Source organism: Cryptomeria japonica, chromosome 6 (assembly GCF_030272615.1).
Source record: "Cryptomeria japonica chromosome 6, Sugi_1.0, whole genome shotgun sequence".
NCBI classification, from domain to species: domain Eukaryota; kingdom Viridiplantae; phylum Streptophyta; class Pinopsida; order Cupressales; family Cupressaceae; genus Cryptomeria; species Cryptomeria japonica.
Window position 1 is genome coordinate 205,800,705 of NC_081410.1, and position 72,089 is coordinate 205,872,793.

At 35.8% G+C, this 72,089-nt stretch overlaps 2 protein-coding genes across 2 annotated transcripts; one reads left to right on the forward strand and one right to left on the reverse strand.

Moving 5' to 3' along the window:
• The first annotated feature begins 11,256 nt into the window (after positions 1 to 11,256).
• LOC131069842 (autophagy-related protein 3) lies at positions 11,257 to 59,193 on the forward strand. The gene is made up of 9 exons (XM_058005419.2): positions 11,257 to 11,614; positions 29,922 to 29,992; positions 48,297 to 48,413; positions 48,552 to 48,715; positions 50,398 to 50,483; positions 51,034 to 51,085; positions 52,956 to 53,021; positions 58,254 to 58,381; positions 58,726 to 59,193. The coding sequence occupies exons 1-9, from the start codon at positions 11,454 to 11,456 to the stop codon at positions 58,820 to 58,822; spliced, it is 942 nt and encodes a 313-aa protein (XP_057861402.1). The 5' UTR covers positions 11,257 to 11,453; the 3' UTR covers positions 58,823 to 59,193.
• LOC131069841 (uncharacterized) lies at positions 23,153 to 24,152 on the reverse strand. The gene is made up of 2 exons (XM_059207304.1): positions 23,764 to 24,152; positions 23,153 to 23,640 (listed from the first exon to the last, which is right to left on the reverse strand). The coding sequence occupies exons 1-2, from the start codon at positions 23,989 to 23,991 to the stop codon at positions 23,188 to 23,190; spliced, it is 681 nt and encodes a 226-aa protein (XP_059063287.1). The 5' UTR covers positions 23,992 to 24,152; the 3' UTR covers positions 23,153 to 23,187.
• Positions 59,194 to 72,089: the final 12,896 nt, after the last annotated feature.

A 72,089-nucleotide genomic window follows, 5' to 3' on the forward strand; every position in this document is an offset into this window, starting at 1 on the left:
GGAGGCGCGAAAAACTTATCCATTAATTATTTAAACTTTGATCACCTTTTGCCCATGTGTGCGCACTTGAGTTTATTTTGACTCTTATAACCATCAAAGACCCTTGGAATCCTATGTGGCTAGCTATGTGTGTTATTTTGACTTCAAAAGCAACTTGGATAGAGCCTCACTGCCAACAAGCTTTTAGGGCTCCGACGAGGTTATACATTGTAATCTCCCGAATATTACTCAATTTCCAGCAAGCGTCCATAGCCCTAATGGATTTATTCACATGTTCCCTTAGTCAAGCTTTTATTGCGCATTTTTGCATGACATTTCAGTTATATATCTATGCTATTTTGCCTTGAAATGGATATTTGGCATAATTTTTCATTTTCTTGCCTTGACTTGTAAGTAATGAAACTTACTTGGGTATGACAATTACAACGACGCTGAAGCGGAATATCAAATTGTTTACTAGCCACATGACCAACTAGGTATCTACAACGACTTAGAGCTATTGATTAATGTTTGAGATATAGCAATCGATAGATTTTGGGTAACAAGGCTCAACAATGAAATCTATACTCACATGGATAAAGCTCAATCACAAGGTGACATTGAAGATAAAAGAGTAAAGACCTCTTAAAACATCCTGGAAAAAGTATCTAGGAAATGAGACCACCTTCTCTCTCTCTTTAGTGCAGACAGGTGAATGACTTAGACAATCCCCTTGCTTTATTGATGTAGCTATATTAGAAAGCAATGATGATATGTAGTTAGATATCGTGCAATATGAAATGCAAGCAACTATGATGCACTCTGAAATGGAGATATGTGATGCAATGCAATAAAGAAATATGCAAATGTAGTACTTGAAAATTTAAATGAACCCATCCCTTAGATGTAATACCTTTTTAGGTGTAGGTTGTTCATGGATTCGGGGAGTGGATCTCCCTCCCTTGTTGTTAAATGATAAGCGTTGTTTCCAACTACTCGTGTTATGACTAAAGGGCCTTGCCAGTTTGCTTCAAATTTTCCTGGCTTTTCTTGCTCTACTAAGTTTCTGTGGTTTTCCTTCAAGATCCTTGTAGGTGATTCAGAGTAGTCTGTCTCTTTTCATCCAAGAGTTCCAACTCTTGTAACCTTGCAACTCTGTGATCTTCATCATATATGATTCTTTAAAGAGATCCTTAGTGATAGTAATTCCACTTCAAAAGGCAAAATGACTTTTGTCCCATATACCAAAGAGTACAGTGTGGATCCTGTTGCTGTGTGTACACATGTTCTATAAGCCCATGGAGCAGGATTGAGATGTATGTGCCAATCTCGACCTGCTTCATTGACAATTTTTTTTCAGAATTTTTAGGATTGTTTTGTTTGTTGCTTTTGCTTGACCATTGCTTTGAGGATAATATGGAGTTGCAAAATGGTGTTGACTATGGAATTGTTCACAAAATTTTGCCACTTCGTAATTTTTAAAAGGTATACCATTATCCATTACAATGTTCATTGGTATTCCATATAGACAGATAATGTAGTTCAGAATAAACTTAGCTATTTTCTTGCCTATAGTATAGGTCATAGGGATTACTTCAACCCATTTAGTGAAATATTATGTGGCAGTGAGAATAAACTTATATGTCCATTAGATGAAGTAGGGTTGATCTTCCCTACGAAATCAAGTCCCCATTGTGAGAATGGTCATGGAGATGTTATTGGTTGAAGATATTTGTGGCGGTGCATGGACGAGGTCTCCATGGATCTGGCATTGTCTGCATCTTTGCACATATTTGTATGAATCTTTCTCCATTATCGGCTAGTAATAGCCCATTCTCAAGAGTTTTTTAGGTAGAGTTGGGCCACTAACATGGGTGCCGCAAATGCTATCATGAACTTGTTGTAGAGCTACTTGTGCTTCATTAGCATTGAGACATCTAAGTAGAGTTGTATCCAAACCTCTTCTATATAGTGTATCTGCAATGAGTCTATATCTAGAGGCCTGTCTTATAAAAGTCTTCCTTTGATTAGATGAAAGGTCATGTGGCATATATTGATCATGTAAATATGCATATATCTCTTGATACCAAGGAGATTCAGGTCCTACTATCGTGCACACATATTCTAAAGTTTGTATCTCATGTGAAGGTACCATTAGTTGTTCCATAACAAACTCAAATTGAGTTCTATTGTTTGGAATGCCAAGGAGAGATCCCATAGTTGCCATTACATCCGCAGCTCGGTTCTATACCCTAGGGATTTGCTCAAATGTGATGTTGGTGAAATATGGTTTTAGTTCATCTACCAACTGTTTGTAAGCTGTCAGCTTGTAATCTTTGGTTTCATAATCATCATTTACCTGATTTATAATGAGTTGAGAGTCACCATATACTTGTAGGTCCTTTATTTTCCATTGCACTACTGTCTGAAGTCCTATGACCAAGGCTTCATACTTGGCTATGTTATTTGTGCATGTGAAGATTATTTTGAATGACTTAGGAATAGAATCACCTTGAGGCATGATAAAAAGAATTCATGCCCCTACTCCGTGGTTTGTATGTGATCCATCAAAGAATAATTTCCATTTGTTAGATACTATGACTGTAAAGACATATTCATCTGGAAAGTCTATCAACATAGGATGGCGGTCTATCATTGGTGCTTCTTCCAATTGGTCTGCAATAATTTGCCCTTTGATGGCTTTCCTATCTACATATTCAATGTCGAATTCACTCAGGATCATTACCCATTTGACCAACCTTCTGGTCAGTGCAGATCTACTTAAAAGATACTTGAGTGGATCGAATTTTGCAATGAGCTGGATCTTGTGACTGATCATATAGTGTCTTAACTTATGGGAGGAAAAGACCATTGCTAGGCATGCACGCTCAATAGTAGTGTAATTCAATTTGTAGCCTACAAGGGTTCTATTGATGTACTAGACTGCTCGTTCCTTCCCTTAATCACCGTGTTGTTCAAAAAGGACACCCAAAGCCGAGTTGGTAGCTAATATATACAAGAGTAATGGTCTTCCATGAACTGGTGTGGTCAATAGATAGTCTTTTAAAGCTTGAATTGCCTCTTGGTATTGTTCTGACCATTTGAAAGTAACACCTTTCTTTAAAAGGTGTTGAAATGTGTGACACTTATCTACCGACTGTGCTATGAAGCGCCAAATGGATTGAAGCTGACCTTGTAGACTTCCGAGTCATTTAAGTGTTGTTGGTGTTGGCATTTCTAAGATGGATTTCACCTTTACAAGACCTACCTCTATTCCTCTATTTGATACTATGAACCCTAACAACTTTCTAGATGTTACACCAAACACACACTTCTTTGGATTTAACCTTACCTCGTATTGTTCCAATCTGTCGAATATTTTTGCCAAGACCTCTAAATGATTTGCTCTGGTTTATGATTTTGCTAGGATATCATCGACATAGTCTTCCATGAAATCATGTATCATATCTTGAAACAATGTGGCCATAGCTCTTTGATATGTTGCTCCTACATTTTTGAGACCAAAGGGCATTACATTCCAGCAGTGGGTACCCCAAGAACAAGTGAATGTCATTTTGGCTTGGTCCTCTGGTGCTATTCTGATATGATTATAGCTATAAAAATAATCCATAAGTGATAGCATTTCATTCCTTGTTGTAAGATCTACAATCATGTCAATATTTGGGAGCGAGAAATCATCTTTAGGACAAGCCTTGTTGAGATCTCTGAAATCTGTATAGATCTGAATGCCCCCAAAATGTTTAGTCGTTGGGACTAAATTGGAAATCCACTCTACACAATTGATAGGTTTGATGAAGCCCACATCTAATAGTTTCTGCAATTCGATGTTGACTAGTAAAGCTATATGAGGATGCATTTTTCTCAACTTTTGTTTGTATGGCTTTCTTCTTTGTAAGAGAGGTAAGTGATGTAATACCAACTTGGGGTCCAATCCTGGCATATCTACATAAGACCATGCAAAGTTGATGGGTCTTTGCTTGAAGAAGATGATGAAGTTTTCTTTCTCCATAGGGTTTAGAGATTTTTCTAGATGAATCTTTTTTATATTTTCTGAATCTCCAATGTTGACTTCTTTTGTTTCCTCCATACAGAGTGTTGATTGTTCTCTATCAATGGGAAGATCATCCAATCTTCCTCTAGTCATTGTTTTTGTCTCCTTTGATTCATCTAGATTCAGGGATGAGTTAGCCTCACCAAAGTATGTTGTTCTATCCAAGTATATTGCAAATCCTGCCTTATGATCTCCATTGGAACCCCTTCTTTAACACCAAGGAATTCTGCAACAACTTCATCATTCTCGAACCAGTCCAAATTTGGTGACTCCTCTTGCCCATAGTCAATTAGATGTGAATGTACAAGGGGTAAATATTTGTTTTTGTTTGTTAGAGGATTGTCTGACACCATGAAAATTTGGTTGTTCTGAACTTCTTTGTTTTTAGGGTTAATGGTTGCAACCATTGCCTCCCCTTCACTAATTGCATTGATTGTGTAATCGTATGCAACCTTAGTGTAGTTGGTTGTATTGTCCTGTCCTTTGGAAGTAGATGCTGCTCCTTTTGATGTAGGTGCTTGTCCTTGATTATGCTTCACAAAAGGATCTTTGTATATGATATGTGCCTGGTTTGTTTATCCTTTATGTATATCTATTGTTACATCACTTTGATTTATCAGGTCCTAGATGAGATTCTCGAGCTTGTAACAACTGGATGTTTTGTGTTTCTTTAGAATGATGATAATCATAAAAATCATTGTCATTCCACCAGGTTAGTTTGAATGGGCCTGCTTTGTATGGTCTTTCTTCTGGAAAGGTGATCATGTTTGTTTGTATCAAATTCTTTAGAGTAGCATCAATAGGTTCCCCCAAAGGTGCGAAATTTATTGTTGGTTCCACATTTCTCGAAGGTCTAACTACATTAGATTGGACTACACTGGTAGTGGCTATAGTTGCATTATTTTCTTGTGACCAATTCACATTTTGGTTTGGTCCTTGTAATGATAGTGTGGGTTGAGCTCTATTGACCACTCTTGCATCAACCACACCATCATTTGTAACGTTCTTGTTCCTTGACCAAAATTTGGGTTTATCTGCACTTGCATTATTGGGTGCTCTTGAATCTTTACCATTTTTTATGATACCTTGCTCCAACAACCCCTTCTCACATTTGAGACCTTTTTCTGTGGTGTCCTTGAATGTATCAAAACATTGCATTTGCAAAAGATATTTGACTAATGGAAGGAGATTCTCACTGAATATGTCCACTTGTTCTGCCTCTAGTATATTGCTTGGATACCTTCTATACAATGACCTGCATCTTTGTAAGAATGTAGCAAAAGTCTTCGTTTCTTTCTGCTTCGTGGTGCACAAATCTATCAAGCTCACTGGATTATCTATATTATGAGAGAAGTTTGAGATAAACAACTCTGCTAACTCTCCCCATGAAGTAATTATAGGAGGTAGATGTGAGAACCATTCTAGTGCAGGCCCTCCAAGACTCTTAGGAAATAGTCTTAGTAGATACGTGTCTTCGTGTGCCAATTCTATGCAAGATGTGAAAAATTCTCTTATATGATCTCTTGGATCACCCTTTCCTTTGTATTTATCAAACTTAGGTGTCTCAAAGTGCGAAGGAATGGGTGGCATGTATAGAGATCTATCATAGAGATAAGGCCTGAGATCTTCCATTGTGTAGCTTTTCTTGTCCTTGCTTGCTTGCATGTTCACCATTTGCTTTTGTAAGTTTTGGACTTGCTAAGCCAAAATTTATATTTGTGTCAAGGGTATGCCTGATGCATATATGTTTGCAACATATGGTGAAGAGGTGGTGTATACTAGTGTTGCTAAAGATGATTGACTTTGCATTGTATGGAAACCACTACTAGGTATTGTGAAGTAGGTAAACCGAGGCACTTTGTTAGCTTGAGTAGACCCAAAGGGATTGGTATGTCCATGTTGTATCCCTTGGCTACCAGTAGCAAATCCCATTGATACTGATGTAGTTGCTTGTGGAGTACAAATGGCTTGTGAGTTGAACATGAGCATTGATTGGAATCTTGTTGGAGTAACCCCTGACATTGGTGCTGAACTTATAGCTGCTTGTGTTGTATTGAACTGAGCTGGAGCCATTTGTGTGCTTAGAGCAACACTTTGTGTAGGAATTGTTGTTGTATATGCACTAGGCATTTCTGTCGCATTTAGATTCAATGTCACTCCTGGTGGCATTATTATGGAGATGTCAAAGTTAGGAGGCAACTTTTCTCCATTTTAAATGAAGAGAGATAGATACTTGTCTCTGTTGTTGTTGATAAGGGCATTGATTGACATTAAGGCTCGGGGGTCTTGTTGAGCTGCCTATTTCCTCTTATGTTAACCCTGTTTGCAGTTCCTCTATTGTTGGTAATTTATTAAGATCTGTTGGTATCAAAGCCCTATTTTTTGATTGAGAGCTTGAGCTTCCAAGTGCGTTCATGTTCCAAGTTGGGTTATAGCATGGGTCATTATTCAGATCCATTTGATTTTTTGCCTTTTTTGATCTTGCAATTGTCATGTGATCTTGACACTCTACGACTTACTATAATTTTCCGAATGCAAATGGTAGGTTGTTATGGATGCAAGGCTTATGACTTAACTATGTATGCAATTTATGAATGAAGACACCCTTCTAATATTACCGGTGAGGAATATCTGCCATAAGTTTTTCGACAAATTGTCAAAATTCTTCTTGTTCTCTTTGTTCCTTGATTTATTTTGCTAACTTAGTATTAAGGCGGACAAAATTTATGGATTTTGTTATCTATGATAGCATCTACTTCTTCATATTGTGGAAGATCAATTCTTACTTCCCAATCAAGATTGTCCAAACCATCAATTATCTCTAATTGGTCATTGTCTGGTCCAAGATTGGGTTGTTCGAATGGAAAATGATCGTCTCCTTTTAGACCCATTAAAATGATATGTTCTTAAGACTTCTATGATGAAAAGGACTATGACGAATGTTTAATGAAGATTATGCAAACTGATTTGGGTACGAAGATGTGTAATGTAAGGATTCTATCCTAAGAGGAGTGTGAATAATGGACTTTTACTCTCCTAATTTTAATGCAAATGATGGACTTTTAATCTCCTAATTGCGAAGATTTGTGCAATATGTGGATGAAAAACTTAAACTATGCACTCCCTATATGTGCGAGCACCTATGATCACATGAAGCACCATTTTATTCCATATTCTTGAATGTTGGCAAAATTTGTTGAACTTGTTGGATGTAAACACTTGGTTGTTCTCTTGAATTTTTGACTCTTGATTGTTGAGAAACTTTTGGTTGATGTTGGTATGAAAAACTTGTTTGATGTTTCACTTTGAAATGTGTGATTATGTAGCAAAGACACAACATACACATCAAGAAGCACAATAACATGGAAAAAATACTTGTTTAAGGAACTTTTTCAAATCCCCATGAATGTTGGAGTCTTTTTCAAAACCCCATTTTGTTTTTGTTGTAATTGGTCAATCGATTGCACAAAAAGTAGTCTCTCTTAAGGTCAAAAGGTCACAAATATTACCACAACCCACATCTTGATACTCCGTCAGCTCAAACAACCTCGTCACACCCTAAGGTGCATCTGTTTTTTTGCCTTTGTCAGGAAATTAAACCAAAGAGGATCGCTCCTCAATTGGTTTGTTATCCTGGGAGATATATGGTGAGTGTCTTGGGGCAGATTATTCCCCACCCTTGCACTATGATAGTATAATTGTTTGGTTACTGACTTGGTTTGGCCTCTAGATCCTAAGGTTTTTAATTAGGCTTCCATTCGGGTGGGCATATATTTGACGAATTTAATTGTCTCTATGCCATTCCAACACTTGTTGTTTACAACTGTTATTGCAAACACATTAATTTTATAGTGGTTCATAATACTTGGCGTTAGTAGTTACCACTTAGGTTGTTACCTTCTCATCGGTCTTAATGGCGCCCTAAGGGCAACTTGGGAGGGCGGGCCTTCTAAAGGTTTTAATGCATGAAATTGAAAGAAAAGCATATAAGAGGTGTGTTTGACTTTTTGATCACCTAGAAAAGGGGAGAGCATATACCTATCGCCTCACAGACACAAAGAACAACAATTCTTTTTAACCTTCATCAAATTTTTTTCTAACTATTGGAGATGTTGCTCTAAAATACATGATGTTAATTTTAGCCAATATTGCAATGGTGAGATTTGTGTTGTTCTTTTTGAAAGCACTAAAATGAAATGTTTGTCTAAACTACTCCTGCAAAGAAATCAAACATTGTTAGCACATGGTGGGCTCTCTAGCCTAATTTTTCTTCTCCGCTACAACTTTTTTGTTTGCAGAAACAGAAAGAAATACTGACAGAAAATGACTAGAGAATCAAAATAGAATCTATTTAACCTATCCTAACAATTACGAAATAACCTCTATGCAATTGCGAACTACTATCTAATCAAATGCGAATTGACATAATAGTAATTACGAATTACTGTCAGGTCAATTGCGCATTAGATAAAACCTGCAACTTTGAAAAATTTCTAAACAATAGAAAAAGATGGAAGAGAGAAGTTTTCGCTTTCAGTGAAGTCGTTCTAGATGAGGTTTCCCATTACTGCGATATCATCATAAATGTCGAATTTGTCTAGGATTTTGTTTATGGTTCGACGGTATGAAGCCATGACCTCTCCCTCTTCAAATTCTCAAAATTGTCTTTTTGCTTTGATAAGCCTTTGATAGGCTTTTAGCTGTCTGCTGAGTTGTTTCCTCCTCCTTGCACCTGAAATTTTGAAAGTTACCTTGCCAACCATGGAGTTAGAAACATTTTATGTCTAAAAATGATCTTTTCCATAATTGAGAGATTTTAATAGGTTAATCTCGCAAATGGATTTAAAGCCAAAACAACATTAAAAAATAAAATTATGGGTTAAGCCTGCAATTGCTAACTACTTAAATCAATTGCAAATTATAATAACATCAAATGCGAATCAAAATGACATCAACTATACATTAATATGTGCAATTGCGAATTTCTGCATAAGCAATTGCGCATTCCATTTTTCTTTTGTTCTGTATGACCTTCCTGCAAATTACAAAACCAGAAAAGATAGATCAGTCACTGTAGGTTCATGTCGGGTTCACCAAATGTCTTTAGGGGTAAATTAAGCATTAATAATATAATCAAATATCAAAGAGCGAATCACAACTCTAAATCTAATTAAGATTACTCCCAAATGACAATAGAATAATGCAAAATCAATTGAAATAAAGAATGCATTCTAAATTAAACTCCCTCAATTGATGTAGCAAGGTTTCCATTGCTCTTCTCCGAATTGTGTATGAAGATGGCCTCAGGTATTGCATTGGGATTTCATGCATAAAGTAGACAATTGTTTTGAAGACTGTGATTCTAGCTTGATTTGTGAAATTGATACTGTTTATATAGATTTTCATGAGAGATGGGGAGGGATTTTGAACTCAAGTCCCGATTGATAGTCAACTGATTTAAATTGATCAATGAACTCATCTTGATTGATTTTTTAACTCAATAGATTGATCTGTTAATAGGGTTGATTGGAGAGTGAACTCAATTGATTAACCAGTAGATTGAATAGACTAGTTAGTTGACTGAATTGATTGATTGGAAGACTAAATTGATTGACTAGTCAGAAAAAGCTGATTTGGAGTGAAAAGGGGGGATTGAAGAGTTAACTGAGTTAACTAATTAGTCATATGATTTGAACAATAGTTATGATTTCAACATGTGTTGTAGGATTTTGAAATTGAATTTGATTTTCATTTTCAATTTGGATTTGAATTTGGTCTTTCGAATGCTGACATGCACATGAAATTAACTGAAATTCAGATTTGGTGAAATGTGAATTTGATGATTTGGAATTAGATGAAATTAATTGAAATTCGAATTGGGGGGGGAATTGGAGGAATTAAATTAATTAATTAAAATAATTTAAAGGAAATTATTTAAACATTAGAAATATGATTAATTAAATAATAAAGATTATTTAATTAAAGAATTGATTGTAATTAATTAAATAAATGATATTTAATTAATATTTGAAAGAGGGTTAAATGATTAATTAATGAAGGAATAGAAATTGAATAATTAAGAATGTTGAATGTGATGATTGAGTCAGTTTAGAAGAATAATTAACTTAATTAATTAGGATGAATAATTAATACATGATGAAAAAGACATTTTTTAGTGTCTACAATACCCCTTTGTGAGTATTGGATAGAAAGTTAACCACCACAACAATATACCCCTAACTTCATTCCCTCCATCACGATAATATACTTTCATGTTTATGAATATATCCCTAACAAAATTTGAAACCAAAGTATTGATGACATATCTCTGAAGCATTAATCTCAAGCCAATATCTATTTAAGAATTCGATACCAAAATTATGAATATTGATAATATACCTTAACAAATGTGACATCTAAAATTATGACAATACCCCCTTCCAATATGATGTCAAGGTTGTGATGGTCCCCTTTGAGAATCTTGGGTGGCAAGTTAACCACCACAACAATTGAACCTCATCCAAATTTATTTATTTATTTATCAAAACAATAAGAAAAGAAATTAAAAAAAGAAGAAATGCTATGATGGTCTTACAAGGCTCTTGAGGAGTCACTGATCAACTCCTACAAACTTGCACACAACCTTTTGCCTTAATAAAAAACGAAGCCTTTGAGCTGCAAGTTCAACGTACTTCTTACCTAGTAGCTAGATGATGATGTATGCGTGTCCTCTTTATACATGAGCTATAGTAATCTTCTAAGTATTGTTTCAATTTTATAGAATACTATTTTCTTACTTAGTTGCTTAATGAAGCGACCTTAATTTTTTTTATATAGTGACAAAATAAGTAAAATTTGGCAATCTTCGAAAGGAGACTATTGTTAACATCATTCCATCCAACGTGACAATAAACTTCCAAATTTATGAGTATATGCATAACCAAATTTAAAACCAAGATATTGATGATACACCTTTGAAACATAGATGCAAAACCAATATCTATCTAAGAATCCAACACTAAAATTAAAAAAATATCAACAATATACCTCTGAAAATGTGACACCTAACATAAGAAGAGTACACCTTAAAATCAAATCAAGTTATGACGATGCCCTCTTTGAGAATCTTAGTTGGCAAGTTAACTACCACAATAATGGAGGTTCACATAAATAAATTTATTTTTGAGAACGAGAAAAAGAGAGAGAGATAGAAGAAATCACACGCATTCCTGAATGCTGGGCGGAAGGCGCCAAGAAAAGAGTCTCCCGCGGTAAAAAGAAAGTGATTAAATATAATATACGAATGTTTTGTGTTCATTTCCACGAAAGTAAAGGCAGACGAAGCATAAAGGGCGAGAGGTTATGAGAGAATTGGGAGGAAGGGATCGTGTTGGAGAGAAAAATGGTGCTGTCGCAGAAAATTCACTCGGCATTTAAGGGAGCGGTAGAAAGAATTACAGGGCCTCGTACAGTTTCGGCTTTCAAAGAGAAGGGCGTTCTTTCTGTGGATGAATTCGTCCAGGCGGGAGACAATTTGGTCGCCAAATGCCCTACCTGGTCTTGGTATCTTCTTTCTGCTCTCAATTAATAATTTTTTTCCTGAATTATGCATGTTTTTACTTCAGGGTATTCCATTTTCTTGATTTAGCTGCCATGACTTAAGGGGAATCTCTTCTGCTTAAGTCATTACGATATGCCGCAATTCGATGGATTGGACATAGGTTTTTTTCGCTATCTTGAAACACGGTACCCAGTTTTCTCAGGAATATTAAGTAAGGACTGCTTTTGGAAGCTCCTTTCGACTTGGGTGATTGAATCCTTTCTCACTGGGCCCTCTTGTCCCAGTGGTATTGTAAACTACGAATTTACTATTCTACGCAGGGTTAGATTTATCCTGGCTGCGCATGTTTTTCTTTTCGAAGAGCTATCACTTCTCTTGACCAGTAAGAAGACTTTTCCCTGACTCATGGGAACCCTATTATCGCAAGGGGTGTTTCAATGAGTTCTAGCTGGTCCATGGAAAGTAATAATATCCCCACAGAAGGGCTTGGAAGTCCTGCACTTGTTTGGAATGGCTGCAAGTTGGGGTTATAGCGCTCTAATGTCAATTAATTGATACGAAGAATCGTAATGATACGCATGTTGGAAGCAAGCATTGGAAATCGGGAAATTGGAAACATAAAGATGCTAGTAATAAGCATAGGGAATGGGAACTGCTATGATTCGCTTCCATAGGAAATTGCTGAAAATAGGGAAACAGCATGGGTTGACATACAAAATTGAGGAAATTCTTAAAGCAGAGTCTTAGGTTCTTGCATGATAGTAACGGTTGAGTTGGAGGGGTATTGGAGACCAGTACAAGTTTGGAGTATTTTCTAGTTTATTCTGAGTTTCCGACCTTTATAAACAAAGGGAAAAAGCGCCCTTTATAAACAAAGGGAAAAAGGTCTTATTTTGAGTAGTAGAGTCTTTTGCAAGGTTTTCAACAACCTTTTATAGAGAATAAAGGTCAGGTTATCTTGATGTAATCTGTAATTACACTCAGAAGTTTCAGCTAAAACTAAAAATCCGTCCAATTTCAAACAAAAGTTTCACTCAGTTTAGACTGTGCTCTGATGGGGAAGTTGGTTGCCTGATATACAATCAAGGTATTTTTGTTCCAGAAAAAATGTAAGAGGGCTTTGCGTTTATTTGTAGAAAGGGAAGAAGGCAAAAAGGTTGTGTGCAAGTCCTGATGGTTTTTGGCATATTGGTTAGCCTTCATATTGCAGTATCTAAAGTTAAAATGAAAGCTTTCCCAAATAAATATACATAACTAATCAAACATTATTATTGAAATCTTTTGAGACATTACATATATTTCTTGAAAATGATCGTAGTAAAAGAAACAATACCAATTAATCAAGATTAGTTAAATCTTTTGAGTCATTACATGTTCTGTGAACATGATTAACCCATGAATTCTTAGGCAATGAAATTCAAAGGTATGATTGTTGACTGGTAGAGCATGCCTACACTGTTAAATACTGTCAATGCCTTCTTTCAATGCTCTTTTATTCTTCCAACTTTATTGCCCGCTCTTCCTCACGTTCTCTACCTTTCTTGTTTTGTGCAGGTGGGTCTGGCTGAATTGTTTTTTTATTTTCTTTTTGCCTTAAGTGGATAGATGGGTTGTTTGTGAGTTAGGGCAGGTTAGTGTTGAAAAAACTAAAACTAAATGGCAAATGACAATAGATGGTTCATACGTAAAAAATAGGAAAATGTTTTTTTACTTACTCTATTTTGAAGTACTGCCAGAGGCCACTTTGTTTCTTTCAAATTATGTTTTTCTTTCCTTTATGATCCCCATATTTGTTCTTTTAATTTTTTAATTCAAATGTGGTATAGTTGGAGTGTTTTTTCCTTTCATTTCAGTGTATGAATGGGTTTAATGAATCAGGGCAGGGTAATGTTACACTGGAAAGAAATATAGCCAAATGTAAAATGACAGTAGATAGCTCCATACTTTGAGTTTCAATAGCAAAATATGTGTTTTCCTGCTACATTGACAGATTTCGTCAGAGCCCTCTTCATCCAATGCTCCTCAATTCTTCTAATTTTTTTGCTTAATCTCCTTTACATTCCCTATATTTGTTTTTGTTCTTGCTTTAGTGCAAATTAGGCTTGGTTGGTTTGTTTGCTCATTTACTTTTGGTGTATAGATAGGTTGTCTTGTGAGTTAGGGCAGGTTAATGTTAGTTTAGAGAGAAAAAAAGCCAAATTGCAAATGGCAATGGACAGTCCATACCAAAAAAAATAAATGGAAAAGTGTGCTTTTTCCTTCCTATACCTTTCTTCCAGTGCCTTACTTGTGCAATGCTTTTTGATTCTTTCAACTCTATCACTTGCTCTCCTTTATGTTCCCCATTTTTCTTCTTGTTTTGTGCAAGGGTCTTGTGGTTGGATTGTATTGCCTTTCACTTCCAGTGCATAGATGGGTTGTTAGGTGAGATAAGGCAGGTTAATAGTACTCTAGAAAGAATTAAAGTCAGATGGAAAATGATATATAGTTCATACATTAAGATTTTCGGTAGTAAACTATATCTTATTGCTTTTGCTAGTCTTAGCCAATGTTGTATACCACCTTTAACACTGTGTGGCCTAAGCCTGGCCACTTTTTTTATGATTAAATTCTGGTTCCCTTTGAATGTACCACAGAAAAATTGATTCACACAAAAACATACACCTTGTTTATCGCACCAAAACCTTGCCACATGTTTGAAGTAATGTTCTACCTTATTGCAGTAATGGGAATCAAACATGGGTCATGCTCTTATGAGTGTTCTCCATTGTCACGATTCATGATATCTTTTGGACCTAGGATACAGACAATTTTGTTGTTGCTGTTGTGTAGTGCAAATTTTCTAGTCAAATGAAAGTCATACCTTTCCTAGTGAGTTGTTTGTTGGATCCTTGCTTAGCATGGTAGTGAGTCTCATACTTTTGAGCTTTAACAAGTGTCTTTGCATAGCCAATTGGAGGAGCTTTTCTATGCATCATATGAGGCAAGAACAAATCTTGGATGTGAGTAAAAAAGCCATAAGTGAGTAAGGAATGAATGTGGGACATCTAGTGCCTTGGAGTTTTGCCATAAGGTTTTTAAAAATTGTTTTAAGTGAAAAAGTGGCCATTTGATGCATTAACACATTTTTTATGGCCATAGAGTTGAAAAAGTTGAAATTGTGTGAAATGGTCTTGTGGGGCATCGCAAGGGTTTTATTACCAAAATTTGCAAAACATAAAAGTGTCCTAAAAGGTCTTGGAGGGTGTCATAAGGCATTCTGGTCAAAATTTGCCAAACAAAAAAGTATTTGAAAATGACCTTGGATGTGTCATAAGGATTTTTGGCCAAAGTTTGCACAACACAAAAGCATTATAAAGCTCTCATGTGTGAAATTCTCTTGATCAAGTAGAGTGAGGGTGATTGAAACATCAAGTTGCAGATTTGTCTCTTATAATTAGGGTTGGATTGGGTTTTGTCAATCTACTAAGGATGGATTTTTAGGGTTCATCTTGGATGGAATCCAGGGTTTCAAAAATCATCAAGTCGCACAATTTTTCAAATACAAATTTGGATAAGAAATCAGATATATGGTTGCTAGGGTAGCAAGCTTCTTTTGAGGGTTTACTTGTTTTATGATAAAGGAGCGACTATTGTTGCATCAAAGTCATTGAGAGGATCTGTTTGATGCATCAAACTATCTATTTTTCTTTATGGCTATGATTGGATTTAGATGACCTTCTAGAAGGTTTATCGTGGGAAATGATATGTTTTTTTAATATAAAATATGAGGATGTAGTTGTGAGACTTGTGTGGATATTGTTGATTGATGTCAAACCTGTTATTTGGTTTGGATCAGACAGTATATCTAGTTAAGTATTATCCGGATTGGTCCGGATGTTGTATGTAGTCGATATGTGCAGTTTTTGTTATGAGCAAGTGTTATGATGCAATAATGAAGTTTCTGGAAGATCTTTGTGTTTTCGGAATTTTGAGTTTGCATTGATCCTTGTATTAGTTACATGTTCCGGTATCAGCTATTTTGGTCATGTCAGTTGTATCTCTTTAAGTTTCGTGTCGCGATATTCTTAGTATGCGTGGAATCTCTATCTTTGGAGTTTGGAGATGTTGTGCTTAAGTTTTGTGATAATGGGTTAGTATCTTTGGCTCCGAATGACCCTCTCCCATTCCGGTAATCTCGGTATATGCATTGGCAAACAAAGTATGAAAAAGGAAGTGTGTAGAGATCTTGCGGAGGCCGATGTGGTTGTCTTGTTTATATTTTATTGGATAACGTGTTGGGCTACTATTCCGTGTTTGTGTCCTCTGTTATATATATGTAGTAGCATGTGATGTGAAATATGAGAAAAAGCAAGAAAGTGTATGAGGTGTGTGTTTATGTGAAAGAGATATAACAGTGAAGATAGCAAAGAAGCAGAGTGTGAAGTGTGAGTTGCGGACAATGAAGGCAGTTGGTGCAGAGTCAAAGTGCAGTTAGTGTTGCAATGTTGTAGTAGTCCTTCACCGGACCTACTGCAGGACAGTTGTACAAAAATCTTTCACCGGATCTGCTGTAGAGTTTGTGAATTGTGATCAGAGTTTAAACTTGGAGCTAATCTCATGCATTTGGAGATGAAATCGTTTTTAGTTCAGCCTTTTTTTGTTGCAGTGAGCATTTCGATAGTGAGCTGTCTTTTATATCTTAGCAGTGAGCAGTCTGGCAGTGAGCCGTTTTTGTAATCTAGCATTGAGCCACCCCTTTTGTAAAACACCATATAACAAGTTATATTCTCTTGAGAGTTAACACTCTCTGTGGTTTTCCCCATTTGGGTTTTCCACATATAAAATCCGATGTTTCTCTTATGGCTGTGTTTTTTATGTTTGTTCTACATTTGCTGTTTTATATCTGTTAAGCATAATTGATGAAGTTTGATATTTCAGCAGAAGATTAAAGTTTGGTAAAAGTTTTTATAATCTGTGGGAATACTAATTTCCCCCCTTCCCCTCTCAGAATTCCGATCCTTTCAACCTAGTCAACAGTTGTAGGGGGTCTCATCCCATATCATAGGTATATGTATGTAAATAACAATCAAAATCTTCTTTGCAACTCATGAAGGGTGATAGGACAGGTTATATCTTTTAATATCAAATATGAGGACCTAGCAGGGGGCCTCACCACATACTATAGATATAAACATGGCTAAATAACACTCAAAACACTATGCAACTCATGAAGGGTGATAGGACCAAATGAAAGTAACAAAAAAACATAACAATATCTAGAGGGAACAACAAAACAAGATTAGCAGTATACGCTTAAAAATAAAACGTCGTCACATGATATTAGAAACATACAAAGAGAGGCACAAAACATCTAACAAGAACTATTTGAAACGTACAAAGAGTGGCACATAAACATATAGCAAGAACTATACAAAAGCATACAATCTGACTTTTATAAGTATGGAGCTCGTCGACGAGGAATATTTGCACCCTTGAACACAAAATGCCAATGTACACCTGCATTGTCTATATCTTCGTCTCTTGCTATGAGCACCATCTCTGCTAGAGGAGACCTTTTGGAATTTAACACCAAGCTAGAAATAGACATACCACTTATCAACTCTGCTCTCTTGAGAGAATTAGAAAGAGTGTCATTGGGATAGGTAGGTAGGAAGAATCCACTTGTATCCTCTAGAACGTCACCATGATGTGAAATTGCTAAATGCTCTATCACATTTTATAATCTTGAAGCATATCTGTAACAATCCTCACAATCTCGATAGAGGGAGTTCAAATTTAGTTTCACCCCAGGTGTTAAAGCCACCCAAATTTGACTCCTTTCTATTTTCTGATTTAATCTTAATCCTTTAATAGGATTGAGATGTGATATATTTAGCTGAAATCTATTTGAAGATTACTTGTTTTATATTATTTGTATCTGACAATTTGTTATTTAATACTTGCTTTGTGTGCAAGCAAACTATTTTTAGTGTAATAATTTTAGCAATTTTGTGTTTATCTGTCTTGAATAAATTGCACCATCAAAGCATGCAAAAGGTTGCTAAAATCTTTTAGTGCTTTGTGCACTTACAAAATCAAATGTGATTTTAGGCCTACTTTTTGTAAAAGTTATTGTCCAAGCTGTTTTGTGTCATCTTCTATGTGTCGTTTGGTAAATTGATTATTATTTTGAATATTGTAGTCTTTGTAGTGCAGATTTCATTCAAGTAACTCTCTGATATAGCTTTGTATACAATTTTTTTTAATTTAAGTTTGCTAAATTGTGTTTAATCCAATACAATCTTTGTGTATGCATATTCTTTTTTGTCTTTTTGCTTTGAACTAGAAAGTGTGAGCATTTGATAGCTATATAATTTATTTGCTTTCAAGATGAAAGACATAAAGGTCTCTCGTCTTGAGTAGAAATTCTCTTAAGTCTTGTGTCCACACTTGAGAGTCAAAACGATGGGTTTTCTCTGTTCAGCCAATAATGTTCCTTCAGAGGTTTTATTGGCTGAAACCACCATTTTGGAAGGAGGTTTTCCACTTGACTAGTACAAAACTCACTCCAAGCACAAGTTATCATCCACAAACAGATGGCCAAACAGAAAATTTTAATAAGTGGATAGAAGGCTACTTGAGGAATTATGTTTCAAATCAGCAAACTACATGGGTCAAATGGTTGCACGTGGGAGAGTACTGCTACAACATAACTCACCACATGTCCATTGGTATGCTACCCTTTCGAGCTTTATATGGGTACGATGCACTTTCATTTACTGATTTATTGTTTTCAGATGGTAGAGTACCTGCAACTAGTGATCTTTTTAATCAGAGTCAAGATATGTTAAGGTCATTAAAAGATAACTTAAGGCAATCACAAAACCAATTGAAGACGTATGCAGATAGGAAAAGAACAGAGAGATCTTTTGAGGTGGGAGACTTGGTTTTCCTAAGATTGCAGCCATATAGATAAAGCTCTCTAAAGAAGAGTGGGGCTGAAAAATTGAAGCCTAAGTTCTATGGACCATACAAGATCATCAAAAGAATAGGTGAGGTAGCACATGAGTTGGAGCTTCCCTCCAACCAATCGGATCCACAAAGTATTTCATGTTTCTTGTTTGAAGAAAGTTCTTGGACAGCAGATTGTGCCTTCACTTGATTTGCCACCCTTGGATGATGAAGGAAATTTGATCTTGATTCTTGAAGCAGTTATGAAAAGTAGGGAGAAAAGATTGAGAAACAGGAGCATTATTGAATACTTGATTAAATGGAAGAATTTACTTGTAGAGGATGCAACTTGGGAAGGTCCAAAGAGTTTTGAGCATCCAAATTTTCATTGCTTGAGGACAATCAATTTCCAGGAGGGAGGTCTTGTCATGTCACCTTTTATTTAAAATTTAATTTTGGTATTTATTAACCCATTTTATTCTTCCATGGGTTAATTGGACAAGCTCAGGGAGAATAATTAATTTAATATTTAGAAATGTCCAAACATTCTTAGTGTCAAAAGGACATTTAAATATTTAATTAATTTTTTAGAAACACTTAGTTGGGTGTTGGAATTTGTGCCATTTTGGGAAAGTTGTAGTAGGATGAATTTTAGAAAGTTTCTGTCATTACAAGTGGAGGACAATCTTTGATAACTCAATGACAAGTTTTGGCAACTGTCATAATTAAATTAGTAGGAATTCCAAAGGAGGGAGTTCGAATTTGAATTTGTGCCATTTTGAGAAAGTTGCTGCAAGATGAATTTTAGAAAGTTTCCACCGTTACAAGTGGAGGAAATCTTTGATAATTGAATGACAACTTTTGGCAACTGTCATAATTAAATTAGCAGGAATTCCAAAGGAGGGAGTTTGAATTTGGGCTCCCAAATCTTGCATACATAGATACAAATATTGAGATTTTGGTAATTTTGAGGGTTGTTGATTATCATTTTCTTCTCTGCATTTGCAAATTTTCAGGAAGCTTCTTTAGTGGACGAAACCCCATTGAAGGAGAGAGCTTGTGTACAAAAACCCATGAGCATTGTATGAGCAAAGGATGAAAACCCTTGTTCGTAGAGGGCATTCTCACTCTGAGATTGTATTTGGGCCAAAGGAAATTCAGTGGATTGTTGCTTCTTCTCTAGTTTCCAAGTTTACTTCAGGTGTCATTCGGGGTGCCTTTGAAGCATAGTTTTGTGATTTTTCTGTTGTGAGTTTATGAAATATTACAGCGGTATGCTGCTGTTATTGAGTATGTAATCAGTCCTGTATATTGTTATTTTCAGTTGATAAACAAACTATTACAGTTGGAGAAGTTTGGAGTAGATCGGTAGCATTTTTTGGCATTAACGGATTCATTATGACAGGGGCATTTGCTCATGGAGCTATATTTCTTATAGAGATTATAATCCAGAACAGAATAAGGATAACGTATTGGCGAGAATGTTGGAGCATAAGGAAGCCAAAATCTCTCATTTGAGCTGGGTTAGTTTATCCTAGGTTTTCATACCGTGGGACTTTATGTTCATAACGATGTTATGCTCGCTTTTGGTACTCCAGAAAAGCAAATCTTGATTGAACCCATATTTGCTCAATGGATACAATCTGCTCATTGTAAGACCTTATATGGTTTTGATGTACTCTTATCTTCAGCAAATGATCCAGCAGTCAATGCTGGCAAAAGCTTATGGCTACCCGGTTGGTTGAGTGCTATTTTATTACGAACAAGTAATTGGTAAAAAACTTAATGAATTATTTACAAAGATCGAAAAGATCTTATAGAGTTACAAAGACGATGTTTCTAAATAAGAAACAATCGTAAAATAGAAAGAATCTAATATTACAACATATTTACATAATGAACCATCCATTAATAATAATATAACATATTTTAACACCCTTCCTTAATGGTCAATCTGTCAACAACACCAAGCTGCCCCCTGAATTTAACAAACTTATCTGAGTTGAGAGACTTGGTGAGAGTGTTTGCAGTGTGATCCGCAGTTGGAACATACTGCAACTAAACCGATCCGTCTTCAACAAGCTTCCGAATAAAATGACAATGAGTTTCCACATGCTTAGTTCTTTCATGGAAGACGGGATACTTGGCAAGTTTGAGAGCTCCCTGATTATCATAGAACAAGGGAGTTGAACTTGCTTGAAATATTTGCATATTCGCAAGCATCCGACGAAGCCAAACTGCCTCACAAGCTGCCTTAATTGCTCCTCGATACTCTGCTTCTGTCGAGGAGAGAGCCACTGTCTGTTCCTTTTTACTAGTCCATGTGACTGCACCAAATCCCAAACTGAACACATACCCATATGTTGATTTCCTGTCATCAATCGAACCTGCCCAATTTGAATCTGTGAAACCATTGAGTCTAGGATCGTGACTCCTAGTATAAATAAGTACATAATCAGAAGTGCCCTTCACATAATGCAGGACATGCTTTGCTGCTACCCAATGATCAGCCTTGGGGACTGTCATGAAGCGTGAAATGTAGCTCACTGCAAAACTGAGATTAGGTCTAGTGGTAGTGAGATAGATGTCATGAGACTGCCCACTAGTTGCTTGAATGTTGTTTCATCTATAGGAGGAGAATCAGACTTGGCTGACAACTTCAGTCCTATCTCCATAGGCGGGGAAGCAGGTTTACAATCTTGCATTCGAAACCTATCAAGCAAGTTCCTAGCATACTTAGATTGAGAAATAAAAATGCTACCATTAGTTTGCCAAACCTCAACACCTAAACAATAATGGAGAAGCCCCAAATTTGTCATGTCAAAAGCCTTGCATAGGTCTTGTTTGATTTCTGCAATCAAATGTGCTGAACTGCCAGTAATGATCAAGTCATCAACATAGACAACAAGAAAGAGAACATCATCACTAGAGTGTTTGATATACAGATTTGGGTCAGAAGGACTACGCTGAAAACCATGAGCAACCAAGTATTGATCAATCTTGATGTTCCATGCTCAAGGAGCCTGTTTGAGTCCATAGAGTGCTTTCATGAGTCTACATACTTGATGTTCTTTGCCGACAACCTTGAAATCAGGAGGTTGCGTCATGGAGACTTCTTCCTGCAACTCACCGTTGAGGAAGGCACTCTTAACATCCATTTGATGGACTTTCCATCCAAACTGAGCTGCAATAGCGAGATGAAGACGAATTGTACTCATCTTGGCAGTAGGAGCAAAAGTCTCCTCATAATCAATGCCCTCTCGCTGTGTGAATCCTCAAGCAACCAATCTGGTCTTGTATTTATCCAAGGTACCATTTGCATGATACTTGACCGTATACACCCATTTGCAGCTAATGGGCTTCTTCCCTAGAGGAAGATCAGAGAGAACCCAGGTGTTGTTCTTCAGAAGGCTCTGGTATTCTGCGTCCATTGCTTGTTCCCACTCTGGAATACCTTTTGCCTCTGCATGTCTGAGGCTCATAAATACTATGAATGCTAGCCATAAGAGCAAAATTGATTGTGTTTTGCTGCTTGCTCTTGTCTCTAGAAGATCTACGCTCAATGAGCTCATCAGGACGAAGATCATTGATGGTTTTAGCCCACCATTTAGGCTGGAGAGTAGAAGCATAGTTGAACTACTCGCGACTCGGCTCGACTCGCCAAGCCCCTGGGAAAAAAACTCGGCGAAAACTCGGGAAAAACTCGGAAAAACTCGGCAAAAAACTCGGCAACTTAAAAACACACTTAAACTTAGTAAAAAATGCATTTTTTTTGCAATTTTTAATGAGAAGATGCATCCAATGAGTCAATAAATGATAACACAAAAGAAACAAGCTGATTCTAGATATATTTAAATGCAAAGTGTCTACAAAATCGCATCCTCATGAGGAATGCTGATGGCTGGAAGCTTGAAGCAAAATAGTAAATTACTAAATAGTTTTTGTAAAACCAAAAGTAAATACATCATCACAAATTACAATTACAACTTCCTCTTCCCAGCTCTAGCAAAAACACGGGGAGAGGTAGAACTAGAGGGTCTAGACTGTCTAGTCGTATAAGTCTGCTGTGGGACTGGGCGTGACTGTGCCTCCTCGCTCGGTATGGTTGATTGAGACTCATCCTCCATCCTGGATGAAGCTATGTCTCCACCTGCCTCTGGCACTGGCAATGAATCCTCATCCTCATCCTCATCCTCCTCAATGTCATCCAGCCTCAAACCAAATCCACCCCCCTCCTCCATAGCTTGCCTCTCCAAATCAGTGATGTCAGTGTCGGAAAACAATGGAGGCTGCTCCTGTGATGTCCAATCACTGTAAGGATCTATATCATCCAAGTCAATTGGACCACCTTCTAGTTCCTCTACCTTCGTTACGCGCAATCGAAGATTATATTGCACGTAGACAAGGTCATTGAGCCGTTTCTGCGCTAACTTGCTCCTCTTCTTCGTGTGGATTGCTTCAAACAAGCTCCAATCGCGCTCACAATTGGATGAACTGCAAGGCTGACATAAGACTCTGAGGGCAAATTTTTTGAGATGTGGGGTGTTTCCACCCCAATTTTGCCACCAAGCATCTGCAAAATAAATAAAATGGAAAAGTTAGAAAGCAAAGAGAAAAGAGAAAACATAATTTATCAATCATTTTAGTCTTTAGATCCCAAAATCCAAATGGCAAATGTTATACCTGGGGTTTGAGTGGTTCTTCCTCTCCTAGCTAGCTCTGAAGAGAATAGCTTACCCCTTCCTCCCTCATAATTTTGGAGCTCACTCACAATGAGGTCTCTCTCCTCAACATCAGGTACCATCCTCTCAATGCATGTACTGAGGCCCTCCATGACTTCTCCATTCGAATCTGAGTAAGAACCCCCGAACCTAAAACGAGGGTTGAGGAAGTACCCTGCTGCATGAATGGGTTGGTGGAGCTGATTGTTCCACCTCCTATCAACAATTTCCCAAATGGGATCAAATTTGAGCCTATCCCCCTTGTAGTAATTTTTGATAGACTCTTTGGCCCTATCCATGGCCTCATAAAGATATCCCATTGGGGTTTTATCCCCACCCACCAAGCGAAGAACTCGAACCAAGGGCTCTGACACCTACAATTGAAAAATACAAATTACAAAAAGATCAAAATTTAAATAATGAAGTTACAAATTAGTAATGAGAGACTTGAATCAAGAATAACTAAAATTTAAAAATTAAAGTTTTGAAGTAACAACCTTCACAATCTCTGCAGCCCTTTGTGCAAATTGGTTGTCGAAGACTATGCATGCGACAGCCTCTCCTTCAGGCTTCTTTGAATAAGGTGAGTTAAGCCATTCTCCACTCACAAACATTTGTTTCAAAGAAGTCAATGCAGCAAGAATGCTTTGCAACGTCAAGAAAATCGTTGCAAACCTTGTGACACCAGCTCTCACCAAATCTTTCCCTTGCGTGTGTTGTCTCATCAAATTTAGGACCCAAGGGTGATTGTAGATATATTTGGTGATCCTCCTTGCATCTTCCACAACTGGAGTCACCCACTCAAGTTTTCCTATGTCCTCCAAAAGAAGGTCAAGGACATGTGCTGCACAAGGTGTCCAAAAAAGAGTGAGGTGCCTCTCTTGGAGGATTCTTCCTGCAAAAGAAGAATTTATTCTTAAGAAATATGCAACCAAGTAAAACAAAGCCCACAACAAATGAGAATATTGCTAATGCCTAAAGGTGATAATTCAAAAGGATTCTACCTGCTGACACATATGCTGCTGCATTATCTGTGATGATTTGCACCACATTCTCTACCCCCACCTCCATGATGACACGCTCCAACATTCTAGCCAATGTTTCTGCATTTTTCACCTTGTTGGAGGCATCGACAGATTTCAAGAACACTACATTGTCCTTGCAAGCGACCAAAAAATTGATGATGGTGCGGTTCTTGCCATCTGTCCACCCATCAGAAAGAATGGTGCAGCCATAATTTGCCCAATCAATTTTTTGATCCTCCATCACTTCTCTTGCCCTGGCAACTGCATTTGTGAGCAACCTGTAAGTGCAAAGTGAAATTAGGTATTAGTACACAATTTTGATTTAATAAACAAGAAATCTAAAAAATAATTAAAAATGAAATCAAGTGGACTATGTAGTAATTTACTAACCTCCCACTCAAATCCCTGCGAGAAGAGGCCTTGTACCCCTTTCCTGAAACTGTCATAGCAGTCACCAAATTCAACCAATAAGCATTCTCCGCCACATTGAATGCAATGTTGTTGAAGTACCAAAAATCAGCAACTGCAATGTCAGTTTTCTCATGTACCTCCTTATTCCATCCACTAGCCTCTAATGATGGTTGTCCTCCAGGTGTGTTTCTGGGCACAAAATAATCACCTATCGAACCTGATCGTTGTGATGGAAGTGGAACAGGGCCCCGACCAGGTACTCTACTAGAGGAAGCAGAAGCAATGGGCGAGCTGATGGTCGGTTTGCGGATACGTGGGCCACGCCGAGAGCCCACTATGCCCTCAAGTGCTTCTTCTTCCTCTTCAAGGTCAATAGAAACACCTTGAGATTCAGCTATGGCTGATTTCATGGCTAGTTTTGCCCTCTCCCTTTGCAGTTTCTTCTCTTCCCCAGCTGCAAGTAGGGCATTCATTTGTCTTTTTATTTCTTCATTGGTCCCAGGGCATGCTCTAGCATCATGCCTATCTATTCCTGCAAGGTGGTATTTGAGGCGGTTGATGCCTCCATGAAGTATTCTCTCACACTTTATGCATATAATTGACCCAGGATCGGGTCCCTCATAGGCATACCTCCATGCCCCATCTCTAGCACCTCTAGGACGGGTGCCTATAAATCCAGATGGGCATGGATCTAGTGGCCATTGCTCCCTTGCCATGATTAATGCTTACTTAACCTACACATACAAAGTGCAAAAAAAAATTAACATTTTAGTTAAACAATTTAGCACTAAGCAAACTATCTACATTAGTTTAAATAAATTTAGACATCATTCGAAGTTTTTTTTAAAAAAAAGTAGGGTTTGAATTTTTTTTTGAAAACTAGATTCTTCAAAAAAATTGTGAAAATTCAACAAGAATTGTGTTAAATCTTGTGTAAATAACTTAGAAATGATTTAGACTACCTAGGAATCATTTGTAATCAATCTAAATGCAACAAAAAATAAACAAATTGTTTTAAAAAAGCATAGAAAAAAAATTAAAAAAACTTACTTGGAATCTGATTTTCCCTTCAAATCCCCTTAAAATCCCCTTCAAATCCACTTGGAATCACTCAATAACCACCCCAAATCACCTTCCAAGCCTTCCAAATGAGTTTCCCCCTTCTCAGCCCAAAACATAATTGGAAAACAAAAAACAAATGAATATTTAAGCCGTTTTCGGCTGTATTGGAAACACGGGCGAGTTTTTTTCAAAAACTCGCCAAAAACTCGGTGAGTTCCCTGGCGAGTAGAAGTCATTACTACTCGCCAGGCCCAAAAACTCGGCGAGTTTTTGTCACTCGCCGAGTTTTCGGCGAGTATGTCATCTATGAGTAGAAGAACCAACATCAGATGTAGGAGGAATATCTGGAACTGACGGAGGAACAGGTGGAAGATTAGCATCATCTGGAGGAAATTCAGGTAGTGCATCATCAAATTCAAAATTTGCATCATCCCTCCCATCAGGTGAACCAAATGGAAGATGGACACCCAAATCAGAAGCCTTCAAAGGCTGATCCTCAGAATTCTTCTCAAACAAGGAAAGTTGAAATGGTCCTTGTTCTTCATCAAAGACAACATCACAACTGAAGATAAGGCGATCAGTGTCTACATCAATCAACCGGTAAGCCTTGTGATTGTCACTGTATCCTGTAAACATAAGCTTTTGACTCTTGGAATCAAACTTGGAACACTTTTCATCTGGAATCCATACATATGCTAAAGAGCCAAAAACTTTCAGATGATTGATCCTGGGTTTGTGACCAGTCCAGGCTTCCTCGGGAGTCTTCCCCTTAACAACATGAGTGGGAGACCTATTAATGAGATAGACTGCAATAAACACTACTTCTGCCCAATACTTCTTAGGAACATTTTTGTGTTCCAACATAGACCTAGCCATATCTATAATGGTGCGGTTGCGACGTTCTACAACGTCATTTTGCCGAGAGGTGTATGGTGTGGTTAACTAACGTTTTATGCCATGTGTATCACAGAAAGTGGAGAAAGCAGTAGAACAAAACTCCCCCCCATTATCAGACCTAAGAGTAATAATAGAACAATCGAACTCTTTTTCTACTAAGGCCTTAAATTTGTGAAATACAGGAAACACATTTGATTTCTGTCTAAGAAAGTACACCCACTTTTTACGACTGAAATCATCAACAAAAAGCAAGAAATACCTGCACCTAGTAACAAAAGGTGTATTCATTGGACCACATACATCAGCATGGACCAATTGTAGCACCTTAGAGGCTCGCCATGAGTGCTATGTTGCTTCCCATCCTGACAAGCTTCACCAATTCGTTGATTCTGAGTTTGAATTTCAGGTAGGCCATGTGCTAAATCTTCCTGAACAAGCAGAGCAAGGTAGTGAATGTTCAGGTGACCATATTGCTGATGCCATAGATTGGTGATAGAGGAGAATTTAGCTGCAAAAGCATGCTGAAGAGAATCACCTGTATCCACAAGTTTGTATAGACCATGATCCTCGATGCCAATAGCTATAGTAGTGCGTGTCGCACGATCAATAATCGAACACTTGTGGGAACTGAAGATCACATCAAGCTGAAGAGACTGCCGCATAATTTGACTCATTGAGAGTAGGTCTAGTTCCATGCCAGGAACGTAGTATACATTGAGGAAATGAGATTCCTCCCACTAGACTGTATCTGAACGTTGCCCTTGCCGACAACGATATACTCTTCACCTCCTCCAAATATGATTGAATCAGTATAGGGAAAGAATTCTGTAAACCAATCACGCTTGTGAGTGAAATGCCGAGAAGCACCAAAATCTATATACCAGGCAGAAGACTTCACATGGTTTGTAGGTCTTTTAGCCATGAAGGCGTAAAAGGCAGATTCTTTCTGCTCCGTGTGCTCAACAACATTGGCTTTAGGTTGGGACCCTCCTTGCTATCCGATTGCGACAATCCTTGATCATGTGGCCATATTTGTGGCAATAGTTGCATTGAACCTTCTTTTTCTTTGAACCATCTTGAGACTTATTGAAGCCCTTATGTTGAGATGACTGAGATTTGCCTTTATCCTTGTGAAAGGATTTGGTTGCGAAGGCTTGTTCTGAGGAGGATGAAGTGGCACTGCTACCAAACTGTTGTTTTCAACGATCTTGCTGCAGAAGTTTGGTGCACAACTCTCGAAATTTCAGATCACATCCGTGGAAGTAATGTTGAGAGTTTCTATAAAGTGCTCATAGGATTTAGGTAGACTTTTCAAGGTTATTACTACCATATCCTCTTCCTCCATTTTTTCGACCAATAGCTTTGAGCTGATCTCAAATGTCCTTAATCTTTGTGAGATGCTCCTGTAAGGACATACGTTCATCCATCATGATGGACAACAACTGGTTCTTTAGGAAGAACGCTTGGCTTTTGTTGGACGTTTCATGCAATTCCTTTAGATGCTTCCAGATTTTTGAGGCTGACTTGCCAGAAGGAATATGAGGTAATTGGTCATCTGTGATAGAGAGCTTGAGAAGCATGACTACTTCTCGATTCCAGTCATCAAACTTGTCTTGATTTGATCCGCTGTGGTAGGAGTAGGACGACTCTTTTGCCAAAACAAGATAATCAAGGCGACGATATTCAAAAATTGTCACCATGCACTACTTCGAGGTGTTATAATTCTTGCCGTTGAATCTTTGACTGCCTTCCAACATTAAGTTGCTCGATGACGCCATTGTGCACGCTTCCCAAGACACAAAAAACAAGAAGACATGAAACTGAAACAAAGGAAGAATCAGGTACAGACTTCAAAAAGTATGAAGTACGGCTGTCACAAATCCCGAGGTAAAATTTCTGGCTGACCTAGAAAATTCTGATGATGACCTAGAAAACTTCACAAAAAACTCAAAAAGAATCTGTAGTTTGAAGTTTATTCCGACCAAAAGAAATCCGAGGATTTTTGAAAAACCGTAGTCAGCTGAAACCCTCGGTCGAATCTGTAACACCCAGAAATTTTAATCTATTTTAAGCACAGAAAATGGGTTGTAAAAACCCTAGTCACCACCAAAAAAATTCCATCGAAAATAAGCTGAGGAGAAGCGGCTGTTGCACATGCAGAAGATCAAAGAAGAAAATCGTGAAAAAAATCGTGATGCAGCTTTGAAAATCGCGACAAGAACATACCCGAAGTGTGTAGGAAGAGTACAAAAAATCGCGAGTAAAAAACACGCAGGCGTCACTGAGAAAAAGAACCCACGATGCCCAGATTAAAAACGCGCCATGATTCTGCAGGAGAATGCAAAAAATCGCGTGGGCAGAGGGCTCAAAAATCACACAGGAAGAAGTTGCGTTGGGCAGGAAAAAAAATACGACGCCGAAAGTTGCAGAGAAAATCGTTGTGGAAATAAAAATAGCGCTGGAAACAAACACAAAAACTCACGATTTTCAGACAAAAAACCCTTGCATGCGAACTTGGAGAGAGACGAACACAGGCCCGGAAATCGCAAAAAAACTGTGAAAAAAATTCAATTTTTTTTAATCAGGTTCTAATACCATATTATGAACAAGTAATTGGTAAAAATCTTAATGAATTATTTACAAAGATCAAAAAGATCTTATAGAGTTACAAAGATGATTTTTTAAAATAAGAAACAATCGTAAAATAGAAAGAATCTAATATTACAACATATTTACATAATTGACCATTAATTAATAATATTATAACATATTTACATAATTGACCATTAATTAATAATATTATAACATATTTTAACATAGTTTGGTTTGCTGTTATAAATATAATTTTCAGATCTGAATTATATTTCTGAATCCTTGAGGATAAGGACATTACATGTTATGTTGGTAATACCATATCTAGGATGTGCCCCCAAGCTAGATTGTCATAATTTTTGCTGAGTAACCTTGGCATCTTAGAGCATGGAGATTGATGCCTTTGGCTTTTTGGGCCCTTTGTGTTTTCATTTCTAGGTCTGTTCAAAAATTTGTTTTCGTGAGTTGTGCTATGAGGAAAATTTCTTTTTTTATTTGTCAAATTTATATTTAATCTTCAGTGTTATTGTATCTTGTCTTTATATTCAAAGCTATTTTTTTAATTTATAATTCACGCATCAAGTGGCCATTTAATGTAAATTTCTAGTTTGTTCTTTTCAAATGATATCCACAATGCATTATATAACTATAATGTTGTGGTATGACAGGGAATCAGGTGATCCAAGTAGAAGGAAGCCATTCTTACCACCTGGCAAGCAGTATTTAATAACTAGAAATGGTGAGAAATTTCTAAATAATACTTGTTGAGAATTACTTTAATTACATTTTTTCATCATTATCATACTTTAACAAAACAAGGAAGGTGATTTAATTTCAAATTATGATATAACATATTTATAACTTGTGGGAAGAAGTGTTGGAAAATTTTGTACTGAACAGAGACGGGATAACAATTTCGGGAAATCAGAAACCTTAAATAAATTTCATCTGGAAGATCTTTAAGCCTTTCAAAACTTTTGGAATAATTTTCTCCTTTGATAAAACTAAATAAAAAAGAAAAAACAATTACAGCATTCAATTTTCTACCTTTTTTCAGCTTCACTGAGCTTAGTCTTACAAAATTTTCTCTTTCTATTGTCTGTTGTCTTCTATCTGCTTATTTTCTCGTGTTAAGAATGATTTAAACATCCTACTTATAACAATAAAAGCACAGTTGCCAGGAGACCGGTACTGGTACTGGTATGGGATATTGGTACCAATACCGGTACATCCGTTTTTGAAATATAGGAGACAAGGGTACTTGGAGACACTATTATATATATATATATAGAGAGAGAGAGAGAGAGAGAGAGAGAGAGAGAGAGAGAGAGAGAGAGAGAGATTATCCATATGTACAATAAAGTATCTTATGCAAACATGGCTTGTCTGTTCTCTTTATCCTTCAATATTTCTGATATATATAATACGGTATTTATTATTTCATACTTGTAATATATATAATAATAGTATATAAAGTTATTTTTCGTATCTTATTGTACCTATGACTGCATAATTATTGATCTTAGAGCCACTCTCATGTGACTTAAATGGTAACCTTATGCTTACAACATGTTATACCAAATGACCTTCAATCCATGTTTTACTGATCCCTTCTTTTGCTTTAAACTTTGAACAGAACATCAAATCATCTTGTGGGGATGTTCACATTCAGCATGAGCTGAAAATGTGATCATCCAGTAGGAATAGTGTAATCTTTTTATAGCTATTTTTTCACCTGCAGCCCATTGACATTTGCTCACCTATTCATTAAGCTTGCAAAACAATGACCAGGATATATTAGAGCTATGCCACACTTGAAGTTGCTTCATATTTGTCGCATGTACAACTGATACTATTGCCTATGGGTCATTTTATTATAGATTATACTGTTTTAAAATCTCGTGTGACTGAATTGACATTTGCTCCTGAGACTTGAGTGTAAAAAATGCCCTCGTGCAACAGTAAAATATAAATCACTCAACTGTAGAATGTATTTGGCATTTGTTTTGAGCAGTGAAAAAGTGTTCAAAACTTCAAACCCTCACATGATGTTTTGAAGGTTTTCTTTTTCATTTCTTATTTGCAAGACGCAAGGGAATGTGGGCGGGACATTTCCTGCAATCAGGAACATCTCCATCCGTTTCCGATATGGGAAATGTGTCCTAGTCCTCAAGACGTGTCATGGGGGGTTGAGGACGTGTCTTCCTGCAACCATGTGAAAACCAAATCAAGAAATACTGAGAGGGGGGGGGGGGGGGGAGGGGGTGAATCAGTATTTCAAGAACTTTTAGCAAATTTAGCCAAATGAAAACGCAGAACAAATAGTCACAAAAATAACTATGATAATAAAAAATGGGCACCAACACTAAATACAATGGAGAGCACCAACTCTCTGTTCAACTGGAACGCCAACTCCAGACTGTGTTCAAAAACAAATTTTTATGAGACTTTTCTAGTATACTTTGAATAGATCTATCAATGATATACTACAATATAAAATATCCTTCAGCTCCTGAGATGAAAGATCGCACAGAATTTATATTAAGTTCCTTCAGGGACAATCAATTTGTTAACTCCCAATACTGTGAAACACTGGTTTTGAACAATCAGTAGACAGATATAACTGTAGAACTCTGTTTTCAATCACCAATCCCTTCAAAAATGATTTCTCAAAATCAAAGATAGATCTCTAGTCATATCGAGACAAGTTTTGTAGTTAAAGATGAATTCATCTTGAGCTCCAAAAATGTATACGCTTAAATCAGAAGAACATTTTGGCCATTTCATTGACATCTACATCTTTTTTGAACTGTTGCTTGTGTACACACATTTCCAACTGTTCTCTGAACTTCTTTACAATATAAGAGGATCAAAGCACTGTGCAAAGCATTCTACTTCATGGCAGTCCAATCTTGCGGTAACTCATGAAGCACAGAAGATTCCCATATATTTTTAAAAATAACCACTTCAAAATACGTATCTTGGCGTCTCTTCTCGATCTTCTTTCGCCATCTACTGCTTTAAAAAAATCTTCCAAATTTTTTAAAACATAACATATCGTATCATTGTATGTGACAGAGAAAATTTTTTATTAACACCACATCCATCTTTCTCAAAATTTTTCTTAATTTCGAATTTCCTTTACAAAGCTTTTTCCAATGCATGAATAGATTAATCATAAAACAAAGGAGCACCTCTATTCTTGCCTGACAAAACGGCTTTTTCAGATGCTGTGTACAAAGCAGAGGTAAAGAAAACGTATCTTCTTCCTGTGCACAGAAAATGATTCTATTTTCTGCTGAGTCCGTTTCATTACCACAACATGCATAAAGAATTGAAAAATGTCCGAATATAAAGATTGTTTTGACGTTTATCAACCGCTGTGATATGACAAAAACTTAACGGTTTAGTTATATCCAATCCATATCGAAATGGACATTTGCAGAGCATGTAGATATGCATGGCAACAAGAATAAATTTTTATTTGCTACCAATTTACTAATGCGATGTCAAAAAAACAGTTTTTGTGAAGTCCGTTTCAAAAACTTTCCAACATGTCACCACAGAACACAGAACCAAACAGCATCAATTCAACTCGAAATTTCTAACAGCTGGAACGTATCTAATCTGTAGTCATTAATCTTTTACAAAAAAACAAAACTTCTTTTCCTTCTGAACTGTTCAGGTTTCCAACTGATCGAACAGCACAAGCTGCATAGCATAGAAGAACACGTGTTCAGCCTTAGCTAACTCAAATTGATGATGTGGAAAGTTAATTTGAAGGAGCAGCTGACTGATGACAAGAAAGCATACAACTAGCTTAAACAAATACTCAACCGGCTGAAATAGGCATACACACAGCCAAGCAAGCACCTCGAGCAGGAAGACAGCCAGGCAGCTCAAAGGAATTTCATTATGAATTCTGAAGCTCAATAGCAGACCTTTGACATCAATGACAAAACAATCAACACCATGATTAAAAGAAAACACTCTAATCGCAGCCTTTCTTTTTAAAATAACAAAACAATCCTATCTTTAACTTGTAAAAAATGTTTTAACTTTAATTTGCTGTATCTCTTTTAATTTTTTTTTTCTTTCAATTGCTGTTCCTATTTTTAGCCCTATTTTACATCATGCTTTCCTACATTCTCCCCCTTGATTTCAAATCCTTGTATCTGCAACTTTGTTTTTAATTTTGAGTGTATTATCTTGCCTAGTCCTTTAGTCATGATGTCTGCAAATTGATTTTCTGGTCTATAAATCTGAATTTCAACTCTTTTTTGTCTTGTACGGACTCTTTTATGTAATGGTTCTTCACTTCTATGTGTTTTTTCCATGTATGAAATACTTGATGCTTAGTTAATGTTATTGCTCCACCACTGTCACAAAATATCGCTATAGGATTTCTTTGTTCTTTTTCTAGAGTTTTCAAAACTTCTCTTGAGAAAATTGCTTGTGTATGTTTTGTTGTTAATGCAACATGCTCTGCTTTTGTTTTTGATAATGCAATTATATTTTACTTCTTTGAAATCCATGTAAATCAATCCATTTCCTAATGTAAAACAATGTTCTAATCTGCATCTGAATACCAAACAAGTTTGAATTTTCAACTAAATAATAATGGATTCCATGATCCTTTATTTGTTTCACATATTGCAGTATTTTTTTGCTGTTTGTAATTCCTTTAGTTTACTAATATACCTTGAAATCAATGATATTGCAAACATAATGTTCAGTCTTGTAGCTGCCAAATCCAGTAAATGTAATGCCCCCTTTTGGAAATGAGATATAATAATAAATTGAAATATTAAAAAATAAAAATAAAAAATAAAAATTTAATCGAGTTTAATGAATGGTCAAAAGGCATGAAATGAAGAGTTGCGACTCACTCAAACATGAGATATAAAAGGGAGATCATTTGAGTACTTCCATAAATCATCAAAGGGGAATGAAGGAAATCAATTTGGAAATAAATTTTTATTCTCAAAGGGAGCAATAAGGGTGGTGACTCAATTCTTGTTAAGGGTGGTGACGATTTCAAGAAATGAGTATAAAGGGAAAATTAATCCTCTAAGCAAATAAGGAAGGAAGAATGACGGGAGAATCATCAATTTAGGAATTCATCAGAAATATCAATTCTTTCAGCTATATATACAATTCCATTCAAGGATATCAATTTATAAAATCATCTCATAAATCAATCAGTTAATCATACTAACATCAACCATTCAACAACAAACAATTATCAAACTACTATACAAACCTCAATCATTCAAATATCAATCATTCAACAACAATCGATCTATAAAACAATTATACAAACCTCAATTATTCAAATATCAACCATTCAAACATCAAACATTCATGCATCAATTCATTCAATCAACATTTAATTATCCACTCATCAGTTTTTAAAGAAATGTCAATAAAGAGAGACCAAGCAATTAGTAACAATTTAGCAAATACATTGAGATATCAATTTTCAATTCTAGTTAGTACTTGCAAACCGGACAGGGTCTAGGCCCATGAGGTGGGCTAAAGTTTGGAAGAACAAGGTTTTTTCCTATCTTTTGGCAAGCCTTGGATGGGGTCCTTGGTATTGTCACCAAATAGGGTCTGGGCCTCACGGGGTGAGCTAGGGTTTGGAGGGACGGGGTCTTTTCCTACCTTTGACAAACTAGGGACGGGGTCCTTGGTTTCGTCACTATTGAGTTAAGGATGGGGTCTTTTAAATCAGCAGATTTGCAAGGTATCTATAGGGAATTCCTTTATTAATTTGAGTATTGTGCTATGATTTATTGATTTGAGTGTTGTTGATCTCTGGCAAGATAAGTTGAAGGAGAATTATTGCAGAACATCAAGATAAGTTCTATTTTCAGAATTATTTATAGAATTATAAATTGAACATCAATAAAATTTTGTTATTTTTTGATAAAGTTATATTTATAAATATAATGCAATTCTTGTGTTGTGTTGGAATTATTGTTTTAGGGCAAAAATCGGGAGTATCCCAAAAAGGGACATTACAGTAAACTTGAAACAATTCTTTTTGTATTTCTTTTCATTTACTTTTAGAGAGCCATCTTCTTTCATCAAATATTCTTCAAGTGCAATTGGTCCATCAATATCATTTTAATCTTGCATGTTAAATGTCTTCAATATATCTTGCACATATATAGCTTGACAAATAAAGATCTTACCATGAGATTGTTGTGCCTCCATGCTAAGACAATATTTCATTAGTCCTAAATCATTAATTTTAATTTTTTTCAACATTGCCTCTTTGAGTTTCTTGTGTAGATTAAACCATCAACTCATTGACAAACAAATTGTTCCATAACCTTCTGTCTTGAAATATAGTGTAGGTCCATTCATACTTTCACTAAGAACTATTATTCAATTCTTGAATTCCATGCTTTTGGTGCATGTTTCAAACCATAAAGTGCTTTCTTTGAACTCTGAAATCATTCTTGTTTGCCTTCTTTTTCAAATCATTGTGTCCAATTGATGCAGGATCATCGGGGCTTACCAACAATTCTGCTAACACTTCCGGTTTGCTCTGATTTTGTGTGTTTGTTGGTATTTTTGGTCTCATTTGCAGATCCTTTATCTGGGTTGGATTTCTGTTCTTTTATTGTCTTTTGTGTGAGGTTGTCATGCTGGCTTAGTAGCTGAGATTCTGGAGGCATTGTATCCTTTGAATAGGTGATATTAATTAACCTATTCTGGTGCCCATATATTTGGCGACTGTTTTGAGGCCTTTCGAAATCAGTAAAAGTTACTGGTGGCAGTTATCTTTCTTTATTTTCTGAGTCCCTGTTCCTATTGGGAGTTGCCAAAGGTTTCATGCATAGATGAAAAAATCTGCAAAAAATCGTTCAACTCCCGATTTATCACGAGTCATTTATGGCAATGATTTAATCTGCAAAAAACTTTTGGGCATTTTTTTTGAAAAAATTGGGGTGATTTATTGGAAGAATTCGCAAAAAATCAGGGGAAAAACTCAAATAAATCTGCAGTAATGATTTGATGGGTATTTTTTTACTAAATACTATTATGCAACTGATTACATAACCTTGCACCTTGCCATTTGTGAATGAATTAGTGTAACCATGTACCTATCCACAACAAGATAAAATAGGTGCCTTCAAGGGATGTGGCATCTTTGTGGGAAGAATGTGAATCCTTTGGGTGTATGTGTGAAGAAAACTTCAGTATGGTGTTTTTGCATGATATGGTAGTTTCATGTGGAAGTCTCATGCTTCTTGAACCATGTTTTTGAAGCTGAAGGTATGTTGTGAAGGTTGACAAAGTTCATCAATGTGTATGAGATGAGCTGAAAATTTGAAGGACTTTGTGTGCACATGCTAATGCTAGCTTTTGAACAAAGTATTTATTTTATGGAAGATGTGAAGTAGAGGAGAACTTTAATTCTATAGAAAGGAGATTCAAGGAATGCAAATCTTCTATAATATGTATTGAACTCAAATTCATTTAGAGATTGCACTTATTTTTTGCTATATGATATGTATTTAACTCAAACTTTGATTTATATATGATGGAAATCAGTAATATGTTCTATAGATTCAATGTATATGTGTTTTTCAAGAATATTTTAAGAATTATATATTTTCACATGTTCGATAAATTTGCCATGTTTTTGCTGATTTTTTCTCAATTTTTTGCGGAGTCCCGAGTTTTCAAAAATTTTGGGCCAAAAGAGTTATTGCCGAGTAGAAGTTTTTCATCTTGGTTTCATGTGGTGCGAATTTTTGCTTTGTTTTGTTTGCTGATTGATTCTGGTGGGACCCACAAAATTGTCTTTTATGGTAGGTGAATGAGGTTGACTTGTGGGAAAATATTAATCAATCCCCCTGTGAATCTTTGAGTAAGTGTTTCTGGGTTCTTGCTGTAGCACTTTCTTTTTTGTCAGGCATTGGTTATCTATTCTTAGCTAATGTTGACATCTGCCTTTTGCCAAGCTCTAGCCACACCCCTAAATCATGGCATGTACCCTTAGGCTGGCAATCTTCTTAATGATTGGTGTTTACTTTATCTTGTAAAATTGTGGATATTGGTGAGTATTCATTTTGGCCAATCATAGTCATTCTTTGCTATGTCTTTGAGTTGATAGTGATCATGCCTGTATGGTCCATTGGGAATTCCACTATCGAGGCAATTCATTCTTTTAGGCAGCAGTTTTTCACATAAGAATGTATTTGTAGATAAGTTAAAATAAAAGAGGGAGGTGGAGTAATAGACATAACAAAAGGCTAGATGAAGAGAGATGATTTTCTTGCCCTAAAGGGATTGTGAGAAATGGAGCAGAAAAAGGTTGGAAGTCATTCATGCTGATCTTCTTAAAATTTCTTAGTCATTGTAAGATTTGTGCCTTTTTGTGCTCTTGTATCAGGATAGTTGACATCTTGAGCATTGAATATTAGAATTTTGTCATTTGCTGCAGTGATTTCTGAGTCACTGTAATTCCTTGCTCTTGTTATTGATAATTTGTGAATTTGTTTGGATTGGTTGTTTTACTTTAGGCCTCCAGTCCTTGGTTGCATTAATTTGTAGTAGAGCTGGTCAAACTCATTAGAATTGTTGGAGGGTTCGGCCTTGAAAGCTGTAAGAGTTTTTGTTGCAGGTGTGTGGTTCCTGTAATTGTAGAGGGTTGAGGAGAAGACATGGCTAATGGAAATGCTGAAATGATAGAGATGTTGAGGGCAATGGCTGAGATGGAACAGTTAGAATAGGAGGAATGAAGGACTATATAAATGAGCCTTTTATTAGTGCAATATCACACATTAGGAATCAACCACAAATAGATACTCCATGTTACAATGGGAGTTTGAATGTTGAAGAGCTCTTGTATCGGATTTGCAAAGATTGAGAAATACTTTAATTTTGAATCCATAGAACACTCGAAAGTATCATGTACTAAGTACTAAGTTGAAAGGTCATGCAATGGTGTATCATGTACAATTGGATAGACAAAGGAGGGGAAAAAAGAAGATTCGATTGTGGGATCAAATGGTGGCAAAGTTGAAATGAAAATTTTTACTTGTAGATTGCCTATTGAATTTGTTGAACCAAGTGCCAAATTTGAAGCAAAAGCAGTTCAGTGTTGAAGCATATTTGGAAGAATTTTACAAGCCCAACATTTGAGCTTGCCATGTAGAAGATGACAAAAAAATGTTGCAATACACTTAAATGGACTCCCAATTTCTGTCCAAGACGAGTTCAATATGATTCGGTTATGAGTAGTGGAAGAAACTTAAAAAAGCAACAGAACAACTCTAAAGGAAGAGGAAAATTCTCTAGAGGAAGAAGGCGATATGGTGAAGATAAAAGGTTGCAAAATGGTGAAGGGGGGTCTAGCACTTATTAAAATGAAAATTTCAATTATGATACAAGAGGAAGAGGAAACTTTAGAAGAGGAAGAGGTAGAGGATTCACCTGCCATTGATTTGAAGGAGTTGCACACAGAACCTTCAAGTAGGACTATGGAAGTATAGTTGAAGCATAAAACAACATTGCACAAGCTAATGAAGAAGATGTAGCACTACTACTACATGCAAAAGAACCAGATTAAGGGGAGTCTTCCATGATAAAAAGAGTATTGTTGAAATCAAAGAAGGAAGAGCACCAACCTGCACAAAGGAAGAGCTTATTTAGGACCATATGTAAGTCCAAGGAAAAGTGTTGATAGCGCTAGTGAGATGGTGGAGAAACTCAAGTTGAGAAAGATCCCATGCCCCAAGCCATGCAAGGCCTTATAGCTGCAAAAAAACAATGTAATGTACCAATCAATATTAATGCTAATATTCCTTAAACCCCAACAAATACATAATTTAAGTGATATTCTCTGATACAACTAAAATATTCCTGCTATTATGAAAGTAATTATTTGTGATAAATTTAAATATGTTTAATCAAAACCTTACAAACCCTAAACAGTGAGGCAAATATTTTGGCTATTTAATATTTGGCTCAAGTATTTCAATACTAAACCTTACAAATACTAGATTATATTGACATTTACATATTAACTGTAGTAGTGTGATAACCCTATCCATATGTAATGATATACAATGATAGTAGAATACTCTCAGAATATAATCTCATATCTAAATTTAATATGTATATTTATTCTATTTGAAATTCAAACTAACCATGAAATATTATATTATATTCAGCGTGAGGGTATATGTGTTGTACGATATAATCACAGTTAATAATATTAATCAATTAATATCTAATTCATTATAAATCACAGTTAATAATATTAATCAATTAATATCTAATTCATTATCAATATATGTGAAATGAATTATTAATATTAAGAAAGATGAAATGATATTACCATAATTATCATTTAATAATATTAAATTCATTATGAATAATATTCATGCAAAATAATCATTAATAATTTATGAAACCCCCGATAAGATTATAAGCATCGGCTGAGGATGAAAATCGTTGAAGGCAATTAATTAGTCAAACGCTGATGAGAGGGGGCGAATAAATCGACGCAACTTCCAAATCAAACGGTGGCAGCCTTATACCGTCTACCTCCACAGATATATTATGTGGAGAGATTCGAATGAGTCGGCAATAATCATACGGTGGAACCTCTGTGGAAATAATCGTGGGAAAGAGAATATGTAATAACAACAGCAGCAGTCACCGTGGACTGGCATATTTAATCTGTATGTATTCTAACATTTATTCTTGCTGGGTTCATCAGTAAGTTGGCATGAGATTATTATAAATAATACAGCTGCAAATATTATGATTTAGAAATATTGAATACGACGACAGTAGATATAAATTTAAGAATGAATTTACAGTCTTCATTTATTAATGAATTAAGACAATATTTAAATTCAAATACATAGATAATTAATTGAGTGACACTCAATACAAGTAAGTCTAGTTGAACAAATGAATTTTCACCGAATACAATCAATATATAATGTTTGTAAATAATCTAAACTTACAATAAATGAAGCCAGATTTTTACCAATAATTACATATTGAATTTAACATACAAGTATCAAGTCTTATAGCAAAATTCTGAATTCAATCCAAATCGTCAGCCAAATCCATATTTCTCCAAATCCCCAAGGGAGATGGATGCTGCTAGGGAGAGGCAAAGTAAATCCAGCCAAGAGGTGCCCTAAGGGTAAAAGACTCCTCCTAAATCTGGGTTGCGTACCCTAAGGATGAGAGGACTGAGTCGAGTAATCTTGGACTTGAGAGAAAATTGGTGTCGAGCGCCCTAGATGAGCAAGAGCCTCTTCTGGGAAAAGGGACGAAATAGTTAGTGATTGGGGGTTGGTTCTCTAGAGTTGTTACAAAATAAGATTGAATTTGCTTTAATAAGGAGCATAACATCAATATTATTTTGATAATGAACAAAGCATAAATAGGGGACATAACAAATAGCTAGTCGTGTGTTTTAGACTTCTTATTTGACCCTAAAATGAAAAACTGTAATCCATTTTGGTCAAATATAGGCCCAAAAATTTTCCTCCACATTTCTACAAATAATAACAAACCTAGTATTGATTGACTCACAAAATGAAGGTAAAGCACAACTTCAAATATGTTTACTAATCGTAACAAAACCAGATTTAAACACCTTTTTTGCATCAATAATAGATTCTAGATTTACAAAGTTGTTAATGGCTGAATGGGAGCTTGCTAGACTACCTTTACATTAATGGGTTAGAGAGATGACCCATATGTTGCAATAACATGCCAATGCAATGGAAAGTGCAAGGATTCACCCTCACAATGGCAAGTGTTGAGTAACTCAATGCCACTAGTATGTCACATTAAAGGACAAATGTGGCCTTTGGGTGAGATTGTTGCTTCAATCGAAGGGTTTTTGTTCTTTGATGTGAAATCTGCAAGGATTTTGCCTTTGATCTCCAAAGATTCGTGGGATTTTGTCCTCAAACTGGGATGCCTCAACAAGTGCTCATTGTGAGTTTTAGTTAGGGTTTGTTTGTGGGTTTTTCATGATAATCCTTTATCTTTCCTTTTGGCCCATTGTACATATAAAAAGGGCATCGAGACCTTTAACAATGGACTCTATCCCAAGATTGGTATACTTTGGGATTGCCCATACCAATCGAGAGTTGTTTCCCCTTGAATCATGCCTAGAATAGTCCTTACATGTGTGGTAATGTGCTTGGGAGGCATGGAGAAATTTCCCTTACAAACTATAACTATCCTCAACTATAATGGTGAAGGTCCTTTTGTCACAAAAGTTTGCACCCTTGCTGAGCTATCAACTCAACAACCTTGTGAAACATGGAAACAACCCCAAAGTGTGGGACCTTGTGCAAGGGGGTTGAATCTCTGAAGAAGGCCGACTTTCTTCTCAATCCAAGTGCAGGTGTTGAACCAACTCAACACTCCAAATTCTACTTCTAAACCTATCCTAATAGCTTGTAAAGGAAAAGGGAAGAAGGAAATGCTAAAATGAAAGGAGGTGATGCACCAAGATAGGAGATGTTTCTCTCCCCACCCAGAAATGACACAAAGAATCAATTGAAATACCCTGGAGATGCACAAACTTTAGTTGCATGAATGACCTCAACACATGTATGGAGGTTAGAACTTGCTGAATTTCAAGAGGGGAGAAGGTTTCCCACAAGTCACACCCAAAAAACAGGTTAACACAACATATATGTGAGAGAAAGCCACAAACATACACCTACAATGAAGGTAAGAACACATACACAACATGCACAAGTTGAAGTAAGGCAAGAATGATGATTTCAATTCGTTATAAGGCCAATGGCCAAACTTACAATTGCAGAAATGCAAGATAAATTCAAGTCTTCAAGAGAAGTGAAAGAGCATAGAATAGCTCAAGTCAACAGGGAGAGAACCCTTTACAATGAGGCTTAACAACCTTTATATAGAAAACTGGTTGCAGAGGAGAGACCATTGGTCAATGAAGGGAAGCCTTGACCCTTGTGTGTGCAGAGGAATGTCAGTCATGGAATTCAGGGAAGTACGTGCACCTGACATGGTAGTATATGCACCTGACATGGTGTACATACAAGCAACCCGGCCATGCCTTGACACGGCAATCCCAAGATGAAAAGTACTTCTAGCAGGTGGATTTCCTGACATTCCAAGTCAGAGCATGCGAGCCTGACATGAAGGACATCAAGTAACCATAAATAAGCATGGCCCTAGACTCCACTTGATGGAAATCTTGCAATGCGCCCCTGCAGCTCCAAGAAAGAAAGTGTACAAGTCACAAGAGTTGGTGGAGCAGTAAGAGCTTTGAGTGTTGATCACGCCATCTGGAAGTGTTGCAAGTCGTCGGAAGTTGAAGTCATGGGAAACTTGGGTTTCCCAAGTTGGAAGACAAAGGTTTAGCAACTTGGGATTTCGGGATTCCAGGGTTGCAGAAGGAAAGGCTTAGGAACTTGGGAATTTCGGGATTCCAGAGTTTCGGGGTCAAGGAAGGCAAAGACTTGGGAACTTCGGGATCATGGGGTTCCAGAGCTTCGAGGTCAAGGAAGGAAAAGGCTTGGGAACTTCGGGATCACAGGATTCCGGAGTTTCGGGGTCAAGGAAGGCAAAGGCTTGGGAACTTTGGGATCATGGGATTCCGAAGTTCTGGGGTCAAGGAAGGCAAAGGCTTGAGAACTTTGGGATCATGGGATTTCGAAGTTCCAGGGTCAAGGAAGGCAAATGCTTGGGAACTTTGGGATCATGGGATTCCGAAGTTTTGGGGTCAAGGAAGGCAAAGGCTTGAGAACTTTGGGATCATGGGATTTCGAAGTTCCAGGGTCAAGGAAGGCAAAGACTTGGGAACTTCAAGATCACGGGATTTCGGAGTTCCGGGGTCAAGGAAGGCAATGGCTTGGGAACTTTGAGATCACGGGATTTCAAAGTTTTGGGGTCAAGGAAGGCAAAGGCTTGGGAACTTCGGGATCATGGGATTCCGGAGTTCTAGCGTCAAGGAAAGGCAAAGGCTTGGGAACTTCAGGATCACGGGATTTCGAAGATCTGGGGTCAAGACAACGCTTCACACTTCATGATTCCATTGTTTTTTCCTTGATCAACTGGGGCAGCGTTGGTCCATAGAACATATCTCTGATCGGTTCTCACTGTTGGACCGAGGGTGTCATAAAAATGACAACAGGTCCTTTAGGCTTTTAAACCCTGTCTACCTCATTAATAGTAGTTGAAGTTTTCTTTATATGCATAGTTGCGTGTACAAATGGAGCCACTTTTTGAATATTAAATGATATTTTTTGTGCCTACAAGTCATAGAAGATGTGTTATCACCATATACATTAATGGTTATCCGATCATGCAAGGAGGTAGGTGAGATGAATAGTGAAAAATGGTGGGTGTGTTAGAGCTGGGGTATCAGGGATATCGTGCAACTTGTATGACAAGTCAAGAATTGGGGTTCATAAAGGAGGCATGTTGTTGAGAGGAAGTTCAATTCTTGAACAAAGGCTTGTGAAGGAGTGGGTTTTGGCAGAGAGTTATGCTAGGATGGACAAGTTCAAACTTTGACAAGGCAGAGGAAAAGAGTGGAGATTGGAGGAACGGGACGATGGAATGAAAAACTTTGATAGCTCGATAGAAAAAGGGAATGAAGGCTGGGAATGGTCATGAGGTATGCATAAATGGGAAGTTTGAAACCTCAATGGAAATATAGAAGAAAGCATACTTGGGAGGAAAGTCATGGTAGGAAGGAAAACTCCACAACTTCAATGACTTACATTGACTCAGAAAATATGTTCATGTCTCCATGCTTGGAAATTTTGGAAAAATTAGTATGTGCACTGGGGACGAAGGGGAAGAATGTGTATACAAATTTGGATTAGGGGAAATGCTAGGGATAGGAAATGTGCATTTTGGACTACAACATAAATTATAGAAAAGGAGACATGCTAAACAACTTTTGGTAACTAAGCAATGCTTGGTTGATTCTCATATTGAAGCATATTACAATGATGTGATATTATGCCCACAAATGCTTGTCATGTCCTATTGGGTCGACCGTGGCAATATGATAGGAGAGCTATACATGATGGCAAGAAGAACATTTTAACCATTGTCAAGGATGGAAAAGAGTTTGCATTGAATCCATTGAAGGATAGAGGAGAAAAGGTGGACAATAGTCCAAAGGTATGTTTAATTTTAGTAAAATGATTTTTAAATGATGTAAAAGAGGAAATAATGTGTTATGCTCTTATTCCTAATTTTGTAGAAATTAAGACAATAAGTGTAGAAGATGAAATCCTGTTGGGAGTGTAGGAATTAAAGATATCAAGTTTCCACAATCCATGAGATTTGGAAGAGCTGTTTTTGGATCAGATTGTGTGGTAGTTTTTGCATCAACATTTTGGATCACACTCTGTGATCCATCGTCAGTGTTAATTTACTCTCTGATAGAACTCAATCATCCTGATGATGGATCACAAAGTGTGATCCAAAACATTGATGCAAAAACTGCTGCACAGTCTGATCAAAAAGCATAGGAAGTGTTAGAAGAACATGTTAAAATTCTATCACAAGAGTTGTTGGATGTACCACCCATAAGAAGCATCAGACATTAGAAAGATTTGATTCTAGGAGCAAGCTTACCAAAGAATGCAGCATATCAAATGACACCATTGGAGAATGAAGAAGTTGTTGGATAAAAGTTTGATAAAAGAGAGTTTGAGACTTTGTGTGGTACTATCAATGTAGGCACATCAGACGGATGGTGAATGGTGCATATGGAGGGATTCGAGAGCCATGAACAAGATAATGATAAAGCATTGGTTACCATCACCTTGAATGGATTTGTAATGTCCCCTACCAGGAGGCTACCTGTTTCCCATTAATTAACATACAACATTAAGCATTATTCTGTCTTAAATTAGGTTATTGGGGTTAGAAATATAAATAATGCTATAAATCGTTAATAAAATTCAGGGTTTGCCCTTGTTCTCACCTCTTGCCTAACCCTAACGGAAGATGGTGGAATTACTGTGCTAGGGCGCTTGGAAACAGTCTACATGCAGGCTCCTTCAAGGTTTCTTAGGACCATGTGTATCCATATCCCATCTTGGGAACTTCCCCTCAAGGTTTCAGGAATACATGACCTTACCCATCTTGGGATCTACCCATCTTGTGACTGAATTACTCTGCCTCTCCCTACACAAACCCTCTAGCCCATGTAGGTTTTAGCAGAAGAGCAAGGATCAGACCGTTTATTATATTAACTTTCCAAGTATTACAAATGCAAAAGTAATTAACTTGATTTCTTAATTATTACTGGTATAATTTATTGGCAGTATTTCCTGATATATAATTATTAATACAGTGTCCTAGATTATGGTTTAATTGTTCTTTACTCATAATATTCTACATTATTTAATCTTCAGATAGTCATTAGGTGAGATACATCTTACCAATCATTACCATAGGCTGTGATGTTTGATCCTCTTTTTGATGTGGTATGGTATTAATCTCTTCCTTTGGTTCACTAATGAGTCCCAGTTTTTTAGTTCTGATCATTCCTTTCCCGATCTTTTCCATCATTCCCCCTGAATGGTGGGGAAGAGACTTCTTATATCTTGTTGTTGGAAGGGGTGGCATTTCTTCATACTTAATGGGACATGTCTCTTACTAATTTATCCTCTTTATAACAATGATTAAACTTATAAATAATCGGTTGACTTCCAGGCTATCAATTCTTATTATTCATTGGTCTTAAGTCATAACTGGTAGCTTCTTATGTGCCTGCTCATAACTTAATCATAATATATATATAGACTATTTAATAATTGGTTGGATAATTAGAAGAGCCGCTTGCTTATTCTTATTGATGTCTCTTATAATATGATTAAGACTAGTTGATATCGCCCTGAAGTGGTTGATTCTTCAGTATGACACCATATGCAGTCATCGTTCTTGGTAATCGCATAGGATGGTCGCTCCATGTATTCCATCACTATTGGTCTTTCATGGTGCCTATGAGACAGAGTGCTTGGTATCTTACAATGACTCTATCGAAGGTATCCTTTTCTTTAGAGTCTCCCACGTATTGATGTTACTGATCAATGCTTTCCATAGATTAATTATCATTACTTTGTCAACTCACTAAATTGTCTTCTTGACTTACTATCAAGTAGAGAGAGTTACGACAAAGGCAGATAACCTCTTGAATATACTTTATGGCCACAATGATATATATTAGTTTCTACCTATAATTGACAACACATCTAATTTCTTCATGTATCCTCCTTAGATTATCTCAATTTTCTCTCTCTAGAGACTTAACAAAATTGGAATACTTGGTTGCCATGATGTGAAGAGGATGGGGATATCACAATTAGGGTTTCAAATGGGGGACATGACAGGATTACTTGATGGATTGTTGAGTTGAGCCAAATGCTTAACAAAGATTGAATTGGAGAGTACATATCATTATATTTGGATCATAGAGGGAGACAAATTGAAAATTGAATTCAAGGCCAAGTATGAGTTGTACCAGTGGCTGGTTATGTCTTTTGGATTGACCGATGCAGCAAGCACTTTCATGTGAATCTGTGATTGATGAATGAGGTGTCGAAGCACTTTCTTGGTGAATTTGTGATTGTTTATTTAGATGGTATCTTGATTTTCAACAAGACAAAATAAGAGCATTTGAGATTAATTTTGCAAAGATTGAAAGAAGAGAAGTTGCGAAGCAACATGAAGAAGTGCAGATTTATGAAGAGCGAACAAGTGTAATCTAGGATTTGTCCTTTTATGGGAAAGTCTAATGGTGGATCCAAAAAAGATAATAGTGGCGATCATTGAGAAGTATATTTGAAGCAAGAAGTTTTCATGGCCTAGCAAACTTCCATGAGAAGTTTATTCAAAATTTCAACAACATTTGTGCACTTATCAAGAAGACCATGAAAGTTGACAAGGATTGAATTTTAGTGGACAACAACAGCAAAAAGAGTTTTCAGTTCTTGAAGGAAAAGATAACAACACAACTTGTGTTAGCATTATTGGATTTTGACAAAGTGTTTTAGGTAGATTTTGATGCAAATGAGACAACTCCTGAACGAGTCCTACCAATTGCTTACTTTAGTGAGAAGTTGAACGAGGATAAAAATAAGTATTCTGTTTATGATCAAGAGTTTTATGTGATCATCTAGGCACTTAGAAGTTAGACACTATTTACTACCAAAAGAGTTTGTCTTGCACAGATTGCCAGGTATTGCAGTACATAAACAACTAAAGTAAACATTAAATGGATTGAATTTTTACAAAGTTAGTTATGTTTTATCAGTCATAGAAGTGGTAGATCAAACCAATTAGTGGATACTTAAAGTAGAAGATGTTTAATGCTAACTGAAATTAAAATAAGTGTGTCTGGTTTTGATTCTAGAAGGAGCTATATGAGACTGATTTAGATATAAAGAAGGCACGGGCTGCACACAAGAACCCAATCAAACAAAACAAAACACTGTAATTCACTGTAATGTGGCTTTGATATCACCGTTGAGAAATTTTGTGTAGAAGAGGTAGGATAGCAACCTCAAGAAATCAAACATAAAATTAAAAATAAGTTTCATCCACAGGATTTAAATCCTTTCAAAACTATTGGAATCATTTTCTTCTTTTATTAAATTAAATAAACAGTCAATTCTAATATTCAATTATCTACTTTGCTCAGTATCATATTAAGCCTATTTTCACAAAATCTTTTCTCTTTATGCTGGCTGCTGTCTTCTATCTCCTATTTTTCTTTTCTTTGCAATGATTTTAACATCCGACTTATAACATACAAAGAAAACCCTCTAAACTTACCCTCGCTTTTTAAAAAACACAAAAAACAATCTCATCGTCAATTCCGTAGTTTTATCCTTCTATTTTTATTCATTATTTAAAATATTTTTTCTGGTCTGCTCATATTTTTATATTCATCCGCTGCTGCTATTTTTAATTCTATTTAACATCAGTTTTTTCTACAGTAATTAGTAATGATCCTTTTCCTTTTGCATATTCAGTACCATGTGTACGAAGAGCTAGTGCAATAGAAGAGGACTACGAGGCTACTGGAGGAGAGTATATGCTTGATGATGAAGAGGATGAAGGGTGGTTAGCAACTCATGGTGCTCCTAAAGGTATCAGTTTCTTTGCTTGAATAATGGCATTGAAGATAAATTTCTTATTTTGGAATTCCATGTGATTAAAGGAATTTATGTTAAGAAAGTTGTAGAATTGGGAACTATGCCTGATTAATCAAGTTGACTCATTCTCAGATAACACGAATGACGAGGATAATGTACCTTCAATGGATTCATTAGAAATACAGGAAAAGACTAAAATTCGTCCTATTTCTTCATACTTTGGGGCTGATGAAGAAGAAGATATCCCTGACATGGAGGAGTATGAAGAATCTAACAATGTGGCTGATAATGATGTGGTAAGTAATATGGTTCTGCAAATGGGGGTACTCTGATAATGAAATTAACTTTCTATCCGTTTATTGGAATTTTTTTGTCAATGTTCTGGTATCTTTCTTTTGCAATGATTTTGTTTACTTATGAGTTGCCCAAGATTCATTCACTTCTTGGACAAATGTTTTGGAAGCTCACCATTCTAATACATATGCCTTGGGTGCATATTTTGTGAACAAGTAAAAATATAATCTTCTTTATTCTGTCACACAAATTGGTCATGTTATCATACAAGCATATTTTTTTATATGATAGTTTTTTTGTATTTATAATTTTATTACATTTACAGTTTGGTACTTTATATGTGTGACTTTCCGATATATCAATAAATGAGTTGTTATCCACTTCAATCTACTATTTGTTTATTTAGAGTTTGTTAGGTTAGAATTTTTCTTGTACAAAATCATGCCCAGTTTCTTTTGACTACTCTTTTAGAAAGCCTCATCCAATCTTATATTTCTTTCTTATTGTAAAAACCTTGCCTAATGCATTATTTGTCTTAATTTTGTGCCTGAAAGGAGAAGGAAATTGAATTGTGAGATGCATACAGTATTTTTCATAGTGGTTGCGTTTTTCTTATCGTGAGCACATTCCATGTCTTTTGTTACTTACTCTGTTTTCCTTCTGTGCTCTTGATTCTTGTTTTATAGTTTTGAAAACAACTATATATTGTCATTCAACTTGCTCCTCTGTTTCATCTTGACTTTGCAGTGCTTTAGGGGAGAGAGTGCATTGATTGTCAATCTCTTAAATAACTGATTCATTAGTTTGCATTGTACACCAATGCAAAATTGAACTAACTATGCAGCTGTTGAATTGCTTGGAAGAGTTACACAGTTGATCTTGAATCATCATTAATTTATTATTATTTGAAGTGTTGAAAAAAATCTAGATTGACCTTGTCTTGATAATGCCTAGTTGAGAAAAATAAAATTCTTTAAGGGGCTATTATTGAAATTACATGCATGATGTTGAAGTTTCAATGTGACAGAAATCATCACAAGAAAGAAATTCATTTCAAAATATTGGATCTGTTATACGGATTTATAGATATGATGCAATGTTCTTTGGTTTTTTTTTTTATATGCATGTGAAAGCATTGCAGAAGCAATTTTTGTGTGAAATATGTGCTTCATATACCTTGCTTCTTTTGTGGGAAGTTCTTCTAAAAATACTCTTAGAAATATGCATGATAAGGTCCAGTTGTAAAATTTGTCAATGTGTGGAGACGATCTTGTCATATAGAGTGCACATTCATTTATTTGAAATGGGCCTGCTGAAATTGTGGGTAAGGGATAAATATTTATGCACCTTAGGAAATGTTTAATCTTATTTATTCTAATTTTGAAGCCACTAATTATAACACCTACATCCTTGGAATTTATGGGTATCTTTTTTCTACTTTTTATTATTTTTGTATATTGATTCCATTAAAAATTTAGAACTTGGCATAAATGGAGAACATGGAAGAAATGCAATAATGAGCTAATTGGGAAGGAATCTATTGTATGATATCTAGTATGACAGTTTAAAACATCTATAGATGATGATGGTATTTGGCATGGTGTTTTCTTTAACTGTTTATATAACTTCAACTGTTTTTGCAAGTTTTGATCCGATCTATTTTTCAATAATTTGTTTTTGACAGGCAACATTACAACCTGTTTATATGATTGCTAACGAACCAGATGATGACAATATCCTTCGCACACGAACATATGACGTGAGCATCACGTAAGGATTCTTTCTGCTACATCTTTATGATAGCTTATTATTTTTATGTTTCTCTATCAGTTTTGTAATTGAAAAAAAATATTGCATCTCCCCTTCTTTACACAGAAATACGTTGTAACTTGGTAACTAATTATTGCAAGTATGTTTCATTAGCCCGTTCTGCTATGGTAGACATCTTCCGGTATTCTCTCCTTTTCTATGAACTCAATTTCTGAGTTTGCTACTTTAGTTTGAACTGTGATTTTCTTTCTTTCTTTAAGTGATTGGACTCAGTAAAAATGTTTGGGAAAGGTTCAGCTCTTAAAAAGAAAGTTCTTGATTCTTCTAATTTCTAGTCGAAGGCATGTTATGCTTACTTTAATGTACTTGGTATCTGTCCAGAGAGGATTTTTCTTGAGTGTCTTCCCTTAGATTGTCTTCTCTTTTAAGAGATATTTAGCTCATGCTTGTAAAGTCCCCTCCCTTTTCTGAAAATACTAATTTAAAGTGAAGACTGGCTATATAATGTATTTTAGAAACTTATTGTTAATTCTGGCACTTGTTCTTACAGATATGACAAATATTACCAGACTCCAAGAGTATGGCTTACAGGATATGATGAGGTAAGTAAGAAAATATTCTTTGTTTTTTTATCGCTGGATAATCTAGACTTTATGTTATATTTGTTGTAGAACTGTTGTTTTGGATCTCTTTTCCTACTTATTACATTCCGTGTGATAAGAGGTCAACATTTTATGAACGTCTTATAGGATTCAAATATTGAATTGAAGAATACTTATTTACTGGAACATAATTAGCTTATTGTGGGTTTGGGTAATTTGTTTGAATTCCAACCTTGTAATTTTTATCAGAATTATGATTAAATATTTTAAGCTATCTAGTGTTTGCACCTACCTCATTGGCTGTTGGACATTTGATTCCATGAAAGAGCGTGTTTATTTGTGTCCTTGGCTAACTCTTTTCACAGAAATTTGATTTGTTAATCTCTCCAACGACATTCTTGGTTGTGTTTTAATGACATAAGCCACGTATAGGGATTTGTCGTCCTCATAAGAATTGCCATTTACATGTTTGTACGTGGAGTGAGTAGTTCTACTTTGATTGGTGGATGTGTGTTTTGTTCCTGAATTGTCCTGTATTTGAGATTTTGTGGATATTATTAGGAACATTAGCAAGGAGATTTGACATATGGTAAGGTTGTCTACTTTTATGGTTTCTTGGAAGTCCAAAATCAAGATTTATGAAGTCTCTTTTTTCTTTAATTTCTTGGAAGCTGTCACTTTGTGCGCCTCAAAGAAAAACTCAAATCTTAGATAAACTTGCTTTCATTTCCCTTGCAATCTTTAGCTATTCTTACTTTCATAAAATGGTATTCTCTTGTTAACCTGTTACATATTTTATCCAATTCTTAAATTCTTTTGTGTAATATATATGTTACATTTCTGTGAAAAGAAGACTGGTTCTTATATGTTACATTTCTGTAAAAAGAGGACTGGTTCTTAGCTTCTTGGACTTCTGTTTAGGATTGAATTTTGGTTTTGCCATTTTTGACTTTCAAACTGTCAATTTAGAATGTCTGGTAGGTGCATGATTATCTATTTGTTATAAACTTTTAATAGTGTATGGTTATGGTTATTTTCCTTTGGTTATCATCGTATTTAGGCATTTCCTGTGATCTACAATTTTTTTGGTTGGTTAAATGGGCATGCTCTCAGTTAATTAAATGACGCCTGCTGTATAATGCCACCTGTTGATTACATATGTTTATTGTTCCAAAAGATGTACCATATCATAACAATAGAAGCATATGTGATAGTGGTACTTGCTTGCTTCGCCCTCTTGTTTCTGTTGATATAATTTGAAGATCTGTTTTTCCCTGTATAAATGCATAAGAACTGGGAGGGGAAGACTGTTTTGTGTTAAGAGTCACATTTTACACTCCACATCAGCTTGGACTTTTGAAGTGTGTGTGGTTTGGGTAGATGGATGCTTAGGAACTTTGAAGGCTGACATTTTCAGTTCTTATTTTTTATAGATACATAACTCTTGATGGTTTAAAAACAATTTTTCAAAGAACAAAACACGTGAACCTCAACATGGATCTGATATTTGCCAATGGGTATCCAAAAGTCTTGAGAAGGAAATCACATTAAAACATATTTGTATGAACATAGGGATGGGCACATCCAGTCTTTTGGACACCTCTTGGCAGATATCAGATCCATGTTAGGATACGCCTGTGCTAGTAGTATTTCATGTCTACAGTACTGCAAAAAACTAGTTCATCAAGTACTTACGAAATGTTTCTAATAACCTGTGAAATATCTAGCATTTTATTCCTTAGTAACAGTATTATGTTTTATATATCGTGTGCACAGCCTTTTCAGAACAACCCACAATATGGGTTGAGTTTGAGCTGAAGAACAATGGTTGTTTGTGTGCTTATTTTGTTGCTTTTTGGACTGAATGCAGTCACGCATGCTTTTGCGGCCAGAACTGGTGCTGGATGATGTCAGTCAAGATCATGCCCACAAAACAGTAAGCTCTCTCTCTCTCTCTCTCTCTCTCTCTATGTGTGTGTGTGTGTGTGTGTGTGTGTTATATTATATGCACTATGAAGTTGTTATGCCTTGTTTACATACTGGGTCCTGATCCTGGTCTGGTCTCCATATGGGTATGTCTTGGATATGCCTTTGAAATTGGAACCTGTCCCGGCCGTACCTGGGGTGCATATGGAGCTCCATGGCCCAAAATTGAAATAAAAAATTTACTTAGAAAACAGAAAAAAAAAGAAGAGAAAAAAAACGTTTCCTAAAACCTAAAAGAAACTCCACTAATTAAGCAAACAACACTAAGAACATAAAAACAAATTATGTTTAATTTTTTGATTTTTGGTTAATTTTGTGCAAACTATGGCCGTTTTTTATATTTACTGTATTTGTAGGGTAGATTATACTAAGACTATAGACCATGTCGTCTACAATATTTGATTAGATTTTCATCTTATTGACTTTTTTATGTTGAACATACCATTTATCTAATCTGTAGACTGTAACATGTCACCTTATAACCTGGATTTGTAAGTCTTTGGAATGCTGTTGTCATATAAAGGCGACAAGGGCATTGTCTATTTTTAAAGAAATGTATGGTGTTCTTCTGATAATGTTAAGGCATTGCTTGGGATAAACAAGTATGAATAGAATATAATCCATTGTTCTGGCTTTACGTGTAAACCATTCATTTTCCAGAAAGGGGCTCTATGTTGAGCCACTCTATCTGTAATTGTAACTTATATTTTTTACTTTTATTGTCTAAAATCTGAAATTCTGTATGAAGTTATTTATAGACTACATACATCTTTTCTATTCTATGGGATATTTTCTTTAAAATAATTTTATGTCGTTTTCTTCTCAGTCTCTTCGATTTTTTTCTCTGGAGTGTATTTTATGTTTTTTCTTAGCTGTTGTATTTAGTTTTAATATGAACATGGCTACTGTGGTGTAATCCAAAGTAGTAGCAGAAGTAGATTTTCCTACTTCTCATTTATTTTGTCATTAGATATGGTCATCAACAATGCCAATTACCATTATAAAAAAAATGCTTCAGCTGGTCTGGGGCCTATGATGCTTAATTATATTTCAGAGGGCATGGAGGATACATAATCAATGACAGATGTGAGTTGTGTTTGTGCATGAAAAATATCCTTTACTTGCTATAGATTAATGTTAATTTTAGGTATCTTTTATTATTAAGCTTCCATGCTTCCTAAAGATGGTGGGTTATCTTCATGCTGGTGTGAATATATTTGTCAATATACAGTTAGCTCAGGTTTTCATTAACAGCAGGTTTCTGTGCTTCTTTTGGGATAATAAAATACGAAGTTCATAAATAGAGCAGTCACTTTTGTGAAGAATGAATAATTAAATTGCTATTTATGTGCCGTGGAAATGGAGGCATACAATGGAGTTGTGGTACCTCATATACATTCATACTGATGGGATAGCCTGTCATATGTACGAAAATTGTCTGTTTTCTACAAAAAAATAATTTGGCGTGTATGCATGCTGACACAGTTGTCTATGTGTAAGAAGAATTTACATCATTATGTTCCATCTTAATAAAACAATCATTCATCATGGTTAGAGTGCACGTTAATGCATTGTTGTTTCAAGTTTAGGGCTCCAAAGGAAAGATAAACAATGTTACATGCAATCAAGCTGTGTGTATGTATTCATTGTAATGTCTAATTATATTTTGGCATAACCTAAACTAAAACAATTATTTGCAGTATTATAGTTTAGATTGCATAACAATGAAGTCAATTGGTTTACTCTCATTCGACGCATACACTATTGAATACTGGTTCTCTCTGGGAATACTGAATACTGGATCTCTTTGGGAATATTGAATTCTGGTGGGAATTGAGCTGAACTCAAATTTAATAATAACATTAGTATGCATGCAAGTTTATCCAAGATCGAATGAGATTGATAAAAAAACAATGTTTTTTTTCTAAATTCTAATATAGTGGACACAGCCAGCCCATGTACCTTCACTATTCTCATTTTCATTGGTAAGTGCCATACAGTCCTAGAAAAGTGGCAAGAGTGCTTTGCATGCGGATTGATTCCAATCCATCATTTTTCTTGAGAAGCAATTAGCCCCTCAGTTGAGTAGGTCATAGTAACAATGTGGTGTTACCATCAAGAGCTGGGAGAAACATGACTGCTCAAATATCCTGCTATAAGAAATTGATTGCAAAATTGTTCCTGAGTTGGACATTAATAGAGTACATGTAATCTGAGCAGCAGATCCGTATTAGCCACTTAAAGCATAAATTATTAGCATACTAGATTGAATTCCATTACTATTACTGACACACCATTCAGATTAAGCTGGAAGCGAGCTGGAGAGCTTTCTCTAAAACTTGAGTATTTGTTAGAAACAGGATATTGATTTTAAACTTGTCTAACATTGCTTACAGTGAGAACTTGCCTACATGTTACAGATACTCAAGATGTCAAAATCTTCCTGGCTGATACTATTTGTATTGTCATTACTTTTCTTCACTTCTACAGAAGTTTAGGCTGTCATAGGATTAAAGTGAACTCATGACTTCTTGAATGCAACTGGATTTTTTCTTTTCTTTTTGACCTTCTTCTTGGACACTTTATAATGCTGTGGGTTATGTAAAAACTCGTGAATCTTTTTTGTGCAGAGACAGCATCCCTAACAAGTAGTTCATTTTGACATTTCAACATTCCTCTCTCTAATGACAGTTCATTCATGGCTGTAATTATATTGCACATAATCAATGTCTGTAATAGCATTTCTCATTTTCTAAATGATAATAAGGTTCAAGGGGAGATGTTTGTTTTACAAAAGAGCACCAAAAATTTGTGAAAAATGGAATAGCAACTTGAGAATAATAGCAAACTCAAAAATTCAATGATGAGGGGAATGTTGGTTGTATTACATGGTTACAAGACATGAGAAATGGAAATCACAACAGCAATGATGACGGCAACATGACAAGAAATGAGATGCTGAGAGTTTGCACATAAGAAATGGATCACACATTATATAACGATCTATGCATGTTTTTTTGAAATTTCAGATTTCTTACAAAATTCTTATATCATACATAATATTTGCTATGTCTATTCTATCAAATTAACAGCTGATTTTCAGTTAGCTAGATTTTAATTAGATAAATACAACTAGTTATAACTTTCAGACATGGCAAATTAAATTTTGTGAAATTATAAAAAATAAAATAAATCAACAAAAAAGGTTTATGTTACCTTACAAAATATTTAAAATAATTTAAATTTCATGTTTACATGAAAAGTTATTTGTTATCAAAATTTTAAATACTTACGCATTCCCTGAAACCAGACAGCATGATCATTCTTGTTTTCCACCTTTGACAATGACGATCAGAATGTTTGTTTGACTTGGTTGAATTTGTGCGTCTTATCTTTTTACTGATTTATCTTTGGCTTCGATCATGTTCCTATGTTGCTCGATGATGTCATTGAGTGAATCTATATTAATTGAATTATTATAAAACAATAGGTATATTTATTACATATATGAAAGATTTAATAATTTTTTAGTATTAATTTTAACTAGCCACTGAGTCCAAGGGCTGCAATAATTTTTTAAATTCTCAACACGAGCCCCAAAAATTTGGGAAAATAACCATTAGAAATGGAAATTCCATTTCTGCCATTGAAAAGGGAAATGGTGTCTGCAGGCACGTTTCTGGTAACATAGTTATATGTTTGATGAGCTTCTACCAAAAGAAATTGTTTGTGAGCAGAGTAGCTGGAAACTCCTTTGTCCCTCCCTGGGCACGTGTATCCCCGTATCCAAAACGGATGCGCATCCGATATGGCCCAGATACGTATCTGATACTGTACCCACGCATGTCCAAAAAACCTTGATTTTCCAACCATGCTGGATACTATGTGATTTTATTTTTAAAAAATTTGACATAAATCTTCCTAAATTTAATTTAAAAAAATTTCATTCATTCTTATAAATGGTATAAACAAAACCTACACAAAATGAGAAAGACAAATGAAATGTTTTACTATTTCAGTGACCCATTTTTTTGTGTTATCTTCCAATGCAACTATACTATTTTTGCATATTGTAAATTGTTAAATCAACTTATAATTATTTATGTAGCAATTATATGTCTATTGCTTTGAAGTAATGAAAATCTCCTCTAATAACTTAGAAAATTGTGTTAAATATGTGAATGTGTTTTAAATGAATGTCGTATCCAGCCGTATCCATATTGGGGGTCTTAAAAAATGGCCATATCGGTATCCGTATCCGATACCGTATCTGTATTTGTGTCCGTATCTGTGTCCATGCAACTTTGTTTATGAGATGTGTGTATCTGATGGAGATTTATATCAGTGAGTATTGCAGATGGTAGAGAGAACATCATCCTCAAAAGGATTGAGGGCTTGCAGGGCACAATTTGGATGAGAGTGCATGTTGGGATTAATCCTGTTTGTGTGGTCAAGTTTGACAAGGATGAATGAGATGATGAATTTATAGAAATGTTCTATCTGTTAATCAAAGGCAAATAATGAATATTTTGATGCTTGATCACTGGATCAAAGATTACGCTAAGAGGTATTGTTAAAATTAATCATCAAAAGTTTAAACAAAAAGCTAAGATCAGTATAGGCAACATGCAGTTCTAGAGTGTATATTGGCTTGATTCTGTTAAGTGCCCAAATTTAATTAGATTGCACGATATGTTTGAAATTTTCAGAAACACCATTTGAATTTAGAGCTTAATGAGAACGGGGTGGAAATAAAAGGGAGATAAATATTATTGGTTTCACAAAACGCCATGTTTCTAACAATCAACAGGACAGCCTTGAAAGCAAACAATGAAAGCATAAAGCCATGCTCAAAACTTGAAATGAAGGATATTTAATAGCAAAAGCCTCAAATGCTACTTTCTTTTGGGTATGGGGATATTTGATTTCTTTCTTACTATATATTTTTGGTCAGTTTCTTTTGAAGATACAGTGAATATGGAATTTTTCATGTGAACAATTTTTTTGTTAGGAGATGACTGATTTTTTTTTTCCTTTGTAAATTATGTTGTTAATGATATTTTCCTTATGGGCATAATATTTAGTTGGATATGGTTCAGAATAGTTTGGAACTGCTTACTCCATTGTATGAAAAATTAATCCAGTTTTAATACTAAACTGTTAAGGTGGGTGGTAATTTCAGGTCACCATTGAGGATCATCCTCACGTGGCTGGAAAGCACGCTTCTATACACCCTTGCCGTCATGGGGCTGTTATGAAGAAAATAATAGATGTGCTAATGTCCAATGGAGTTGAGCCAGAAGTTGACAAGTAATGTTTGAACCTTGGAAGCCCATCTTTGCAGATATAACTAGAATTCATATTACACAATGCTATGTCTTTGCGCAAAGAATGTGATTGTTCATGCACAAGTTTACTTAGTATCTCTGCATCTGTGTTCATAATAGGTCATGGAATAACATTCAGGATGATTATATAATTTTCTTGAATCTCTGAAACAAGAAATCATTATTGCAGGTTTCTATTAGAATATTGGATTGTTAATGAAATAAGACAATTCATACAAATTGGGATTTAATTCACAATAAATATCTTGAAATACTTTTTTTTAACACTCGGATTCTTTCTATTTATTTATTTATATTCTTTTGCAGGTACCTATTTATCTTTTTGAAATTCTTGGCATCAGTTATCCCCACAATTGAGTATGATTACACGTTAGACTTCGATTTGGGTGGCGCCCAAACATGATTGAAGGTGGAAACACTTCACTTGAGCAGAGTGGATGGTTTAGCAAAGTTCTAAGTATCTGGATTGCATGATCAGCTATAAAGCTCTCGCATAGCATCAGTAAAGGTGGATGCTATAAATATACTCAACTGAGCGGCTGGTGTTCAATTACATAATCTCTATGCCAGGGTTCAGATGCTCATCCGTAAAGCTGTTTCAAGTGCCATTGATGTCTGTATATGTATCTAATGTACGAGGAAAATTGGTATGATTTATTCATTCTACAGGCTGAAACCTACTGTCCATAGTACTGCATTCTGAATGGAAATTGTGAAGATTATTTTCTGACAATGTCAATGCATGTAAATACAAAATGGTTTATGGTTGCAATATTCGGTTGCTTAGATATCTATCATTCCTGCACTTCGAATAAGAATTCTCATGACTTATTTTTAGGATGCACTTCAGTTGTCATACTTTTTGATGTTTCTCATAAGGTGGTTCAAGTTTGCTATATGATTGAACCTTTGAACAAAGGTTAATAAATGTGTAGCGACGCTTTTTCACCCATTAAAAGACACTATGAACTGCTTATTAAATTGTTTGTTATAAATTCAAACAGAAAAAAATGTCCAATATGGGCAACAATCATCCAAACTGTTTTATCAAGAACCTAAAAACCACAAGACTCATCAAGTCCTAATGACATTAGTACAGGAATAATTACAACCTGCTACCCTTACCAAATTACAAATATAGCAGTCACGAATCTCTATTCATCATGAGAAAATGGAATCTCTATTCATCATTTTAAATGGAACTTGGATTGTGATCCTTTAGAGGCAGGATCTTGAATCAGTGAAAGGTATTAAGCATCATGTTTAACTTTAGCCCCTTAATAACAAGTAATCTTCATGGTGACCTGTATCATCAAAGTGAGTTTATAAGGACTTGAACTGAGTATTCTTGTTGCATGCTTTGCTTCGAAGGTCTCTGCTGCAAATAACCTACACACCTTTTTATTCTAACAACGAATATATTTTCAATCTCTAAATCATCAAGAATCATGGTAATAGCACAGTACAGCCATGTGCTTTTTAAAAACACTGAAGAAGGCATGTAATAATCCTTCCTGCAATTTTATGTCAGATTTACCAAATTCTAATAACCCAACTTAGATTTACAATTTGCAACCAAACAGTGAAATTGGTATGCCGAAAATTGCTCCAATAAGACTATGAACACTTAAAACCCTCATAAAAACATAAGATTCTGCAGAAATTTTGGCATTATAACATCATGCAAAAATATGTTTATGACAGTCTACAAATCTGCCATGAAGCATTACAAAATAGACTCCAAAAATGGAGCTCAAAGCTTCGCAAATCCACTATAAAATCCAAAATACTTTCCAAACTCTTCACACTTTCCCACAATAGCAAGATGCATGAAAATAAATGTCTAACAACAGCCAAGAACAACAATATATGCTGTTATTACCAGCAATACAAATTTGAAAATGAACTAAGAAACTACAACACGCTAACTAATACAACCCCTGCCAAAACAACCCACATAAAAGTCTCTTTGAAGCACAATTGCAACCCCTAAATGTGATCGCCACTAGAGACTCTTAAACACACTGCCTGCAAGCCTCTACCCCCTGGTTTATCAGCCTGGAAGATCACTCCTTCAATGGTTTCTTGGCCTTTCAAGAACAACAAAACTTTGTTGAAATGATAAGATAGAATGAAAGAAATTGGAGCCAAAATGATACTTAAACCCATAATGATTTGAATTCAAACTTGGTGCCCAAATCCAATGCCCATGAGAGAAATATATTTGTTATTCAAATTTAGAACATTCACTTGCCATTTGTCAACCACCTTTTAACATTCCATTTCAAAATCCTTTTTTCTCTCTATTTAACTACTTCTATTTCCTTTTACAAACTAAACTTTCTATTTCCAAACTAATGCCCTTTTTTGATTATTAGTAACAATTCAAATTAATTTCCATTTATTCAGATTTGAAAAATTCTTTTTGGCAATTAGACTTTCCCAGTTTATTTGAAGATTGTGATTGACTATTTTAGATAACTGGGCTTACTATAAATAGTAAGTTGTTAAATTTAGAAAGGGGACATATCAAGGCACTGCAAATTTTTGTCTGATTTGACTATAACAGACTTGGCATCATTTACAGAAGGGCCTGCCAAATTCTATTGGAGAGTATATTTCAACCCTGAATTCAATTTATGTCAGATGCTCATGCAAAATACCCCTCCTTCAACCTGCCAAAAATTCCACAATTTGTATGTTTGTGAGCTAGTGTACTCAGCATCATATCAGTGTCTTGAATTAGTTGTGGAGAAATCCAAACTATTGCGACTGTGGTGCAGTGGCTTCTGCTTAGGTGGTATATTTGGTATATGTTCCTTTCTAGTGTTGTGATTGTATTAGTTGCACTGATTTTTCGTGAGCTGCCCAATTGCTTTTAGCGTTGTGTATATTGCAGCAGGACATTTATTCAAGTGATATGTGTACATCACAAAATCTTTTGTTTAGGCAGCATGGGAGGTGTTTGATTTTTGGCCGTGCTTTGTACTTCATATGAGACTGAGGTCGGTCAATTCTTTGGCTTGAAAGACGCTCTTGGAGGTGGAGAATCCTTGGTATGGCATATTATTATCATCTTTGCATATGCCAAAAAGTTAGATCCCTTCGCTAATGCAAACATTTATGTGAGACAAGTAATACATCCATGTGTTCTGTTACTCACGAGGAAGATCCGTTGGCTGATATGATCCCTGATTAACAACAAATCAGTCTTTATGATCATATGTAATTAAATTTCCTGCCTTCTGCATTCTTTTTGGTTCTTCCAGACACTTGAGCTTTGAGCTTTTTCTAAGCTGCTGTGTTTTTTCTTAATGCCGGATTGACAAAATACGATTTTGTTTTTCTGTTTTGTCATTTCATCTTCCAATTGTAGCACGAGGAAAGAAACAGTGAAATGATATTGAGACATAAGTACTTGAGAAAGAAATGCATGCAAACACAAATTAGAAATTGCATTTGAACCAACTTTTTAATACATCACCAGTCCGTCACAGCTCATAAATAATAGAGGGGCCGTAGGCTCAAATAGTAGAGTACACACAAGTACACGGGGGTGTTAAATTTAGGGTGCCTTAGTTGCCTTTGGCACAAGGATGCGGCAGTTTGAGTGACTTATATTCCTTATATTTGGCAATTTCTGAATTGTTCCTTGTAATGCGAATTTAATTGGAAAGAAATGAAGAAAAGCATCTCAAGACTAGTAACATTTGCTGAACTGATATTTTGTTTTATGACGTGCCTGATGGGAAATTAAACAAAAGGGAAGCAAATCAGGATAAAGTTGTAGGATACAATTCTCCTATTATGATGATCATGATCCTACTTATAGTGAACATATTTGACTAACTCTACATTCCTACTTACTACCAAATAATTGAAGAATGCCAACTAGCAAATTTTTGGTTACTAATCAAATTAGAGGAGGAACCTAATTTGACCAACGCTTAACAATGCCAATTTTATGCTTACTATTCTTCTTAAGGAAGACAATGACGATCTTTCACAAATATTATTAGTGAAACCATGAATGTGTTATCCCCAATTTTTTCTTCCTTTCCCACCCATTTTAGTTTAACATGGATCTTGCACCACAAGTAAGGTGTTAAATAGATCGGTAGTCTCTTGCCTAGGAAAAAGAATGGATAACTCTGAAAATCCTAGAATTCATTTGGAGATCTAGAGAGTTCTTTCGTGATGAATGGTCATTTTATTATAGCATCCAATTGGGAAGTGAGGATATGATGGTGGCGTTTGAGATCTCTGCCCTTAGTTCTGACAAGTAACATAGATTGTCTTTGGAGGACACACTTAAGTATTTAGCTCCTCTAAAGAATTTCTCTAAAATTCCTGTTAGGATTTGGTTGCTTAAATACCTCAAATTTGTTCTAGAGGGTATGTTGAAAACTTGTGTTTGAAACATCACCTTGTTACTTGTGTATTAGGCCAAATGCTGCTCGGTTGAGGTGTGAATGGATTTCTTGGACCTTTGCAATTCAAGAAGTGAAAAGAGACATAAATCTCACATCACAAATAATTATAAGATAGCTTCTATTCATTACGCATGTAGTAATCTATTTCAAATCTTCTTTTTAATTTTAATTGTACAACGTCAAACACAATTACTCTACCTTATATTGGCTCCACATCTATCATTGGTAAGTGGGTGTATTAATTGTCATAATAATTTTTTCCTACCTAACTAACTATTAGGTATCTCGAGGCCATGTGCTATGATGGAACAAGAAGGCTTATTTAAAATGGTATGCAAGTTCCACTAACATTGATAACTCTTTGATTACTCTAAAAGAATGGTCAGGGAAAATACTAAATAGATCCCCCCATATCAAAACTGGTGTAAGCTAAATTTTGATGGGGCAGCAAGGCAGTTGGGTGTGATCTTATCAGAGGTCAAAATCAGTGTAAGCTAAATTTCGATGGGGCAGCAAGGCAGTTGGGTGTGATCTTATCAGAGGAGCCAAAGGACAACTGATAGCAGCTTTCTTAGGTAACCTTAATGGCCTTACAAATAATCAGGCTGAATGCATGGCCCTCTACTGTGGGATCAAAATTGCCCTTTCTTTGAATATTAAATCTTTGGCCATCTAGGGAGACTCAAAATTGGTCATTGATGCTGCCTGTAGACTAACAAAAATTGGTTGGACAATGGATGATATCATGAATGACATCAATAAACTTCTACTAAGTCTGAATGTTTTTTCAATCACCCACATATATAGAGAGGGGAATAAATGTGTAGACTCAATTGCGGCTCTCGGTCTACATATGGAGGGTATCAGAGTTTGGAGACAATGGGAATCTCTTCCCGGTCTAATTTGAAAACTCCTTAGAGAGGAGAGCAGAACTGAATATTGAGGATTATGCATTCCAAAGTTAACCGACTTTTGTATTTTTTGTGTGTCTTGCTTCTCTGCCTTAGCAGTGACCAAGAGAGTTTTAATAAGTCAACTTAGGGACAAAATGTGATGAAGGCAGCTGTAGGCATCTAAAAATGGCCGACGCTTGCAGTGTCGTACTTTAACATGTCCGCGTGACCTTATTTTAGGGTTTTTGCATCTTATTAACATTTCTTCTATGTCGTGCACTTGATCTTTATCATTTGTCGACATCTTGGCATTCTTCTGCATTTCTTTCCCTTTTGATTGTGTTTCTAGCATTTTCAATTAGGTCTTGTCAACATCATTTTCAACTTGTAATCTTTGGTCATAATCATCTTATCATGTCAATTGGACATCGTCAATCCTAATTGATGTCAAATTAGGGTTTTGTCCTCGATCTTTATCATTTTCAATCATCTTTGATCAATTATCATCATTTTGGATCCCTTGTCAATTGTCAATTGCCAATTGTTGACCCCTTATCAATTTGCGACCGGTTTGTCATTGGTCTTTTGTCATTCGACGTTCATCAAGTCGACCTTTTATCAATCTTCAATCGATTTGTCATCGGCCTCAATCAATCATCATTTCTCGTTAAATTTGGATCGATTAGTCATTGATCCTTATCAATTTGATTCCTCTTGTCAATTATTGATCAATTTGTCATTGATCTTTGTCAATCAATATCGACTCTTTATCAATCATCAAGTCTTCATCATTTAATCATGATCGACCCTATATCAATTGTCATGACCTAATCAACATCCTTTCATCTCTAATTTTCTCTTAGGGTTTTATGATTTATTCATCTTTTCCCTCTAGGTTAAATAAATTTATTTATCCTAGGTCCCTCTTGTCACAATTAAATATTTCATTTAATTGGCTAATTATGTCCCCTTTGTGAATTAATTAACCTAATTTCCTAATTTCCTCATTTCTATTTTCTTAATTTTTTTAATTTTCTAACTCCTCTTTTCCACTTAATTTGCTAATTTTTCAAATCTAATTTCTCACTAATTATTCTCTTCTAGTTGCTCCTATTTTTGTGCTTCCTTTGTCTAAAGTTGGAAGCACGATTCTCTCAATTTGTCATAAGTGTTAAAATAGAAACATGTCATAACTCTTGACATAGCAACTTGTCCTCATACCTTGCATGGGAAATTTGTCATAGTCATGACATAGAAGGTGTCATAACCATTCCCTTTTCAAATTATTGTGCCAATTTCGAATGAAATTGCTTTTCTCATCCTCTTTCATGCTAATTTCATCTTTTTCATCAATCTGCCTATAAATTGGTCTCTTTCTTCAATCTTTTGGGAATCAACCACATCCTGAATATCCTCACGCTGTTGATTTCGCTATCAATTATCTTGCTTTTTGCTCACTTTTGCATTTGTAGGTGAGATCCACAACATATTTGGAGGAAAAAGAGAAACAATGGAGGTCAATGGGGGCAACATCCGCACTTTGGTTTGCATTATCTTCTGATGTTATTCTTTTATTCCTTTATTGAATGTGATAGGATCTCTTTTCATTGCAATTTAGGTTTGTGGTTGCATAACTTTAGGCTTTGATATGTTTTCTATTTTCCTAGTTACAACGACAACAAATTTAAATCCCATGACTAGGCAAGAGGAAGAAGATAGATGGGTGGAGGATGTGGTAATGACCCCTAATGATATAGTGACGTGCCTTATGACTCATGATAAGCCTCATAATAGTGATCTCGCTACAATCTTAGGATGGCGTCATCCAAAGGACACATATAAGTAGACGATTAGACATCTGATTAGTGAAAAAATTTGGCAAGATCGGGCTCATTTACTTGCTCTTAGTTTACCAGAGGGATTAATCTTTTGGCACGTGTGGAGTACTACCGCAAGAAATGAAAAAGAATAATAGCTTGCATAGTAATGATTGTCTCGATAACCATATACTTTTTACAAGCTTCTAAAATTAATTTTGTCTTCCAAAAGAAAAGTGCTAACAGTAAATTTTCAAAATGAGAGAAGTTAACTGTTATTGAAGGTGACAGAATGGGAGGCGACAAAGTGAGGACAAAGCTAGACAAACATGAAGAATTCATGACCAAGGAAGTGGTTTGGCACATCTGTAAAGAGGGTGGTGTTGCCCAGTTCATTGACGCGATGAATGGGCATGACAGAATCCTTCCCACCCAATTTGTCTCTTCTTGGACAGATCGCATGGTAGGCTATTGAAGGGATCTCCTTTGAAATCAATGAGGATATAATTGCTAAGGCTATGGAACTATCCACGAAGGGGAGAAAGTGGAAAAAACAAGTTGGGTTATGGATATTGAGAGCCTAAACCAGTTTTTCAGAGAGGATGAGAACCCTGTCAAACGCCATGGTGGTTTCGATAGGGAGGAGCTACTAGAACCCTGGGACAAGGTATGCCTCCTGATCATGAAATATTTTATTATTGAGGGAAGATTTAAAGTGTTTTACTACTATCATTTCCCTTTGCTTAATCATTTCCATAACAACTCTAGGATTTCCTTCCCGTTTTTCCTTCTGCACTCTCTTGAAAATGTTGTTCTTGAGGCGGTCGATGGTGCTAAATCCCATGGCAAAAACCCCATTCCCATCCACTAGGGCCTCATTCTCTGCCTTTACCACTTCTACTTAGCCCTTTGCCCACCGTGACCTATTGTGGTCCAAAAAGTTGCTATTTCGTTCGCTCCCTCTTTTAGCATCTTGGATATCTTAGGTCCTAGTCGAAAGAAAGACATTAAGAGGCTGAACCTTCGGTCTCACCAAAGCTCGCCTCAAACCCCAACTCACAAAACCCCCAACTCTGATACTATTGAAAAGAAGCAAAAAACCCCCTCCCTTGTTAATTTGGAGAAAACGAAGACCCAAAAAGCCAAATTTACTAGGCATGAGGTGGGTTTGGAGGAGGAAATGGAAGAAGATACTAGTAACTCTAGGCGATCCAATGGGCTTGCCTCTAGGCATCACACTAAGGGGAGAAAAAGAATCATTGATAACTTGGGTTTTGAAGAGGAGGAACATGAAATTGAACAGATTGTTAAAGAATGTAAGAAGGTGTTGGCAATTAAGGAGGAAAAGGGTGAGGAGCACTTTGATACTGCCAACAATTCAACTCATGTTTTAGATTCTACCAGTGTTGGTCCTATCAACCTCACCTAACAAATGATGCCTGATGAGGAAGATGAAGTTGTCAAAGCTCCTGAAGGGACCTGTCAAAAGACTCAAGTGGGGACCTGTTTGAAGTGCACAGAGCTGGAAGTAGAAATGACCAAAACCAATAAGAAGTTGATTGAAATGGATATAAAAATGGCAAAGCTTGGTCTCAGGGTGATGCACAGTTCAACCACCATGATGTGCCTCCTACAACAGGATTTGGCTGATTAGAAAGATTAGTACAATGAAAGTTGCAAGGAACTTTTTAAGAACCTGACTGAAGACTGGGCGAATGTTCTGCAACAAGCTGGATGCAAGATCCTGAAAAACCGTTAGGGTTTTAATCCCTTATTTTCTCTTTACTATTTTATGCCAATTATGGATGGACTTTAAAATTCTATATTATGGCTATTATAGATGTTTAGTTAGTATTTTTAAGACTGTTACTGTGAACTCATATAGTCGGTTTACTACTATTGGTAATCTTTTGTTGTTGGTGCTATGTGCTTATTACTAGTAGTCTACAATTAATGTGTTGTTAATGTGCTATTACTAGTGTTTTGTTTTGCCACCTTTGGGCTATTGTATTTTTGGGACAACACCCATGTTTTTGATTAAGATAAACGAGTTTTACAGGGACCCAAAACCCAAATCCAACAACAAAAAATAAAACCAGTAGTGAACTAGAGTCTAAACAACAACCAAACAACTATAGAAACATGGGATACACCCCATAGCTCCTAACACAAAATAATGAGATTGGAGCAAAACAACAACTAGCAAAAATAAAAAGCTAGCCAAGAGCTTTCATGAACTCCGTATTTTTCTAGATTATATTCTTGTTAATGTCTTCAAGCTCCTCCATGATGAATCTCGAGCTACTCCAAAACCTGGTTCTTGCTTCTAGTCTTGGTAGAGGGTCTAGTAGAGATCTGCATATTCACATCCTATGTGTTTATCTCCAAACTCTTCTTACTCGATTTGGCGACTGAAGGTGGAACATTGCTTAGTGGTTGGGCTCTTTGAATCACAATTTTCTCATTAACCCTTTTGAGGCCTTCTGCACTATTTTTCATGGCCTCTTTTCTTATTTCCACTAGTCCCCTGAGCTTGCCCTTTAATTCCTCCATACTTTTTTCTAGATGAACAATTCTTGACTCATGCTCGGTTTTCATAACCCTAACATCTTTCGTTAATTTTTGAGTCATCTTGAGGAGCTTGTTGGTTTTGTCTGGCATATGGTACTCTGTGAAGGTATTGATAATATCATTAATGCCCTGCTTTAAGAGGGCAATTTCACTATTCACCCAGCGGAAAAAATTCTCCTGGTTGATGGTAGAGTTAGCCAAGAGCACTTCAAAATCTGTTTCTTCCTTTTTATATTCTCCCGGGTCCACATTACGGGGGATATCCACTTTGATTTCATCATCCCCTTTACCCTTTGTCTCCACCCCTTTCCCCAATTTCTGCTTTTTCGAGCTTTGAGGGCCCAAGTCTTGGGGTTTAGAATGGTGGGTTTTCAACTTTTTAGTTGCATGTCTAGGAAGGTGTTTTCTTTTCCTGCTACTGTTAGTACCGAGAATAGATTTCTGTGGTGGGCCCTCATCCTCTGACGACTGATAATTTGAGTCATCAGACACATGAATGTCATTCCAGTCCATGGCCATTTCACCCACCTCCTCATCAAACTTGGTATTTGAAACCACATGCACCCATGTTTTGTTGCTTTAAATATAAAAAAAACATTTACATATTAATTACATACATGATGTGTTGGGTGCAACATTGCTTATTTACATTTAGAATTGTTGCATTGTGGTTTAGATTTGGTGGACATTTGTGAGAATAACTCCCCAATGTGTGGTGCTCTCACATAAAGGTTTTTTCAGCCCTTGTAGGCCTATACTACACCAATTCCAACAAAATCTCCATGTCTCCATTTGCTTCTCGCTCTTATTAGGATCTTGCCTACAAAATATTAACAACATAACAATAATATACAGGAAGAACACCATAATAAGAAAATAGCTACAATTATATAATATTGATAATAGGTTTTGAAGGTCTCTTCTAGAGGGCAAACTCCTTGATTGTGAAGCTCCACTATTAAATATAATTCCAAATGATATTTGTATTATTACAACATCAATATTAATCCTTACAAAGAGATTTATAATGTACAACCAATGTGTAATAAATCCACAAAATGTAATATTGACTAAATAACTATTTTATGACTATTGCAATGCTTACAATAGCTACGATGTGGGTGTCCTACATGCCTTCTCTCAAAAATATTTGTCCTAAAGGTTTGATAGGGAAAACTATTGTTGAAGTTGGTGGAGAGGGTGCAAACTTGCACCTTCTAATTGCAATCCTCACCACTTAACCAAAATATTTGTAATGGCGTGGTTATGGATTGAGCTTGATCATTGCTCCAAAATGACCTCTAGCGTAAGGATGATAGCTTGTTGACATTCAATTCAACAAGTGGAGACAATGTGGACATGTTGGCCAATGACCTTTAGACACAAGACACAAAAACCATAATTGAAATTAGAAGATAATATCTAGCTTGTAGGCCACTTCATCCATTCATTCTAGTATTTGGAAGGGGTGACTAAATTTGGGCACTAACTTTTGTCTGTTAATAAGCTTGAGGAATTCTTTCTTGTATGGTCAAAGATGCATGAAATAAATGTATACAACAATGAATGCATGTTCAAAATCATGTTGATCAACTTGTTGTTTCTTATGGTTTTGATCCAAGCCATGTCATTCTTGATAGTGTGGAGGTAAGGAGGAGGCAAATACGGGGGAGGTTGGCCATATATAGCTTCAGAAGGAGCCACCTTGATTGAAGGGTGACAAAGAGGTGTTATACTATTATTTTGCAAGGGGTAGTCATTTAGCCTAAAGAGTTGAGTTTTTGAAGCAAAGAAACATAAATAAATCTCCAAGTATTTATTGATACAATAGTTTGTGAGTGATATATCGAGCTCATCCTCCCTTGCATTCCTAGTTTGGGCATATCATAGAAGATGCGGTCAAGGAAGACTTGAGTAACAATAGATGCATGGCACAGATGGGCCAAAGAATAAAAATGGGCATATTTTGAGAGATGAGCATTCATCACTAGAATGATTGCATTACCACTTCACTTAGAAAATCATTCAATAAAATCCATTGAGATGTCAATCCATACTATTGCCAAGATCAACATGGTTGTAGATTGTCTAGAGTCTAGATAGTTTTACCTTTTTGGCATTGACATATATCACATTTTGCAAGAAATTTTTAATCATTTTTTATACCAATCTAGAAGTAAGTTCTTTTGATTCCTTCATGTCTAGTGGAGCCCAAAATGTTTACATAAGGGTACACATGCAGTTCCTGTAGTGGTGAGACTTGAAGAGAAGAATTTGTAGAAAGAACAATATGGCCTTTTAATGCTAATAATGACCATCCCAAGTGTGTTTAGGCTTCATTGTGGGATTATTTATTATTTGTTCAAGAAGTTGAATTTGCACATCTTGCTGCAATTTTTATTGGACTATTTGTAATCAATTTGGAGTTGGAAAGGGTAATGCATACAAAAATTTATAGGATATGGTATTGGTCACCAAATTCTCTTTACCGTCATTGTAGATGATTTCACAATCACAACCTAATAGTTTGTTGACCCACTTTTGTTAATCTAAGAAACACTTATTACGATCTATTTTGATGCAAGAGTGGCATACTACCAAATATGGTCTCAATTTATTCAAAACATGAAGGATGAAAAACACCTTCTCATGGGTTGAGAAATATTCCTTCTAGCTAGTGCCCTACAAGTAAAAGCTAGTGGATGACCCTCTTGCATTAAGATAAGTCTAATGCCACTACTTGAAGCTTCAATTTTCATGATACGTGTTTTCAAAAAGTTGAATGACATGTGTTGGTGTAATGCACATATGATTCTTGAGGATATTGAAAGCTTTAATTGTTGCCTCCAACTACTTGAATGCATTTTTCTTAAACATGACGATCAATGGAGTAACAATTTAACTATATCCCTTGAAAATTTTCCTTTAATGACCAACAAGACCCAAGGAACCCATAAGAAATTTTTTTGAGGGTTTTAGGTATTAGTTAGTTCATGTCTTTAGGTTTTTAGAGTTAACTCCTTCGACAAAGAGAATATGCTTTAGATATTTAAATTTTGTTTGACCAAAAGAACAAAAGGAATGCTTTGAACACTCATTTTATGAAGAAGTTGGAAAGATTGACTAAGGTGAATAAGGTGCTTTTCCCAAGTTTTTTAATAGACAAGAATGTAATCTAAGAATAATAGAATGAATTCCTTGAGAAAGGAATGAAAGTCTTGTTCATCACGCTCTAGAATGTTGATGGGGCATAAGTAATATTGGAAAACATAACAAAAAAACCATAATGGCCCCAGTGAGTGTGGAAAATGGCTTTAGGAATATCTTCATCATGAGGGTGGATATGCTAATAGCTATATTATAAGTTTAGTTTGGAAAATAAGTAGATGAGATTCTTCAAGCAAATTCAATCATAGGAATTGGGAATTTATCTTTCATTGCAATTTTATGTAATTCCTATAAATCTATATATAAATATCAAGAAGCATCCCTTTTTTGATTAAGAGGACTAGAGAAGAGTGTGAGTTGAAACTAGGTTGAATGACCTTGACCTATAGCAATTTATGCAAAAATTTTCAATCTTAGTCTTGTGCACAAAAGGGTATTAGAATGGATAAATATTAGGTGATATAAAACTAGGAAATGATTAAATAAAATTATCATGTGAACATTGAGGGTGTAATCCATGGGTCTTTATAAATATTGAGACATGTTTAGTGAGGATTGCATGCAATTTTAATGATTGAGTAAAGGTGTTATATTTGTGAGTTGTATAGTTTGGTTAATACCTCACAATATCCCTTTTGATAACTTCTCATAGGGTGAGAGATAACAAGGTCTATGAAACCTACTTTGAATCTAGTGAGAATGTATTCTTGGTAATTGGACATAAATTGCATCCAAATTTCTAAGTTCCATAGGACAGGTTTGAGGATACATAATGATTGTGCACCTAG

Bases quoted from the DNA above. Each gene is read 5' to 3' on its own strand.
- LOC131069842 (XM_058005419.2), top strand. From the start codon at position 11,454: ATGGTGCTGTCGCAGAAAATTCACTCGGCATTTAAGGGAGCGGTAGAA. The intron at 48,716-50,397 runs GTAAGTAATATG...TGTTTTTGACAG, and splicing joins ATGTGGCTGATAATGATGTG to GCAACATTACAACCTGTTTA. The intron at 50,484-51,033 runs GTAAGGATTCTT...TTGTTCTTACAG, and splicing joins ACATATGACGTGAGCATCAC to ATATGACAAATATTACCAGA.
- LOC131069841 (XM_059207304.1), bottom strand. From the start codon at position 23,991: ATGAGACAACACACGCAAGGGAAAGATTTGGTGAGAGCTGGTGTCACA. The intron at 23,641-23,763 runs GTTGTTACTTCA...TTTCAATTGTAG, and splicing joins GGGCTGCAGAGATTGTGAAG to GTGTCAGAGCCCTTGGTTCG.